The following is a 72,089-nucleotide window of genomic DNA, read 5'->3' on the forward strand; positions in this document are numbered from 1 at the left end:
GAACTGTTCTATGAAGATGCCTAGCTTGGTGAAATATCTGATTAGGTGTGTATTACAAGGAAACACTTCACCTAGAGAATCTGATAGGGAGAATGAACCAGGGAACGGAATAAACAGGACCAAGAGAAACTAAAACAAGAAATTTAACTAGCTTTTATTGAAGTCCAAACTCTGTGAAACCAAGTTCTGGCTTTGTTGACAAATTTATGAATAAGAGGTGACAGTAATTCTATTTGCTGGGTGTTAACAAGGAACTTGGTATTTGCCCACAGCAGAGTTTATATTAGTAGCTATTTTATAAGTTCATGTGGTTTGTTTTAAACCAGACTACATTAAAACTGTATGGATGAGGTTTTCGACCATTAAACTGAAGATATAGAGAATGTAAGGCATGATAAAACCTTAGTACATCATGCTTGACTCAGCTTTTCAAAAGGAAAACTACAGTATGAGTTAGCTTTAAATAGAGAATGTAGAGAAGCACTTGTTTTTACCACCTCTGATTACAAACATGAACTGAAGGCTATGTAATAATCCAGAGTGTATCAGTGAAGTTGGGTAGTTGATGATATAACAGGGAAGACCAAATACAAGAATGCATTTTTTTCTGTACTTGAAGGAACAAAGCTGAAAGGGATGCATAGGTGTTACCATGAGACTTTGGGGAGCAGGTGGGATTGAATAAAAAATTACAAGATGTACACATTATAGCAAAAGTAATCACATACATTCACATGGTGCTTTTTATTCAGAGATTGTGAAGTATTTTTGTAGTTAGTTGTTCCACAGGTAGGAAGTTGCTTGCTTTCACATTTCTGTAGAATCATACATGGTGGTGATGGTTATTGGAAGACTGCTGTTGAAAATGTGCAAGAAAAGTAACTAATTTTATGAGGGATTATAGCATAATCAGAAACAGAATTAAAGTATGACTCCCAATTCTGATTTCAGGGCTCCAAGAAATTAGTGTGCCTCTAGGGAATACTTACCCCTCAAAATTATGTAGAAATAAAATTCAGAGTTGTACAAGTTGTTTTTTAAGTAAGGCTACTTGCTAAAATTACCTATAAATGAACATAACACAGTCCCTCTTGGCTAATTAAATTCTCTGCTCAATAATCATGACATTTTTCCAGTCTCGACCAATGTTTTGTGTCATGCCTTGTTCAGGTCTCCTTTCTTAGGAAAAAGAAAGTAACCGTTTTTGTGTGCTTTTCTCTTTCTAGGTAGCTGTTAATAAATAGTTTTGCATTAAGAAAAAGCCTCTTTTGCCCGGGACCGTGGTTGGTGGGTGCTCCTCTGTTCCTGTCTCGATCCTCAGCTCTTTTATTACATTTTTCTCTCCTCTCCATTTTACTGGACTAGGAGAGCTGCGTGGGTTTGGATGCCGGACTCAGCAACCAGTAGTGTTGTATCTGAGTATATCTGTGGCTTTTTTTTCCACTAGCAATTTGTTGGGGTTTTTTTTGGTGGTATCAAAGTCATATGGAAGAACAAGAGAATGGCTGTTTCTGTGTTTCTTGCGTTGCCTTGGATATGGCAGTTGGCAGCAAGAGGTATACAGATATGTAGGCAGTACCTGGATTCACAGTATGGTTTAGGCCTGAGTCAGAACTCAGTGTTTTTTTTTTTTAATACCTCTTCCTTATGTTTATAAATTCTAAATTTGGTTTAATTGTCTCCTAGCTTAGGCTGAAGCTTAACGGGCAGTCCAGTATTAGCAAGGTGTGTTAAGGCTTCTGCATTCACAGTGTGTCTAAATATGCTAGCTTAAGACTAGATCATTTCAGGTGCTTTTAAAATCAAGTTATTGTGTTAATTTTTAATTTTCTTGCTTCTTTGTACCATATTTGTACTTAGTTGTAGTACCAAAACAGACATAAATAAATCTAGTGGTTAGCTGCTGCCAAAAGGGGCATTATCACTCCTTCTTTGCGTGTTGGCACTAGGGGTCATCTGACCTAGGAGTGAAGTGGTTTAGAAAGCTAAACCAACATGAGTAGTAGCGTGGTGAGCACCTATTGATTGTTGGTTTAGTGTTCTGCCAGTTTAGTGCATTGAATTGGTTCTCCTCAGGATCAGATCGATGCTAACTGGCACACAGTAAGTGGTTCCAGCTTGCTGGGTGCGGCACTGCTCCTTTTGGCAGTATTTAGCCAATACATTGTCTTAGAGAAGTTGTCAAACTACACCCTTAGACAATTAATTTTCCTAGTTTCATCAGCATACAGCTTCTACCTCATGCTCAACCAGTAACAACAACCATCATGATTCCTATGCCGATTTATTTTTTCTGCTGGTGATGTGAGGGGAAAGTGGAAATTACCTTACTTTCTGCCTTTCATAACCTTGCTTGTCTGCACTTACCCAAGGAGGACTAGGATAAAACACATATAAACGTATCAAATACAAGGAAACAGTGAGGGTACAACAGAAAAATCTAAAGCAAGTGATTGAAACCAATGACCAGAACTGCCAGGTACAAAGTAGGAGAAATGATAACAAACATTATTACAGAAACAAGCGAGGAAAAACAATATGCCACTCTTACTGGAAAACGGGGAACCTAATCGTGCCTGAACACCTGCAGCTACAAGTGGAAGAAGGGAATATGTAGCTGTTAAAAAATCACAAGTGGAGGTCAGGGGAGGCCAATTGATCTTCTGGGTCCTCTGCTACGACTCCCAGTTTAATAAGTCTGCTTATAGTGGCAAAGAGGGAGAACATGGTATCCAGAGAGATGGATGCACACACCACGTTTTTTCTGTGGTGTTAGCTGCTTCTGCTAAATGCTTGCTAAGGCCAGGGTCTGACCCGTCAGAGACTTCAGGTGCTTAGCACAGGGCTGTGCTATATGCATTTGTTTAGCAATGTCATAGTGCTTGTCTCCCAGCTCCACACCACCCATGAATCATCTAAAAAGGATCCTCGACTCCGTATCTCATGACTGGTCCAGAGATGACTTGGGCACTGAATTAGAAATATCTCTGCTCTCTCCTTTGCTGCCCCTTTGTGGCACGTAAGAAAACTGAACCACCAGTTTATTTTACCAAGGCTGAACTAGATCTTTGTTAGTACACTTAAAAGAACTAGGACAACTTGATTCCACTCTTCTCTTAGGTCAATTTCCAGAGGGCCCGGAGTAAGGCAAGGTGTTTCTGACCAGCAGTGGCAGCTGCTTCAGATTCGAGATTGTTACTGAGAAGACTGGCCCACATGAGAGAGAGAAAACCTTACAGATGACATTTTTGCCACTTCACAGGCAACCCTAAATGCTGATTGATCTGCGTTCATCATTGCTATACCAGAGCAGGGTAGGGACTTCTTTGGAGAAGGAAAGCCTGCATCTGTACGTTTTTTTATATCTCTATATATAGACTTTTATTCTTTTTCTGTTGCAGCACTGGCTGTTTGGGAAGGAAGAACTTTTCAGCATGACAGTTGGCAAACCCACAACATGACAGAGTATCACAGATGCTTCCTGCTGCTACCATGTATATATATATATTTTTAATATTACTTGTGTGGCTGATGCATATAGAACGATGAAGGGGGTGCTAGTAGTTTCAGACTCTCAGAAGTTTTATTATTAAATACACTGTTATGTTCGCATGCCTGCATTGAGTATAAAAGCTGCCACCGTAAATGAGACAGCGAGACACTGGTCTGATTCAAAGAGTAGGGGGTGTAGTTACATCTTGTCAAATGCTGTTTATGAAATGATAAAAATCTAACCAATGGACCCTATACCACTGACGAGGCAGGCAAGTATAATGGGTCATTTCGGGGGTAGAGAGTACAAACTGCAAATATCTTCTCCGCTCCACACTTTGTTTTTTTTAAACTGCCTTCCTACATGCCTAGCTGGATATGTGTCAGCTTGCTTTAAGACTTCTTGCAGGCGCTCTCACATTACAAAATTTTATGCTGATCTCAGCATAATGCCTTGCTTTGTGTCAGAGATGGACGACTTCGGAATTGCTGAAGAATCATCTACTGTACAGTGGAGAGAAGCAGAAGGTGGCATCTGCTTAATATCACAAAATGGAGCAGGGAAGAACGCCTCTAATTTTCTTGTCAAAACAAGTTTGTGAGAACACTGCCTAGTCTCCCTGTAGCATTTGGTTGTATCAGAAAACATTACTTGTTTTTATCATTTTGCACACTTCTAATCTCAAGACTGCTGCATACAGACACGTGATACCCAGAATCACCATCACAATCCAGTTGGGATTCCGCAGGGTGTTTTACAGTGGCAGTTAGCATACAGGTACTATGGAGACTGGTCCCAGCTGTGGGGAGGGTCAATAGGGCCTCATGGCAGACAAGATATGCAGCACTCAGTAATCCCTGAGCACTACATAAAAAAAAAAAAAAAAAGCCAACAAAAAAACCCCAGAAGTCAAAGCACCTTCCCTTTCAAAGTTAGGAGGGATATATTGGGCAACCTGGTGTAGTGGAGGGTTTCCCTGCCCATGGTAGGGGAGTTGGAACGAGATGATCTTTAAGGTCCCTTCCAACCCTAACCATTCTATGATTCTATCTGGGTGCTGCAGCTTTTGCAGATGCAGCAGCAGGAACCACACAGGAAGCATGCCCCGATGGCTTCCGCACATTCAGAACTAACCCAGGCAGTTTTTCTTCAGTATGCTGTGAGGCTGCAGCCTAACAAGTATTTTCACATGCCACAATCTCTCTGAAGGAGAAAAAATACTAAATTCATGCTAAAATGATCACAAGGCAACCTGTTAAGAGATGATGGCACCTAACTTACTCTGTGCACTGCTTACATGTTTTTTTTTTTTCCACTAACTCTTACTTAGAAATTGTCTGCTGGCTACTTTCACGCTACTTTGTGAGAACTCATCCTTAATTAGACTTTTAAGAACACAGCCTGCTCTTCATATAAACAGCTTGTTCTTGCACCTATAGAACAGTCTGGATGTGGTTTTAATTTCGCAGTTATTGTCAGAAAAATGTCCTACATGCTTGCTACAAGACCTGCCTTCAAGATCACTGCTGCTGCAAGGAAGTTTTCCTGCCATAGTATTGAATATGATCGTGAAACTTTTGGAGAAGATGTAAGTGTACAAACACTTGCAGATGGGGCAGTTTGTAGCACTCCTGACATCGGCGCCTCGAGCTGGAGGAGCCTGTTTTAAGATACACACTTTCTAACTTGTGTATTTTTCTTCTTGCTCCTGTTATCCCCCTTTGCTTCCCTTGAAGCTTTCAGCAACCTCCTAGCTGCTCATGCTTTTCTTTCTACCCTCCCCTTTCAACTCCCACTTAAGTTCCTTCATCTACAGTATTTCAGCTGTTGCTTCCTCCACCTCTAGTTACTGGGGCACTGGGAGCCACAGAGGGGAGCACCTTTCTGCTCGAGTTTTGCTGTCGAGAGAACAGCCCACAGCACCCAACAAGCATCCGCTCGCAGCAGCAGTTTACCCAGAAACAGTTCCGGTGTGGTTCACCACGCTATCGCAGAAGCTGTTGAAATGGCACAACTGAGAGGACACTGCAGGAAGAGAGGAGCAGAGCAGATGAGGTAACCTGAGCCAGCGTCATGGACTACAATCCTGCTGTGTGGAAAGGCTCAGTTGCAACCCCTTCGCATCCCCCTGCAATCAGGCAGAGCAGTTTGCTCACAACAGGTTCAATTTTCAAAGAATTTTGCTGAACAATGGACAAGGCTATGTAGATATTTAACAGGTTGCAACTTGTCTATGCTTTCCACTAGGATAGCAAAAGAGATCCTCAGCACCAGCAGATCCTCCTTGACAAGTATCAAAGCTTGTTCAAAAGCTTTGAGTTGGTAGAGCATCAGCAGCAACAGGCAAAGACAGAAAAATAACACTTTCCCCTCAGATACCATTCTTCAAAATGGCTAAGCCCTTTTATTTCTTAACATTGCTCCTCCTCCCTCCCATCCGCCCACCCTGCAAAAGCAAACCTCTTGAGCTGTATAACTTTATTAGAGGGGGGTGGTGGTTAAAGGTATTTCTCCACAAAGTTTCTAAGTTACAGTACAACCATCAAGCCTTGCAAGACTGAAACAAGGCAAGAAAGCCACAAGAGCACTTGACTTGCATTTGGCAATATCCCAAACATAGTCAGTTTGGAAACAACTCTCTATGGCTTAACTGTTGAACTTGGGCTGATCCTAAGTGCAACATTTCAAACTGGGTTTATGAGAGCATGCAGGAGTATGTTTCAGCATTTCAGTCTTTTTGACAATAGTCAGAGATCAAGCATGACTTTGGAAAACAAACGCTGGGGGATCTGTTGGTTGTGCTGATTGCCTTGGAGGACAGTAATGAAGAAAGCTGATGTAAAGTAGTGTTCTCAAGTGGTATTTTATCAGCTCACACTCCTCATCCAGTGATCAAAAAGCCTGTAGCACTTCTCCATTCAAACATGTAAAATGCTGATTGACTTGATTATGTGTCAGCTTGATACCAATCATTTAGTCAATATTCAGACTTGGAATGTTTGTGGCCCTTTTGGAAAAGAATGAAAGTGAGATTTAAAGCTGTAAAAAATATAAGTATTGACACGCCTGCAAAACGGCCATCCCCAGCTCTTTAAAAATGACAGTAAGGTTAATACTTTTAACCTCTTGCTATAGAATTTAGTTTATCTTTTATTGAAACATTAATACCTCTGAAATGAAACGTGCTGATATATACAGGCCCGACAGAAGAAAATTCATATGATTTCTGCACCTTTAAGGTTGTAGAACACATTATATTAAGATTTAGCAGTGTAGGTACTCCCCCTCATCTTCTAAATATACTTATTTTAAATCTGTTTTAGTTTCAAAAGCAATGTGTTATTTATAACAAAAATAGGCTATGACAACTGTTTTGCAGAAACCCAGCTATTTTTTCAATAGTTAGAATGTCAAATTGCTGTTTGCATCATCTCACACTACTTTAATATTTGGTCAGCCAGCCAGCTAGTTTTACTATACAGCTTATACATGGAATATTTGACAGAAGCTTTTTCCTATTACATCCTTTTCAAGACTAGAACAGCAGTTTTGTAATATCAGGCTTCCTACATTAGCATTTAAAGTTTTATATGCGATTATCTGAGAACGAGTAAAAAGAGACTCCAAATCTGATATAACACTAAGTTCTCCAAGTGTAACAAAGTATTTTTTTAACTCAAGGCAAAAGAGGGAGCATTTGTATGTAACAGTGGAATCAGTACTGCATTTAATTTAATTTCACAGGTATTTTGCACAATTAAATAAAAGCCTGTAACACTGCTACTCTATGGACTAAGCTAAGGAGAAAAGTCAGCTTCTCAATTCCATTTAAATGATAGGCTTCTATGATTGAAAAATATATTTTTCAGTGCCTTTTATTCTTGATCAGTTAGATCAATAATATAGATTTCATTAGCTTTATATGACTGCAAGGGAACTTTCTTATTCAGAAACTGACCTTAAACACATAAAACCAGAAAAAAATGCACAATATCTTTGAGAAAAAGGAGCAGGTTCTTGCAAAAGTCCTAAGTAGAGGGCAGGGCAGTGAAATCACACAAATCTGCAAATAAGTCAGCTTTTAATTTTCCTTAGAAATAGCTACTTTTTTTTTTTTTTTTTCTAATACACTTGAAAGAGTCAAATAATGGAGTGAGAAATCCTCTTCTTCCTCGAAAAGCAGCTGTTTTCCAAAGGTCTGCAGCAGAGCTTTCTGGAGATCGTGTTAAAATCTGAGGGCTTTCCTATGTATTACAGACTGTTACCTTGAAGATACTATGCACGTCTGGCTTGTAGTATAAACCACAAACATAGATTCCCCTGAAATACTAGAAGGCATAAGCAAAATTTACAGACACCCATTGAAGACAGTTTAAAAATAGGATCACAGGATAATTCAGGTTGGATGGGGCCTCAGGAAGTCACCTAATGCAAACTCCTGCTCAAAGCAGTAGAAGTTCATGACGTTTCATTCAGATTATTTCGCAAAGCACCATTCCTTTAATGCCTGCAAAGACAAAAAGGCTGTGAATCTTCCTCATTCAAGAGTTATTTTCTGCTGAATAGTCATCCATCTTCAAAAAAGAGTAACCGAATAAGCTTTTATTTCGAACATTTGAATACTGATTTAACCCAATATACCTCTTCACAGCTCAGAACATCTTCCCAGACGCTTCCACAGAACTGCAGTGCACTGTGATGGGATAAGCTCAGGAAGGAGGGGAAAGGACAGAGATTAGAGGGCACACAAAACCTATGCTATTCCAGCACTGAACAATAACAACTAAGCTCTGTTTTATTTCTCCTGCGGGTTTCTTTCCTAACAGGAGATGAGAAAAGCTCAAGTCCAGTTTAAGTTTCACTGACCTTTACTAAGATTCACTGGTAGTAAAAAAAACACCAAGGTAACTGAAGCTTCCTCTGAGGAGCTTTTCATTCATGGCCAGTAACTTAATTCCTGGTCATGTCTGAAATTTAAAAATATCACCACTGAAGACTTCAAGATTAGATGTTAGCTTAAGTTCAGCTCAGTAGAGAACAACTCTACGAACTGTAAAAACACTTAAGTAACATTATTTGCACCAAGCTTCACATTACCTACATTAGCCATGACAAACTTTTAATTATTTATACTCTATTTTCAACTTGTAAGAAGGTGATATGAGAAAGAGCTGCTAGAATAAGTAAGTAAAAAATGCATGCTTTTATTTACTAAATGATGCTTCTATAGAGGAATGGGAACTGCAAGTTTTCTTCAATGTACATATGCTATCCCCTTTCTTCTGCACTTAATGTCCCCATCTTTCCAAAAAAGATCAAAGCCACTGGAGACTTTTTAGACAACCTGAGTCCCTGTAAGAAGTCCCCTGGGATACCTCACAGACCAAAAAGCATAGGATATCATCTTGCATGCAGAAACTTAAAGCCCGAAAGATGATTTTAGAAAAAAAAAAAAAAAAAAAGAGCAAGGTAGAGTTGCATATGCTTAATCACATCATTTTGGGAGCACTTTTTAAATAGTAGCATCTTTCAGTGCTGACATCTAGAGCAACTAATAGGAAAGCTCTTTTGACAAAAAGTATGGAAAGAACTAGCTTTGAAGAATATATATTTTTAAGATAGGACAGCTTTTATTTTCCCCCCGATTAGAAAAACAACAGGATGAGTTTAATTTCAAAGTTTTGAAGCCCAAAAGAGCTACCACCAGAATTACTTAGCTAGTTACTTAGAGCATCAGGATTCCAGAAGGCCCATTATGTATTTACAGAGCTTAGCTAAAGCTGATGCCATTTTAAGACATGAGTTTTTGACTCTCCCAGTCAGTCATTGTTAAAAAAGGTTTACTATAGCTGAAGTGATCAGAGTTCTGCTATCACAGTAAGCGTTAAAGCAGGCAAATATGAGCAACCCATTGGCCAGGTCAGTTTAAGATAAGAGAAAGACAAGTGGCAGTTTTTCTTGCTTTGGCTCTGGTTCCATCACTCTAGTGATTGATTTGTTTGTTGAATTCCATCTATGTGTACAAATAATATCTGTGAGGTTAACAGGGAAACCCTCTAGAATTCCATCTCCTGCTCAAGAATTTTGGGACCACAGAATGGTCGAGGCTGGCAGGGCTCTCTGCAGATCACCTAGTCCAACCCCCTGGCTCAAAGCATGGTCAGCTACAGCAAGTTGCTCAGGGCTGTGTCTAGCTGAGTTTTGAGTATCTCCAATGATGGAGACTCCAGAACCTCTCTGGGCAACCTGGTCCAGCATCTGACCACCAGCACAGTGAAAAAACAGTGTTTTCTTGTGCCCAGGCAGAATTTCACATGTTGAAACTTGTGCCTGTTGCCTCTTGTCCTGCCAGTGGGCACCACTAAGAAGAGTTTGGCTTCCTCCTTTGGTTCCACTCATCACATGCGCCCAACTGTGGCAAATTAGAGCCCTATACATCTGAAGACCTTAACACCATCCTTTTGGGGACTGGGAGGGGCAGGGCAAGGGGGCCTTTTAAGCAGGTGTTTGCTACATGCAGCCAAGGGATCTGTGCAGCACAATACATACCTAAAGGCTACACTGTATGTGCAGGATGACATAGCGTGCACCTGCTCCTGTTAATTGTGTTGTGGATCAATCAGTCCTCCATGTACAGGGCTCTGCTGGTTTGGATCACTACGCTTGTTCAAGTAAGCAGATGTTTTATTATACAGCTACCTGACACTGCCTTTGCATGTATTTTCCTTATTAAGTCCTCTTAGGCCTGTTCTGTGTATTTTCAAAGCCCTTCCCTTAGGACATTTTACTAGAAGTGGATCTTCAAGATACACCTGACAGAGGCCTGCTGTAAGGCATAGTGCTTTTGAAGTTTCCTGTCCAAGGCTTAAACTTAGAAGTGTTCTCCTAATTCTCAACACCTGTACCTTTGCAAGTACAACGAAAATCCCCACCGTACGTACAGCTGGAACCTCATCTATATACCAAGGTGTTTTCATATAAGCAGGCACAGAGCTATGAATGAACATCAAGTGCTCAGCTAGGTAAGGGGGTTTTTATGAACTGCCTGGGAGAAACATGTTCATTCTCTACTGCTCATTCTTATGTTCATTCACTGTTCATTCTTAGTCTGAAATCTAATTCTTCAAGCCTTCACACCAATTAAAAAGTTGAAGGAGCACATTAATGATCCTTCACTGGAAACACCAACAGCCACATTGTGCAGCAGTTTTCCAGTGTGTTTACTGACAGTGGGCAAGATCTTGAAGTAGAAGGCAGAAGAGGAGATTGCAAGGCAGGGTAGGAGGATGATAAAGGAGACAACTCCACAGTTGCACATCTTACTCCCTCTGTCCTTCACCGATTCCCTACAATAGTCTTTGGCAGACTGGAAGGGGAAGAGGAGAAAGGGAGAAGACATCAAGTTTCAGGTCATGTCCATACTACTGCTAGATTTATTAGAACACAGCCTAGTCGATTAAGGAAAAATATCCTACGAATGACTCATCTTTCTGGAAATTGAAATATGACAGAAAGTACCTTTTCCAGAATATTTTTTTTACTTAAAAACACTAGTTTAATAGAGTGCTCTTTGGATGAAGGTCCTCAATGAATTAGCCTGTTACACTGATGAGAATATTAATGCCCAATAGATAGCAAGTAAGTAAAGACATACCTTCCCATCTTTAAAAGTAGCATTGCTCAGAAAGCAAATCCTAGCACTTCCTACCAAAATATCAATTCCAAGAGCTCCCTATTTCATGTAATATAAGCCTGACCCACGTATCCTTTGACAGGTCCTGTGAGAAGGATCTGAATATTCCAAATTGATAGTATTGCAGGTTCCTTCCCTAAAGTACATAGCACAAAACACTATGCAGTAGCTGCCAGCACAGTATTCAAAACAAGCTCTGTATTTCCCCACAAACATCAGCCAAATAGTGGCTTTCCTTTGGATCTTGAGACTAGCTTAGGTCACAACTGAAGATGCTTTGTACCTACAGCCATCAGAGCAACCAATCTGTGGAAGAGGGAAAACGTCAAGTTGAAGCCTGCATTTGTAAAACTGAAATAACAGATGTATCTTCTGGGGTTTATTTGTAGGGTGGTTTTGGGTTTCTTTTTTGTTTTGTTTGTTTTTAATTGCAAGTACCTTAATCAGAAGTTTAATCAGAAATTTTGGGAGGCTATTCACACAAATTTTAGAAGCATTTGAACTGTATGCTCTGATTCTCTACAAGAGACTCTGAAAGCTTTTAAACAGGAAAAGCTAGTACTTGCTTTGTGCCTTAACAATTGTTATAGAGCCATGCCAAGATTGTGCCTTTGCTAAGGATGAACCTATAGAAAGTTTTCCATATGATCGTACTTACAGTCTTCCAGAATGCTTCAGCTTCATGCCCTGTAAGAAAGGCAGCCTAGGAAAGCAGGTGAAGATGTTCAGAATACTCTTAGATACTGCTGGCTTTGCAATGAATCAAAAGGGATACAGGTTGCATACTTGCACTTCAGTGAGCAATTGTTGCTTTGTAGTTGGATTGACACTTGTCTCTACACCAGAATTTGAGATACCAGGTGATGTTCCAGTATTCCAGAATGTACACTTCCATCAACCAAAAGCTGTTAATTCATAGAAATCCCCTTGCTAGTCATTTTTCCAAGCTTGAATTCCCACCGTCTTCCAGCAGGGCAAGCCGAGGAACCCTTTTCAGCCTAACAATTTTATAGATTTTTAGAAAACTAGATGTCAGGTGCACATAACAGTAGTAGAGAGTTACAGAGGAATTCACTACATCTTTAAGATCAGATATGGCTGAAGCAATCTACTGCCCATCTTCTGCAATGCTAGGTATCCTTATCCATCTTTTAAATGCATACATCCAGAACACTAACAAGAGCTGAAGTGGTCATAAAGTTTTATGTGGACTCTGAACAAAGTCCTCTGCCTGCTCCATACAGGGCACGAGAAACCTGCTTGCTTCCTTGCAGCTGTTCATGTTTTGGACATAAACAACATCAATCTCTTCTCCTTTTATATAAAATCCCCCATTAATGCTGCTGAGCTACTATGAAAGCACAGGAGTCACATGCAATTTGTTTCCCCTACTGAGAAATACTCCCTGCTTTGTCAGATTTGCACTGTAAGCACCAACTCTAGTTTTATGCTTTGCAGCTGGAATGGTGCTGCCACTGTCTAGTGAGCTACCTTTTGCATGCCATCTTCTTTCAAGTGTTTCAAGCCCACCCCATAGTTTTCTAAGCAAATCCTTGTCCTAGACCTCCCTTTGAAGAAAAAGAGTAAGTAGTACCTTGTAGGAGGCTTTTGGTTTAGACACCATGTAAGCCACATCTTCTTGATGGATGCTGCAGTCTCTTGAAGAAGGTAGTTAGATAGTTCTTCATATGGTTCAGGGGAGAAGATTAAGCAGGAACATCTCTCAGGCTCTTGGTTCCGGCCCAGAAGTTCTCATGACACAGCCCTGAATAAGCAGGCCAGTTCAGTCTGGAGATAAGCTGAGGCTGGATCCTCCATGCTGGCCAGGCTCATGCAACAAAGTTAAGGTATTTCAGTGAGGGCTTGAAAGCTCTAAGATCAGAAGATAAGCACTGCTTGTGGAGAGGGTGGGGTGGAAAAAGCAGGAGCTCTTTAGAACCAAGTGTTTGCATCAGAAAAGCAGTACGACATTAAGACATTCTACTTTTTAATTTATGCAACGCTTACTATGATCTGGATTCTTCTAGGACTCTACAGCAGCTGACGTGCTAGCAGAAACTGAAGTTTTCAATTTCCAATTTCAATTTGCCATACAGTCAGACATACACAAGTTATCCTTCCATGAATATTGCATTTGCTTGCTTACTTTGAAACACAGTGGAAAACTTCCTGTTATTCTAAGAAAGTCTCTGAAAGTGTTAGATCACTCTTTTTTTTGGCTGCTTACACTTGCTACAGACACCTGCATTTACCCGTTGGTTTGGCTTTAAGGCATTTGTTTCCATTATTCTCTCCAGACTACTCCATGATGCAGCATTTTCCTCTTCCTGTTAAGACCAACACAGAAAAAGTGAGTCTCCTTATATAACAATTTCCCTCCCTCCCTCAAAGCCAAGGTTAGATGTCCTAACATTCATCTTATATACAGGTATAGTAGACATCCTACCCAGGTTAAGGCGCTTCAAAACAGTAGTCAGCCCAGAACTGCATTTATGTTCGAAGTTACTATTCCTTGACCACAATACCACGTACACCATGACCTCCTGAAAGGGAATGAGCTTAACGTTGTCACAAGAACTATTTTACAGAATTGGCATGCATTTCAGGTTTAAATCAGTTCTGTACTGACATTCAAGAATTTCAGTCCCCATCCAGACTGAGATGAACAGCACTTTTATTTATTTCAGTTACAAGAAAAAAGACAAGTAAACCTTACAACCAGAAAGGCAATGAAGGCCTCACGAGCTTAGCGATAACCATTTCATAATCTAGGCAACATGTTACGATTTCTTGAGATCACAAAGAAAGCATACCCCCCCTCTTAAAACAACTTTTCCCTTATCTCTGTAAGGAAGTTTCCTTTAAGAACCGCACACTGATGTTAACAGAATCAAGAGGGACCACCGATGTACAAAGCCTACATTCACCCTTCCACCATCTCCAAAAGGCTTGAGTGTAGACTTTATTCCAAAAAAAGATAACACGCAGTCATGAACACAGCTAGAAGAGAGGGGGAAAAACTAAAGTTTGTTTTCAAATGAAGTCCAATTGTGACACGTTAATGAAGTTAAATGAAGATACTTTCTCACATGGAACTGTACTTCATGGGTAAAGAAACTCTCTCAATTTTAAGCAAATGCTTATCTGACTTTTGTAGCAGGGAGAAAACAGTTTACATAAAACCCCATTTCCCTATCAAGCATTCTACGCAAGAACTATGACATAAGGGAAGCACTAGAAACATATGGGGGAAATTACTATACCAAGTGTCAAGTGCCAACCCCTCTTGCCTAGAATTCAGTGTATTTACTTAAGTACAATAGAAAAGATTGAATTTCAGGAGTGGTTGACAGTGGGATACAGTGCTACAGGTTGAACATTAGCCACTAAAGGACAAGCCCAAGCATGTCACATATCCCACCACAGAGGAAAGATACACTTGAGCTCCCCAACCTGCTCATTTCTGCAGTTTGCTCTAGTATTATCTCCTCCCTTGTTATCAACTTAATTCCTGCACTCCTTTGAAGGGATCCCTTTAAAAATCTCCAAAATTCTGGATTATTTGGCAAAAAAAAAAAAAAAAGTTATTTTAAAGAACTCAGAGCTGGAAAAAGGAGAAAAAAGTTTACAACTCCTCTCTTTGGTTGCTCTTTAAACAGTATTGGACCTAGAAAACATGGTTCCATCATCCTTCTCTGTTTAAACAATACAGTTGAGGCAGACCATAACTTCTTCAGTCAATCATTAGCAGGTCAGTTTTGGTGCACAAGATATTGATCAACTGAAAAATGGGTTTTCACCTGTGCTATATGTCAGTTCTCAGTTTCCCCTCAGTTAAGTGGTTAGGGATACATTTGTTATGCAGTACTCACAGTAAGTCTCAGAATTTCAAGCAGACCTATTCATTCCCAAGGAGTGTCCTTTTGGCTCAAGTGAAGACTTTTGAGTACCTTAGCTTACATTCTTTCTGGAGGCAGCCACCATGATTCCTTTTACCCAAAGTACTATTTTCAGTGGGGCTGTTACCATCTTGAAATTGCAGTTTAAAGGTAACCAGTAATACAAAAAGAGTACTTTTGAGTGTTTCCAGTGAAGGAGCTGAGAAAAAAAAAATCTGTAAGAAACCATTGCTGCAATTTTATTTTAACAAAAGGGCAGATTTATTCATGTTTACAAACAAGTTTCAAAAACAAAAAGGAGAACATGTATGCTACCCACTAACAACCTTTCAAAATGCCAACAGCCCTCATGCTGCATGAAGGATTCTATAGATTAGAAAAAAATCACAGTTCCACTCACAGTTCACCAAGACAGCACTAAACTAACATGTTTAGACAAAAACAAAGGACTAAGATTCTGATGTATTTTGATTTAATCCATTTTGCCCGAGATAACAGAAATATTTCAAGCAAGTTCCATCACATATTGATGTCCTGCATTAAACAATCCTACTAAGTTCTGAACAAAAGTTATTCAGTAAGTTTCTCAAAATTTTTAAAAATTAAACAGTTGTTTCAAAACCATTAAGTAGTAAATGTATTTAAGAAACTAATTAGGACAGAGGCCATACCTTCATTAGAACACCACTGCTCATGTTTTTACAAAGCATTAGTGTTATCTATTTGGCTATTAGTATTAGCAATTTATCTACAATATTTAACAAGGTAAATTGCAGGCAAAATTTAGTACAGTTTCAATAGAAACACCCTTTTCCTGAAAATACAGCAGTATTTGAAGGACTAAGTTTTTTTTGTGGTTTTTTTTTTTTCTCTTCATCATTTATAAGGAAGCTTCCCATCTATGAACAGGAACAAAAAAAGTATCTACAAACCTTGTAAACAGATCTGTATCATTTATAAACATAAATAATCCAAATTATTAACAGCCAACAGCAGAAATTAAAGTATCAATTCAATGATCCAGGGCCTCCTTGCCCTTCCCAGCCTTCCCCTCAGAAAAGGATCATGACAAACTAAAGCTCTGCTAACACACTGTTCAGGACCATTCTTAAGTACAACAGATGATCCACAGGTCACTTATGCTGAGTTACTGTTTATCTGTCAGAGTTCATTATTACTCCCACCCCCAGAAAAGCACCCTCCAGTCTGGCAGAAAGCTTTTTTTTAAAAAAATAAATCTACATTCGTACAAGTGTGTCTTCTGTTGAAGTCCAAGACAAGAATGTCATCTTGTCCATCATAATGTGTGAAGAGACCCAGTTTCAATTTCTTTACAACGCAGCTAGTGTGTTAACACTCAGCTTACAATCAGAGTGATGTTTCCAAACTATGTAGCGGGCTCCCTGGGGATGAAGAGGTAGCAGACTTGTTCATATCTGTTGTAAGGTGAATTCCACTGTCAACCGCATTGTTATTTTTATTGGGAGAGGGTGGGGGAGTAGAGTTGCGTTTTGTTGGAGCATCATCTTCAGCATCGGTATCATCAATAAGGGGAATATGAGGCTCGGAGTCTTCTATTCTAAACTCAGGATGCGTCATAAAATTGTGAATTGAACTTCGTGTCTCAGGTTTCTCTAGCCCCTCGTACAAGGAGCTACGAAATGCATTCACCACTCGGATCTGTGAACAAAGGAAAAAAGGCTGTCAAAATGCTGCACATTCACTGGTAATGGCATGGTTCTTATGAGTCTGAATCCACAAACAGCTAGACATGAGTGAATCGATTTGTATGTGATGCAGTGGAACTTGCAATAAACTGTAAAAAATGAAGAGCATTTCAGTAGAGCACTGCCAGTCTACACAGTAGGAATAAAAATTGTAAAAGTACTGCAAAAAGCTGAAGGGCCTAAAAAACTCAGACGTGGCACTAGAATTGTTCAATTATTTAACACGGGATAGGCATTTTTCAGAAGTGAGGCCAACAATTATTTACTTATTCAAAAATTAAATCTCAATGAGTGTTTTTGGGGGAGGTGGGAGTGGGAGGAAGGAGGGGAGAGGCTGAAAATAAGTTAGAGGATAAAAGGGTTACTAATTCTCATGCTAGGAATCAGGATGTCAACTGACTATGAAAAAGCCAAGCAAGTGTAAGCCAATGCCACGATGACTGGACATTTACAGAGTCATGCAAAAAAGGATACCACTGTAACAGCTGTAAATATTCGAGTATATACCCATTTACCACACCAGAGAAAGTTCCTTACTGAATTGTGATTTGGAAACTTAAAACCAGAACTAGGAAATTGAATACTGTATTGTACAATTGAGTAGCCATGACAGGTTGTAACTCTGAAGAGACTATTCAAGTAGCACAAAGTATGAGAAAAGCAGGTGATCAGCCTTTGCTTGAGTCTTCAATTTACATGGAATTCATGGACAAAATTTCCAGGCTGAGTATTATTATTTCAAGTCCTTTCAATGTTTAACTAACATTTTTCAAATCAGAAAGCTAATTTTACAGAATTCATAAATAAACATTTCAGAGTGAAATTCGATAGAATAAAGTATAGCTTCATTTCGCAAATTGTGTATGTCCACGTTGACTTGAAGCTTTTCTAATTGTAATTTGAATGATGAAACCACCTGCCCACACCTCCCTTCTCCTCCCACACCCCACACGTTTCCTTAACCAAACTACAGGAATTCAGGATTCATTCTTGAACTGATAAAACAAGCAAGGTTAGGCAGAAGTCAGTGACCCCTTTGTCCAGCACTTTTGTCAAGATACAGTTTACCCCTTCTGTTAGCACCCTATTCAATTCTTAACATCTCTACTTTAAGTAACTTGAGTAAGTCTCCAGCAAAGCATAGTTTCAATCCCAGAGTTCCTGTTGCATAGTAAGAAGAGCAACTCTGTAGTAAACAAGGACTTGCTGTTACAAAACAGTAAGTCCAATTTAAAGTGTGGTTTTTTTAGCACATCCAAGTCTTGTTTTAAGCTGAGAAGTATGTCATGACTAGAGCTTCCATAGAGTCCTTGATAGTAAAAATAAGTGACTTCCAGGGGAAGGAATGAAGCTGGAATGTCAAGCAGATCAAGAGCACTGACTTCTAAACAGCCAAGCTACACCAAACAACCTCACTGTAAACACAGAAAGGCTCCCCAAAAGCAAAGCATTATCAAATCTGTTACTACAGAAGCACTGCACATCATAACGTCTTAAGTCCTGACTGTGTTCTTTGACCTCTAGAAATAGCATTGTTCCCCCACCCCTACCCTGTCGGAGCACTTGCACGAAGAATTTTACTTCAATACTAACAAGCCCACATTTTTAGACTACAGATACACAGCTGTGCCCCATTAACCATGGAAACCATAAGGGGGGGGCATGCACGCAACGGGGAGGACATTACTAATAAAGAGAGGACGGGGAATAGTGTCAATGTGCCTGAGAAGTAAAGGATTACAACAGCAGCTACTACTTCACTGTTCATCATACGAAAAAATTGAGCACACTGTAAAGGAGCTGGTATGTTACATGAGCTTTAAACAAGTCCAGCAAGCTGCACAGACTGTCTTGGCACTTACCAAGAAAATCAGCAGTGACAATGCCAGACTGAAAGTTTGCAATGCCTTTATTTGGCATGTTGCATCCCACTGTGCCACTGATTTATGTGGCAAAATGAAATATGACTGTCTAGTGGGACTGGTTTTTCATTGCTTACAGATGGTAAGTTAGAAAGCAAGCAGTAACGGAAAACATTTTTTGGCTTAACAGGACAGCCGTAATTACCATAGGAATATAAGCATGCCCACAATAAAGGCTTGATTCCCATGCAGAATGCATACTAAACAAGTGGTCTAGACACCCCTATGAGTGTCCTATGAGACCTTCACTCAGAGCCCAGCCGTGAAGGCAGAAATCGGACTACCAGAATTTTAAATTATACTTAAAAAGGGAAAAACTAGTGTTTTGAAGGCTTTATTTTCAACTACTCAAGATAATTAGATTAGATAGGTAACTATAAATAAATGGCCTAAGTGAGGAGCAAACAAGACAATTTGTTACGTGTAATTTACACTGTCATCAGGCCTTCCTCATTTTAGTACCAGAATAGCAAGGAATGCAGTAAGCACTCCAAATCCTCCTAGCCAGATGGCTGCTTAAGAGTTGCAACCTCACTTAATAGGAACAGCTGAACTATTTTCCAAACAGCTCCGAGACAATAAAATAACACATCTGCTTCCCATTAATACATATCAGTTATCAAAAATCATTCTTCCTGGAGGGTGTAGCAGAAGGCTGTACTACTTAGTGAAGATTAAAAACTAGTTCTGTTCTGTTGTAGCTCCGTATCTGCATTGGTCATTTGATGCAATAAGATGCTGCAGTGCCCATTAGATTCCGCTCAAATGGCAGCATGGCATGAAGTTGCTCTCTAGAGAATTCTGAATGTCTAATTAATGTTCTTCAGTGTAGTTAGGGATACAGGTTACTAATTAGCATTTTAACTAGGAGATGTAATCTTGCACATCTTTACTGTTAAATCTACTTCTTATTTCGTGTTCTTGAGGCATGTGAATTTGTGAGCTGAGCTTCTCAATACTACTGTAAGGTAGGGAAATACCTGACTCGACAATGGAGAACCCATAGAGGTAAATAATTGTGCAAACTCACACAGGAATTCTGGCCAAGTGAAAAGAAAAAAAAAATCAGAAGAGAACATTTCACTTAAGACAGCTCCTGAAATTAAGGGTCTTCATCCATCTGGTAATCTGAAAGTTTAAAAAGTAGGGGGAAAAGGAAGCCCTCTCAGAGTTATTTCAAAACCCAATTATTTAGCCAGTCTCTAGGAAGTTGGAGAAGGAAGTTAAACACATAATTAAGACGGAAATAGTTATTAACTATCAGTATTCAACTTTAACTGTTACACATCTTCAGGCTCCAGAGTTTAAGCCTACATACATGAGTAATTAAATCTCTAGCCTCTACAGAGAGCAAGGCTGAAACTGAAATGCCACTTAAAGCACAACACAGAGGGCAGAATTAAGGTGAGACAAACTTTACTTTCACTGATGGCTTATGAACTGCTGCCAGAAGAACCTAGAGAGGAAAAAAAACCCTTCAGATCTGAATAAAAGTTTCACTATTCAATGCTTAAACTTTGTTTTTCCTTTTTATATTAGCTAATTAAATGTTTCTTCTGACTTGCATGCATTTTAGAAGCCTTGTTTCACCACCTGAATCCTAATGTCGAGAAAGTTGTGTTATTTGATAAAAAAGGTCCGACAAAAGCAAAGATTCAGAAGTTCCTTACAGGCTACAAAGAAAATGCATTTAGTGCTCCATGTTCTAACTACAGTCATATTTTCAACATCTCATTTGCTTTCACATCAGCTTGTTTACCTTAAGTATCATCTGTGCTTCAGGGCAAGACATCTATTTTTGTTGACCTGGGTCCATGATTATACAGTTAATTCACTTATTCAATGTAAGTCACCCTAAGAGGCATATACTCGAAAATTTACAACAGTTCTCCCGCTTTATCTTAAACATCCCCCTGTACACGAATGGATGAAGGCACAGGATGTGCAGGCTCACAGCTTTCACATTAAAGTCTTTTGTTGAAACTGTTCCACCTGTTCTCAGCCCTCTAAGAAAAAAAAGTCTTGAGGACTCCACTTTGTGGAAGAGCTCTATAAAAGCCTGAACGATGATTTTAAGTACTAAGGAGAAAATGAGAAACGTTAGGTACGTGAATTAGGAAATGTTAATTTCATGCACTTTAGGAACACACACTCACACCCCACAGTAGTAGAAGCAGTAGTAGAGGAAAACACTACATGTGTAGGGGTAGAAATATTTGTTACATCATGGTGCTGGCTGGCGATGGAGGGTTGCCGCCTTAGAGCCCCCTGAATGGTACTTCCACTCTGGAAAGCATTCACTACATCCATCTGCAAGGAATCAGAGATTGTGACAGCTTGCTCAGCAAGAGAGAGAGAGAGAACAAGAGAAAGGACCATCCCATCTATAACACACAAAAAGTAAAGAAAAAAGGCACTTTTTTTAATAGAGAAGATAAATAGGCAAGAGTTGCATTTAGAGCTGAAGAAAACAGAGGACCCTGAGGGATTATACATCCATTCATACCCCCTCTTGACAGTCTCAGTCACACCAGTTAGAACTGCCACCTTAGTCAAAGGACTGGAGATGGAGAGGAGAGATTTCCCTCATAACACCCACTGCATCCTACCTTTTTCAAGACCATACCTGAGTTTGTATCCTGTTTAGGCCCCTAAACCACAAGATCTGACCACGACGTAATTCTCTCTCAGCATGATCGATCTCCTCTACATCTTCTGCTAGTTCTTCTTCAGGAATCTCTTCCTTTTGTGTTCCATGACCAGCTTCTTTAAGGAATTTCAGACGGCTAGTTGGAATTGTTGAAATCAACTAACGATGAATGAAAAATATGAATCAGGATTATTTAAAAAAAAAAAATGTAATACCTGACTTAAGGCTTAATATAATATCCTGTGTACAATTAGCAAAGCTGAAAAAACGAATTATGTAAATGGATGAGTGCAATGTAGAGCGATCACTCCACCTGAATAGCTGCAAAGCTGTGAATACCCTCACCATTTCAGCTGAGGTATGAAATTAAACTTGGGACTACAAACCTAGAAAACTAAGATCTTTGCTAGGACAAAGAATTCCACTTTAACATTAATTGACTATGCCAGGAAGGAGCAGTACTGAAGCTACAAGAGCCATTAAATTCTGTAGGTTGTGCTTGTATCTAGAGCTTTCAGAGCTCCACCAGTTTGATGAACATGATGTGCTACCTCAAGTGAGAACTACATAATTTAAAGTAGCCCCAGTTAATTCAGAAATACAGAACAGACATGCATTCTTTGGTGACCTGGAAGGTATCAATCCATTTGCAAGGTGAGTGATGTTTCCAAAACCCTTATCCCAAATTGTTACTTTGAAATTTGGTGTACACTATTTCATCTATCTTAAACTAAACAAAAGCTACATATGGCTGTCCCAGCTTTCCTTTTCATCCCCACCTTCAGGGCTATTCTGGTGAACTATGTATTTAAGGGGAGTCATCTTTTGATACGTCCCATCTAGCAGATCCAGCTCAGTTCCAAGACTGCTTTCCTTCATCATCACAAACCTAGAAGACCATTTCAGCAGCTGCAGAGGAAAAAGACTGCTCCAAAAGCAACATAAACATTCCTCCATGCCAAAATTGCTACTATGAATGCTCCCAGATCACACTTCAGCTTCTTCTGTTCTCAGAAAGTCAAAAGTTCTTTGACTTTAATGAGATGCTAGAGCAGCATGAACTGCAGCAGGGAAGCTTCGCCCTTGCAAGACACTTTGGGTCAAAGTTATTTCAAGCCATCTCTACTCCCTTCTAGGCTACTTTTAAACCTCAGAGTGACTACTTGATCTTTTTAAATCATTAATTTTCCAGAGGACTTCATGAAAAAGCTTATACCCACTTTTAGAATATGCATCTATGTATGTATTTACAACTAAAATTCACCCTACCAATTTTATACTGAAACCTGAAGTGTCCTTTACAAAATGGAAGGCAAGAAACTGTAATGGAAAACTCTTCATGTAGTATTAAAAGTTTGGACAACTATGTCATTAAATAATGGAAAACTCCATAGCTCTAAAGTTTCATATAAATCAGCTTGCTGCTTACAAGCACTGTTGTGCATGCAATAGTAATGAAACCCTAAGGAAGAAAGAAAAAAAGAAATCAAAATGTAATAGCTTAATAGTTGGGAGTACTTTCAAATTATTTCATAATTATGCAACTGAAGATTAAAGAGAATTTTGAGTTTTGCTGCATTTCTTGCTACTCTAGGAAGTTTTTCAATCAGAAAAGACTAGCAAGTTTAACAATTCTGATTTTAAAAAAAAAAACAAAACAAAAAAAACCCAAAAAACATTCAACACTAAGTTAAATATATTTCAACATTGACATGTTCATTGCATCTGTAATCTTACTTATCCAGCTAAATAAATAATTTCATATTTAAAAAGGTAACTACAGCTGCTTCTAGTTAAAAGTTACTAAACATAAATCGGCCATAGCATCTAGTTATGAAGTGTAACTAATTGACCAAGTCAGATTAAGAAATATCCAACTAAGGAATTTGTAGCTATTGGACTAGCCAATTTTAAACAGTATTTACTGTTAATCTCCATATATTCACATAGTCCACTCAAAAGACCTGAATGCTTAAGATATATTTGCATTTTCCACTTAAAGTATTCTAATACGAGTAGATATTTGGCATTTTGAAAAAGCTGGTTTACCTGGCCCCAGAGTAGTGTTCCCATGCCCAGGAAAATGGACCACAGCCATTGTTCAATTGAGAGTTCTGAGCAACTGAAAGGCTTCCCACCAAACTGCACAATAATTATCTGTGAAGAGTAACATAATTAAACAACACGTCTCAGTGAACTGCTATTAGAAAATTCCCTAATGCCTCAAGATCACTAGAGCCAACTCCCATCTTATTAAGCATACACCTCCACTGTCTCATAAGTTTGCACAAGTTTCCAAACCTAAGCCATCCTCTTATGCTTTTCAGTATTTCAAGAACTACCCTTGCAGTTACTCTTCAAATGTCACACTCAAAAACCCATTGACTACTTCTTTTTGCTTGCAGTTCTTTCCCTTCATTTCACCATTACAGCACGCATGCGATGCCACAAATTTACAGTGATTATTTATCACATGAACACCCACCTCAGGACCAAGTTGATTAATCAACTTCTATTAACATGAGTCATAGATCCAGAAGACATGAAACATTTCAGAAATAATTCAACAGAATGTTATTATGTATCCCAGCGTTAAACGTCAGACTTTAAATCATCACAGTGTGACATCTATGTAGTAAGTCTTGGGGGGGAGGGGCAGAGATCTCAAAAGCTAAATTAAATGAGCTCCTGTTGACTTACCTATTACAACAAACAGTACAGGCCCTAATGAGCAAGGTATCCCTCTGCATAGGAATTATATGCATAAAGTCTGCCCTGGAGAATCAACAACTCAAGTAGCAAGGTAGGCATGAAAAGGAGACAGTATTGACCATTAAGTAGGACACCTGACAGCTGAAAAGCCCAAGAGTATCTTCTTTTATTATCACAGAATAAAACACTGATGACAACTCGGGAGTTAGTTATTTGGGAAGTCACTCAGTCTGCCAAGTTTATAAAGGGAATACAGTTGCAGTCAGGAGTAATTTCTACATATTTGGCTTTGTTGCACAATTAACAGTCAGTCTGCTGTATATGCAACCCTAAAAATACGAGTAGCTCCTGAAGAAGTATCATCTAAAAAAAAACCTAAATCTGGGAGAATAAGTGAAGTAACTTTATGTGAAGCAGAGGTGCATACAGTTGTATTGCTTGAACCACTATGAATTTGATCAACTTCATGGAATCCCAAGTCTAAGGAGAAGCTCAGGGCATGGGTTATATCTTAAGTCTGAAATAAGTCAAAATGAAAAAGAGTTCTGAAAAAATAGTAGTATCCTGGTTTGCTGATTATTCTGATGAATTAAAAGTTAAGGCCATCTAGAAGGTGAAGCTATTTCTTGTAAACTACTTTGTTTAGATTCAGTTTTGACTTGGTGTTTCTCAACATCAGTATGTTAACTCAATTTCAGATAATTTCATTTAATTTTTTAGCATATACCGAGTTAACTAACTAGCTTGTACAGATCTGCCTAGATGCACCAACAGAAGGTCCCTAGAGATCAGTGTTTTTCACAAAGTAATGCCTTAAACAGCAGTATCTATTCAGGTAACCGATTTCTGCACCAGGAAGATGAAAACTGATACTCAAATTCCTAAAGCTTATTCATGCCCTAATCTCACTAAGAAGGAGAAGTTGTAACTTTTCTATCATTGTTTAAATGGGCTTTCGTTCAGATGCACAGGCAGATACTATGAGGAAGAGTTCTGGCTGGGGGGGGGGGGGAATACGCAACAAATCCACGTTTTCTCATGAGACTAGAATACTAAGATCAAATTGAATGACTAGAAAATTCAAAAGGTAAATATAAGTACTTCTACAATCCAATTTTGCCAATTTCAAAGAGGTCTTACCTGAAAATCTTGTCAAGCAGCACTTCCAAGTGATTTATATAGCATGTTTGGCACCGAAGGTTTACCACGGTGCAGAAACTAAATGCCTGGCACTAGTTGATTAGCATTTCCAAGGTGAGCAAGCATGTCAGTGTACCAAGTGCATTTCCCTCCCCCCTCCAACCTTCCAAGAAGTTACTTACCTGCACAACAAATGTCCCCAGAACAATAGAACAGAAGATAGCGTTGTTAAAGATTCCTTCAAAAACGTTTCTTTCACCATGAATTTTTCGGGCATTAATTTCATTAAAAAGCTGCATCATCACAAATGTATTAAATACAATAGTATAATGCTCTGAAGGAGGAGCATGCAGGGGTGCATTTCTTCCACTATCGATATCAAAAATTCTCTCACCTGTGTACAAAAGGCATTTATCAGCAGCTTAATTGGTGTCTTTACACACACACTACAATATAAAACTAGTTTTAAGATCACAGCTCTGTACAACTTATTATAATAGCTTCGTAAAGCCTCAGTATTCTTACCAGCAAATAGGAGTGTGAAGACCACTACGAGTTGGTAGAATGCATGACCCAAAATATTCTTCATCATTGTACGAGAAATCAAAGGTTTGTTTCTACCGTAAGGCTTTCGCAACAGAAGAGCTTCAGTGGGTGGTTCTGTTGCCAGGGCAAGAGAAGCTAATGTGTCCATTATGAGATTTACCCACAGCATCTGCACGGCTTTAAGCGGAGAATCCTACAAAGATAGATACATAAACCCTCCAATACAAGTGAACAAATTGCAGCTATTAAAGGCATTTATTACACAACATGGGTGTGTTCTCAGAGCATTATGTTCTTTGGACTAGTATTTAACTAGATGTTTGAATCCAAGAGTTAATCAGTCACGACATTTTCAATCTTTATTAGCCGAAACAATCCACCAGCAGTACGTACTTGGGTTATGCATGCTCCTGTAAAAGCAACAATTACGGCTACTACATTGACAGTAAGCTGGAACTGAAGAAACTTGGAGATGCTGTCATACACGTTTCGTCCCCACATAACTGCTTTAACAATACTTGTGAAGTTGTCGTCTGTAAGGATAATATCAGAAGCTTCTTTAGCTACATCTGTTCCAGCAATACCCTGGTAGAAAAAGAAAAACACTATGAAATATAATAGGATGCACTGGCTTACATAACAGAAGCTATTATTACATCCTTGGTCAGCATTCGCTTCGATGCATCATATCTTAGGTGCTTAATGTAAGCACCTAAATTTCTACTCAATCACATTCTGCATGCAAGTTCTCCTCAAGCATAGGAAAATGTAAACAAAAAATGGTAACTCTTAAAAGAAAGACCTTAATAAGAAAAAACCTGAAGTTGATGATAAAGACACTGTGTAAGTTCTCCCAAAGAAACGTTACTGAACCCTGTTCAAGTTCAAGGCCACCAGATGGTGCAGTACTACTGTTTAGCCTATGGCCTAAGGAGTCTGCTGTATGGATTCCAGCAGTAGGGCAAGGCATGTGTTCATAACACAGTAGAACGATACACGTTACCAAAAACCTTTTGCAGAAGAGCATTGGCATTCAACAGTAGAATATGCAATGTCACTGCATCTAGCACTGCAATGCAATATGACATTCTTAAGGTTTAAGCACCTGTAGTCTCCTACAGTATCCAAACAGTTAAACCAAATTCCGTGTAATACCTACTTCAAGGATATTTATTTTGCTTTCAGCATTTCAAAACCACTAACTCAACAGCAAAATTTAGTGATTCTTATTCTTAATATGTTATTTTGCAAAGGAAATGAGTAATGTCCACAGCTATGTGTACACCTTAAAAGGTACCTTTAAATACCATATAGTAAGTAGATGGTATATTTTAAGTGCTATTTAGATAAGCAGATAGAGAAATTAGTTTCTTACACAGATGAACATAGACAGCAACTGCAGGAAACATTTAAGTTCTGGAAGATCACAATAATCTGCCTCTGACAGTGCCAACTACAGCAGCTACAGAATAGCAGAAAACAGATACTCATTAAAATGTGACTGTTACAGTCTAGAGAACATTTTGTGTGTAGCTACCAAATTCTAAGTTATGCTTTTGAAAAATGCTCCTTTAGAATAACACAAAGGTGGTTCTTCCTGCTTCTTCCTTCAAGATTAGCATCTGAGTCAGTGCATCTGCATGTGGTGCAGGAGTGTGAGCTGCTTTTTTTTTTTATTTCCTTCACATGCTTAATAATGAGTTTTTAAAGAATAAAGTGACCTACTAGCATCAAACTTTACCTTTTCCACTTAAGACTGTGGATGAATCTTAAGGCAAGAGGAAGCCTGAGGAATCTATCTTACAGTGTTTTGAAAGAGACAGAAGAAATCTGAAGCCTACATACTTAAGGCATGAGTCTGTCTAGGATTAGCACTTAAAGCCAAGACTTGGTTTGGCTACTGTTTGAAAGGATGGTTGAGAATTTAAATTGAGAAAGTCAACTAATCTAAGGAACTATCCAGACAAATGCAGATCCTAGATTGTCGTAAGATGCTGTTACTTCAGTTGTACTAGAGACGTCTTAGTATAGCCTCCAAAGCCGTTTTGAACATCAACTGGCGGTCTCTCTCATTATAGTCTTCCTGTTTCTATGCACAACTTCATGGAAAACAGATGAATTCCGTACTGCATAAAAGCTTTACTAAAAGTCAACATGGTATGCTAATTTACCATTTTAAGTCATTTTGCCTTATGTTGAACAGATCTCATCTCAGAAATCTTCAGAATCAGTAATTCTGTTCCTACATTTTGCAACAAGACTTTATATAAAAAGATTCTGATTTGCAAGTGACTAAGGATCTGCATTTAAGTTTTATTTAATGGCAAATGCCACAAGGACATCTTCCATCAAATAGAAACATAGTTAATTTGGAAGACTTAAGTAATAAGTAACTAGTATTAAGTATGAGAGATGTTGACTCCATTAATTTAGTTGTACATTAGGATCATGAAACAAGTACGGTTGTTTAATCTTCTTCTAAGTGATTTGGTAAGTTATTTTATCAAAATAGGTCTCCAGAATACTGAAGATTAAAAAAAAAAAGTCATACCATAGCAAATCCAACATCTGCCTTCTTCAGAGCTGGACCATCGTTGGTACCATCACCAGTTACTGCTACAACTTGCCTCTGTTCAAAGACAGTGCTGTCAATTATACCTAAAATAAAATGACATCTTGTATTATAGTTCAAAATTGACAACACAGCAGAGATTAAACCTGAAACAGAAACCTAGTTTTTGTCTTTCTCAGAGTCATTAAAAAAAAAACCAAACCACAACAGATAGTTCTAGTTGGCTCCACTCCTCAAGCAGAAAAAAGAAAAATAATAAAAAAATCAGCTGGCAAATGAAGACACCCTCATCGGCATTTCCCACTGCTCAGTCCTAGATTTTTTCCTAGAACGAGAAACAAAATAAATCTAGTTTTACTTAGAAGCTCAGATAGTTTTTACTTACCTTTTACTAGAGTGTGTTTGTCAGTGGGAGAAGATCTTGCAAGAACACGAAGCTTTGGCCAAATTTTATCTATTCGCTCTTGCTCTATCTGCAAAAAGAGCATTGGTTATGTTTTACAGTTAGTTAGGAGACTTAGAATATCTGCTGATCTACATCACACAGTCAGTATGCTTACCTCTCCTTTCTCATTGCGTATTCTCCTGTTAAAGTCTTTGCCCTCTAAACACAAGAAGTCTTCACCAGGATTCAGAATACCACATTTTAACGCAATAGCACGAGCAGTGTTAATGTTATCGCCAGTGACCATACGTACAGTTATGCCTGCACGCTGACATTTTTTTATTGCATCAGGTACCTGTAAGCAAAAAAAAAACAAACACCCATAGGCTCAGAGACCGTACATTAGCTGAATAAATCCAAACATGTGATTGGAATGTTTTTGGCTCAATCCAGGATAATTCTTATTTTTAAATGAAGATTTTGTTATGGAACACTTTCAAAAAATTAAGTAGCTTACCACAACTCTTTTCCTAAAAACACACAAATGGCAATTCTGGCAAAGGGACTTTGTTGTTATGTCATATTCCCTCCTCACTCCCCCTTCATTTTTCAAATACTGCAGTATTGAAAAATATCACAAAAATCCTCATGACATTAGGCTGTAGTATTCAAAAGTACTGAGTACCGGCTTTGCATTTATGATTATGTGAAATAAACTACAGCTCACACTCCACTACTTCACCCATGACTTTTAGTGTGAAGTGATGATAGTGCAGATCAGACTGGAGTTCTACTTACATGCGGCATAAAAGCTTTCACTATTGAAAAATACTGCCCTCCTTAGACCTCATCCACAAGCTAGACTCCTTACCTCAGTTCTCAAGTGACAAATCCTTCTACCCTTCTCTCCATCATTCCCCATGAAAAGCTGGCAACAATGGCTAATACTATCCCAAACAACACTCCTAATATTCCAAGTGGTAAAAAAAATTACAAGTTGTTCCATCTACTGAGATCCTGTGCAGTAAGCGCCTTAAGTCATTAGTTTGTACAGAGCTTCAGTAACACAGCATAAGTGACATTAAGAAGTTTTAATCTGCTTTTATAGCTCCATTAACTTTCCTCTCAAGAAATTAGATTTTCATTTATCAACTATGATTAAGGCATACAATAGCCAATTCAGTTTCTTGTACTCTCTACATGACGAACAACATGAATCAAGAACCATTCTAACAATCACTGCAGTTTAGTCAGTGACCCTACCTCAGGTCTCACAGGATCTTCAATCCCAACAACAGCAATGCACGTCAGACCAGTAACAATATCATTTTCATTGTCCCATTCCGGCTCAGGTTCCCCTGCTGGGAAGTCTCTGAATGCCAGGCAGATGGTTCTGAGTCCTTCAGAAGCCATTGGCTCAATTACGGTTTTCACGATATCATCGCGGTCCCTAGGTCTAAATACCTTTGGTTCTCCATTAGCACTCAGTATTTTGAAGCACCTGAAAAGGAATGTTTAAATTTAGAGTTATTTAAATTTTAACCGGAAGTTCAGCCTATTCAATGACTTATTAGTTAAATCCAGTAAGTTTCCGCAAGCTTTATTTTCACTAGACTCACACACAAAAAAAAAACCCAAAAAGCTAGCAGAATCTCTAAGGTAATCTTCTCCATATGCACTCAATCGCTTTCCAATTGGAAAGTTAACTGAGCCGCTCATCCTAACATAAAATAACACCCAACGAATTTAGGACACAAACACCAGTTGCCTCCCAGAAATATCCGTTTCTCCATTGTATTTAACTGACTGGTGCCTGCACTGGTTGAGTCAGTCAATCCAGTTTGAAGTTCAACAAAATAATCCCACCTTGTTAACAGTTTTACAAGTCTCCAAAGTACCATATGCTTCCAGAACATGCATGTGGTGCTTAAACAGCTGTAAGCACTAAACTTAGAACACTAAAAGCAAACTCTGGTATCACTATCCTTAGGAGTAGTAAGGCTTGCCTGCTCCCTCCCCTCCGACTAAGTGCAGGGAATTCAAAGAGCATCTGGCATCTTAATGTGAAGTATTAAATTAAAACCAAATACTTAAATCAGATTTAAACATTTGAATACGAGACTAGATGCAACACTGTCTACTCTAGCATTTCAATATACACACTTTTAGTTATGTTTCTTCATACCAAAGATGCCACTGCTTTCACAGACAGCATACATATTTTACCAATATTGATGCCATGAAATATAACACTACCAAATATTTTGAAAAATAAATTTAGTCTTGTTCATCCGCATCCTTAGCAAAGTTTGTCATTAAGCAACACCACAAGCATTTGTTTTATAAATTAGTACTAATGTGGCACTGAAAAAAAAAGTAATAATATGTTCCTTTTTTTTTTTAATATCAAGTTCAAATGAGGCAGATCTGCTAAGATGACTCTGTTACATCTAAATGTTTAGTCCAAGGGTTTAGGGAATTACCAGGTGCAATATATATGAAAAAGTTTCCGCCTCAGGCAGGAAATGAAAATGAAGCAGTCCCTTAAAACTTCATAGTATTCATAACTGAAATTTGAAGTCTAGCTGAATTTCCTAATTTTGGTTATCTATTCAGTGTCAGCATTCATTTGGTTATCTTAGTGTCAGCAACCACTAAGGATATCTTGTGTCATCTGCAATCACAGGGCTTGTGATAAATTCAAAGCATTCCAAGATGACTAATTGGAGGCCAATAACCTTATATAAAGGTTTCATTGAAACTTGCTTCAAATATTTGTCTTAATGGTAAGGAAAGAAGAATAAAATTGTTCTGCTTGAAAAAGTTTGCTGCATGTCTTCTACACTTATTAGTGACTCATTTGTATCTTGTAAATATTTATGTTTAAGCTTTCACTGCTCAAGAATAATCATATGCGTTTTATTAAAGAATGAGCAGCTCAACTGACAAACCAGGTTACATGCTCTGAGACTAATTTCTGGCACTGCAAAGGTAGCGGGTAAAGCAAGTGGTTTATGATGCTAAGACTTTTTCTTAGTTGGTGCAAACTGAAACAGTTTTGGAATTACAGCTATTACAATAGTATCTGAATCAGTCTAGGTTTTCTTGTTCTTTGCCAAAAGCCCTTATTTATTTTCTTATCTTAGTTATGAAGCCAAGTGGACCACATGAGTCTGGGCTGAATGATTTCTGGCAACTTCTGCAGTTCAATTGCTCGATAAGATAATAAGGTACAAAATACCTCTGAAGGTAGAAGTAATGCAAATATAGGCATACTTACTCACTGATGAGACTTGGCCTAAAGTCTAGCTATGAAAAAATTCACATCTAAATCGAAGTTTGTATCAAAAGTAACAGTGTAACCTTTTGATTATCAGCACTAAGGTGAAGAGAAGGAAGTTTTCATCTTTTTTTCCTTTGGTGCATTAGTACTTTCCTAGATTATGATTTGGGGGGCTAGCAGCAAGCAAAATGTAAATTGAACTGATGAACATAGTCTATGCATTACTCAGACTAGAATTAATCTGAACCACAACCAGACTGCCTACAAATGCTGTTCCTAGAGAACGTGATGCATACATGCTTGACTTCTCTCCTCACCTAGTTAGGTGTAACCACAGCCTTCTTCACACCTAAAGATTTGTCCCAGTGGTGACTAATCTCTCACTAATAGTCTAATCTCATTCTAATAAATCCTCTATAGATGGGCAGATGGATAAGGAAGCAATTTGCTTTGTCACATTAAAAACCCTCAAGTTTCTCTATTGGCCAAATTCAACCTCCTGTTAAAGCGATCAACTTGGACACCAACTTGCACAGTCTTTTGAAGCTAAAGTAATCACTTCAAAAGCACAAGTGCTGCCTGGAATTTAGGCATATCAGCTGTTGGGACTTTACTGGCAGATGGGTGAGCATTTTGACCAACCACACCTAAAACTAAAATAGTTTAACTAGAGAATAGATCAATTCATAGATGCTTTCCTGTATCAGAGCAGATAGCTCTGCTGTTAAAGTTAAAAGTTAAATTTAATTCGTTAAGTTAAAATTAATCATGACCAGCTCTTTTTTGGGGGGTGGGGCTGGGGTGTGAGAATTAAAGTAACTGAAATGCTAATTGCCCATTTTACCTTAGAAAGTTAAACAATCAAGGGAGATAAGCTGGGAAGCTGGCTGCAATCACAAGATTATAGGACTGCTGCACTTGTTTGTGAATAGGGTGACAGAAATATTTTGCAGACTATGGGCACAATATTGTTTAGCACTTCAGTCTCCTCACCTATCACAACATTTAACCAAATTTAAGTGCTGAGTTACAATAGTAGTTGTTCTTACTTTTTAAGAACTATCTCAGAGGCACCTTTACTGAATATCCGGAAACTGCCATCAGAGTTTTTTAACACAGTACTCATAGATTTTCTAACAGAGTTGAAGGTGTACACTTTGTACAAATCCTCTTCTGGTATCTCATTTCTTACATCCTGATAATCACGTTTTAAATCCAAGAGCAATCCCAGCAAGGCACATTCAGTTTTATTTCCAACATGACGTGGTAGGCCACCTTCTTTTTCAGGAGGCTGCAAGAAGAACAAGAACCTTCACTGATTAGGAGGTTAACTTATGAACCACTGAAGCATAGCATGTAGAAAACAAAGAAGCTAAGGCGAAGCTTAGCTCTGGGATGGGGATGTTTCACTTTCGCAATGATTACCCTATATATTCCTATGAGTCATGAGCCAAAGTCATATGGCTGACTTTTGAAAGTGACAACTTCTGTACCTGTTTAGGATCTTTCAGTCCCTTTCTCAGACTCAAAAATCACCCATTAAGTTTATATCAAATCTCAACATGACCTTTCTAAAAGGCATTTTCCGTTGCTTGAAATACCTATCTGATCAATTGAGTGCAGTCCCTGAATAATTATTTTGCATTTTAAAGATACAGATAAGTAAACTGATTTAAGCAAACTAAATAGCATTACTTCTGCAAAATTAAAAGTATCCTCTCCCGTAATAACTCTTCCTCAATAACTTACACTATGATCATATCACCTGTTAGCCTTCTACTGAACAAACTAAGTCTTTAAGCTTCTTAAGTCTCACTACAAGTTCCATTTTCCAGGCCATGGCCTATTTATCTGGAAAGAGTTCAGAAACAAGTTTCCAACCCTTTAATACCAGAACAAGTTTCTTATCGCAGCAGTGTGGAGTATGCACATACTAGTGCCAAAGGACTATTTCTCTCAAGATAGTTCCAAGCTTGTATAGCTATAATGTTGCAGTGGAGTTTGTAGCAAAAAAGGTAGAAGCACTTACTCAGCCTGACGCTGCTAGAGCTGAACTATATTAATCATAAGTCAGTGATCCATTATCATCGTTCAGAGCTGCAAGATCTTGGATTTGGCTGTACTGAGTACTCATACTTTAAAAATGTCCGCTTTAATGTGCATTTTAAGAAGTCCAATTCTGGGCTTCCCAGTACAAGAGACATGGACATCCAGGAGCAAGTCCAGCCACAGGCCACAAAGATGATAAAGGGACTGGAGCACCTGACATGTGAGGAGAGGCTGAGAGAGCTGGCACTGCTCAGCCTGGAGCAGAGAAGGCTCTAGGGGAGAAATCAGTATGTATTAAACGCCTGAATGGGGCAGGCAGGTGGAGCAATGGTAAAGACCGCCAAGTCAGGCTTCTTAACGGTGCTCAGTGAGAGGACAATAGGCAGAGTACAAACTGAAACTCTTGTAATGCCATTTGAACACATGGAAGCACCTTTTTACTCTAAGGGTGGTCAAATACTTGACCAGGTTGCCCAGAGGTTGCAGAGTTTCCATCTCTTGAGATTCTTAGCCCTGAGCAATGTACTCTGACTGACCCTGCTTTGAGCAGGAGAGTTGAGCCAGAGGATCTCAAGAGGTCCCTTTCAGCCCTCTGTGATTCTGTAAAACAGACTAACTTTGCACTGAATGTAATTTGATGAAAATCATAGCAGTAAAGGACCTGCTCAGTTTACATGCAGCTACTCTTTTTATTTTTATAAAAGATCTTTAGAAAATAGACGGTGAAACTCCTCCATGCTCATTAGTAGTATTTCAGTCATGTTACAGAGAAATCAGTGCTACTGATCTTCATATGTCATCTCAAATACTGCTATTGAGGAAATTCTTGCAGACGTACCATCTTTATTGGCTGAAAAGTAGCTTTTGGACTGGGGTATTACTGCTATTCCTGTACAAAGCATTCAAAATGGAGGCTTCTACTAAATCTTAAAGTGCTATTTTATTTATTTTTAAAAGCTAAATCTTAATTATTATTTTTCCTGCCTTAAAAAATATAAGTTATGCAACACATTGGAACAACTACAGCAAGAAAGTTGTGTTAGGAGTTACAGAAAATGATGCACACAAAAGAGCTAAATAGTCCAGTATTTAATATTTGTAACAGTCCGTTTTTCTCATAATTTTGAAATATTTTAGAAGTCTCAAACAAGTATTAGCAAGGACGTTAGAATTCTAAAGCCTATAGACTCATATAACAGCATTTGGAATAAAAATCCATCAAAATCCTCATCTGTACTTGCATTTTCTCATTACATTCTAGCTCGTTACGCTACTCTTACACATTTACTTTGAAGTAGCACTCAAATAGAGCGAAGATGCTCTTCAAGTAAGGTAAACAGCAACACTTAGAAACAAATTCAGACACAACTGTGAACTTAAAGTTATCTTCTTGAGACTGTATCTTTAAATTATCAGTTCAAAACCTAAATGATCAGTTCTAACTGAAGTAAGCTATTTTCAGTTTAGCCTCAAATGAATGGTTGAGCAATTTACAGCAGGTACAAAACACCTTACACTGCATTTTGCCACACACTTACACTTAACTGCCTACCATGTGGACACCAGACCATTTGCAGCTTTTGAGGAAGTTGTTGAGTTACCTTCATTAGAATGAAGAAATCCACCTACCAGTATTTTGGACGTATAAGCACAATTAACAGAAATTCCTGTCACAAGGTAAGCCATAGTTTTCTCTGGAATAGCTTCTGGCTCTGGAATTTTTTTATAATGTTTTTCATTGATGTAGGCTTGGACCACTGTCATTCTGTTCATGGTCAATGTTCCCGTTTTATCTGAGCAAATAGCTGTTGCATTGCCCATTGTTTCGCACGCATCCAGGTGTCTCACCAAGTTATTATCTTTCATCATTTTCTAAGGAAATAAAAGCAGTCAACAGTTATCCATGACCATTACTTCACATTTCACAAATTCTCACTTAAGGTGTCCAGTCTTAGACAGCAGTTTCAGAAGACACTCAGCATGTAACACATGGCATCTTACACAGGAAGAATTTGTAGCTGCCACATTCTGTAAGGATTCCTTTAAGTCTATTGTGCCACAGTAAACTATTTTTTTTTTTGAGTTTCATAACTACATTCTTCATCTCCTGTATCTACATATCACACTGACTACTGGTACTGTTGAGACTGTTACAAGTAAATAGCTTATGATGGTATGTACAAATAGGAGAGGTACAGACTGAACTCTACCAGATACAACATTTTAAAAAGCCTTTCTGCTTACAGGAAAGATCAAGTAAGCTATCTTACAGACTCATCTGAACATCAGATGGTATATATTTCAAAGATCCTAGAATGAGATTTAAAAATCAAATACAAACTGGGATCCTAATGTTTCAGCTAAGAGAGTGAGGACTACACGAATTTCGTAAGTCAAGCATAGCTTTAAATTCTTTAACAGGTTTGGATAGTATTTTAACCTCGATGAGACAGAGTAAGTGCAAATGATACAATACTAAGGCTATTACTAGTTAGTGCTGTAAGTTATTAAGTTTTACAACACAGCCTAAACAGCCATTGTCTTTACAATTAAGATTTTCAGATCAATAACCAGTCCCAGCATGCTGAAGCAATAGGAAAATTAAGAGAACAAAGAGCATGAGTTAAAAAAAAACAAACATGCTGTATAATATATAAAAAGCTATATGTTCTACAATATTCAGTCCTCAACAAGAATTGGTCTGGAAACTTTTGTATTAGTTGCTTAACACATCAGTTAGGCAGAAGTTCAGGTTTACAGAGGAGTTTGTTATTTACAAACTCTAACACATCTATTTGTTATAAGCAAATGCTACAGTGTTATATGCTAAACCCATTCATTTTCAGTTGGTGACAATAGGCCATCACTGCTCACTGTTCATGTCAGTGTACATTCAGAGATTAAAGAAAAATACCACAGCGGATCTCTTATGCAGTTCAGGGAAACAAGAAAAGCTTCTCCTCAGTCTGTTATGTATATCTTATGCAGCATATCTCAACTGAGACTTTACAGCTGATGAACACACCCACCTGCCTTTAAAATCTGTTCCCCATCTATCTGCTTACCTTAACAGAGTAAGCCAGAGATATAGTGACTGCAAGTGGAAGACCTTCTGGTACTGCCACCACCAAGACTGTAACTCCAATAATGAAGAACTTCACAAAATACTGAATATAAATTGGTGTACATTCAGCAAGCCAAGGTCTCTTCTGAACCCAGAAGGTATCAATTACAAAATATAACACAAGGATAATGACTGTGATTGCAGACATCAACAAACCTTGTTAAAAAGAGAACAAACAGTTTTCAGAAATTATCTCAAATATTTAACAATACAGACTGTGGATAAGTCAAATGCAAATACTTCTGCCTTTACAGAAGTTAGTTTATAACTAAAAATTTTAAACAGGCAAGTCAGGAAAAATTGAGGTAGTTCTCAAAGGGGTTCCGACTTCCAATGAAACTATTTCCCCATGCATTTCAGCTAGAAACTTCTAAAATCTTTTTTCCTTCCCATTTAATTGAAAAGTGTAGATCTAATTATGAACAGGAGAGACCAATACGTAAAGTCAATTGACTAAGCAGAATAAGAACTGAAATAATTCAGCAGGACTTCAGCGATTGTACTGCTGACTTATTCAGTAGAGAAGGCTGCTGACAGTCTGTACCCTGCTTGCTGCCAAAGGTGGGATTAAATATGGCAGCTTAGCGCAGTGTTCACTGAACTGGGAGTAACTGGGAAGACAAATCAGAACTGCTGTTGGCAAGCTGAGCAGCACATTTAAGACACCACAGTGAAGGAAAATGGACCTGGCTGTAATAAAGAAACAGAAGACAGATGCTTCAGTGTGTGCACTGTCCCAAAGAAGCAGGACAGAAAAAAGCATGCACAAAGTAGATGAGCATTAAGGGTGTGTGAGGAATTACAATGGGTCAAAAGATACATAAAGGAGAAGAGCTCTTATGCATGAAAGATGTGAAAATTGTTTGAGAGGAACAGTATTTTAGACTAAACATATCATGGAAGCTTTATTCAACATTTGTTAGTACAAGTTTCTCTGAAAAAATTAAAATTTCTGTACAGAATACTAAAAGGGAAAAGTTTAATTGCTTTGTCCTCACACCATTATTGTCTTATGACATCAATGCTTAAAGTCAGCCCTTTTGAGCTGTGGGCTGGGCTACAAGACTTGTACAAGTTACTTTTTAGCCTAAATCTTTCAACAATTCTACATGGATCAAAATAAATCCTGAAATATTTGAATTAAACATCTACACTGAACTTCATTGTTGTTTTAGTCTTCTTTCAAGAAGTAACAGTTTACCAAATGTTTAGACAAGATAGCTGAATATTAGCTGATAGAACAGAAATAGAATGTAAAGGAGAGTAGAAAGTCAAAACAAATGTTACATATCATCAAGGCATATGTTAAGTAGAAATTCCTAAGCCTCTGGAATTATCAAGAGAAAACCTGGTCGACCGTACCACATTTTCCAGACTTCACTCAATTTATAGTTCTCTAAGTGCATCACTAAATGCCATATCTTATCTAAAAACATGTTTCATAACAGTTGTCCAATGTTAAAAAGCTGGAATTTTCTCTCCCAGAAGCTGACACTAAAGCCTGTATCTATTTAAATAAAAAAAAAAAGAAAACCCACAGAAAAAACAAGCCACACACGACAGTCTGAGAAGCCATCAGAACACTCAGGCACAACAGCATACTTGCATGCATTGGAATTTTGCACTTACAGTAATCCAACCTGTCATGGCTAGCTACTTAAGTCATCCCCTCACAAACTATGCATGTTCCAACTTTATTCAAACGTGTGACATCGACACGAGGAGGGTACTGATATACCATACCTGCTTTGCCAATTTGAACTGCAAGCTTTGTAAGTTTGCCTTGAAGAACTGACTTTTCTTTCTTTGGCAAATTTGCTCTCTTCTTGTCTTTCTCATCTCCATCTCCACCATCCTCACTCTTCAGTGGCTGCATCTCCATGGCTGCACCATCCTGAGCTTTAGCTAGAAGTTAAGACCAAATCAACTTTAGCCATTGAGGATTTCCCCAAATCAAGGATACTTACAAAGCTTAGTAACACCAGGCTGTACTAAACACCAGTATTGCATAGTACCTTGCATCCAGAGATGCCATACTATACATGAACACTTAAACAAGTACAGTGGGTGTAGGTACCCAGGTCTTGGCAGCAAGCGACAAGCCCATGGACAAGACCATGGTGGGGCAGGTTGTCTCCCTGTAGCCCACTGAAGACCACAGTGGAACAGATATTCATACTGCAGCCCATGGAGAAGCCGATAACACAGCAGGCAGATCTGCCTTGAAGGAAGCTGCAGCCTGTGAAGGAGCAGGCTCCTGCCAGCAGCTGTGGCCCGTGGGAGACCCACTTCTATTCCTGAAGGACTGTACCCTGTGGGAAGGGCCCACATTGGAGAAGTTCATGAATGGCTGTACCCCATGCAAGGACCCCATGATGGCGCAGAGAAAGCGCATGAGGATGAAGGAGCAGCAGACACAGGTGTTATGAAATGACCAAAACACCCTATTCCCTATCCCCCTGCACTCCTCAGAGGGAGGAGATAGATCAGTTGGGAGTGAAGTTAAGTATGGAAGGAAGTGGGAATAGGGAGAAAGTGTTATTGGTTGTTTTTGTTTCTCATCATTCTACTCTATTTTTCAATTGGCAATAAACTAATCTTTCCTCTAAGTTGAGTCTGTTTTGCCCGTGAAGATAACTACTAAGTGATCTCCCAATCCTTATCTTAACCTACAAGCTTTTCATCCATTTTCTCCCCAATCCTGCTGAGGTGGAGTGAGAGAGCAGCAGGGTGGTCATCTGGCAGTATCTAGCTATATAGAGACTACCAGGTTCATTTAAGTATTTGTTTTAGACAGATTCACTAATGCTATCTTTAGCACAAACACTTTGGATCTCAGTATTCAATACACATTTTCATAAGAAAGTATGTCTTCATTACATACAGTCTCAGAAAATAGGGACTTACAAGAAAGAATCAGAGAATCAGTATTTACCTTTGTTACGATTTTCAACAGCTCCATCTTGCTTTTTACCTGTTGGAGAGGGGAACAAGTTGTGTTTTAAATTGGCTGTACAGAGTCCATTTCAGTGTTTATGTTTATATATAAATGCATGCATTACCATATGCTGAAACAAGCAACTGCATTTTTAAAAAAGTGTAGAACAAACTGGAGACAGAGCACTGACATAACTGAGGCTTTAAAAGTATAAGTCAACTTACAAAAACAGCTCACATATAAGTTTTTTGGACTTTACTTTTCCCATATAAGATTGCTGCAGTCTTATGCTGCCATAGTTAAGTTTGCACAAATCACTGATACAGACATTTATTACTTGTGAGGAAAGCTTTTAAAAGGCTTGCCTAAATACTTTTCTAGGAAAGAAATTTGTGACATTAAAGTGATCCTGGTGGTCTCAGTCTTGCTCTCTGTTCTTGCAACACTTGGCAACTGTACTACTGTAAATGAACTGTAGCATGTCACTTCCAGAATCAGTGCTTTTGTACAACATTGTAGAAGCTACTCTAGTATAAAACATTTATAAATCCACATCAAAGCTTAATGGAGGCGTAGCGCTGGATTACTGGATCTATGCTAACCCTATTTACACAAGCATGAACATAATCTGTTGGCAACATACCAATGTTAGACAAGCAAGAGAATAGTTCAAGTTCATAATAAAATATCGCTCCTACTTCTGTTCAGAAACAAAGTTCAATAAGACATCACAAAGGACAGTGAAATGATGAAAGAAATTAATGAGTGAAACATTAAAGGTAACTAGAAGACCGATACATCACGTTTAGCTTATTGAAGTGCAGGGGGCACACTACATTTTTTGTTTGGGTTTTTAGGTAAAAAGGTTTAGATACTACCTTGGCAAGTGATAAACTTTTCTGCTAAGTAGAGAAAGCAAGGGTTATAGGTACTATTTGCAATAACCTGAAATGAAAGCACAGAATTGAGGAACTTAGAACAAAACCCGGATTTTTTCAATAGCACTGGTAATTCATTAAGTCTCCGGCCTTAGGTTATGTAGTCTGAAATGCATGAGAGTACTCAGATAGAAGAAAATCAAATTATCAGGCAGCCTGTCTTGCATGACATTTAATAACTCTGCTACATTATTACTGCAGTCTGATTTCTTTATGCAGGATTTCCCCCTGAGCATCCTCAGAATAGCTGAGGAGAAAAAAAAAGAGCATGTTCACCTTCTCCAGAAGATGCCACTTCAGACTTCTTAAGAACCCATCATTGTCTCCTAATTTAGTATTTGTTATTTCCTAGTTCCTCCTTCCCTCTTAGGAAAGTTCTACACTTGAGTTACTTCTAACTCCTTGTACATGTTTGCTTTCACTCTGAACCAAGCCATACACAGACAACTAAAAATAGCTACTTTAATCTCCTTAACAGTCACAGAGAAGCTAATTTAGTTTAACCTGAGTTTTACCAAGGAGAATCTTATCAGGCACCTAATTAAGGGAAAGAGGAAGTTGTCTAATCTTGGGAGACAAAGAACCCGCAAGTGTTCAGGCCCTAGAATACACTGAAACACTACTTTTCAAAAAGACTTCTGCTTATAGATTAATAAACACTGGCAGAATATTAATAAAAGCTATAAGCTTCTCCATATCTCCTGGAACAGCTGGTACCATTGCTTGCTTCCTTTTCCTCCCTCTGTAAGGGAAAGAGCAAAGGATAATAACTGTTCCATACTAATCCCTGGAAGTGTTGTAGGTCAACTTCCAGTCTTTACCACCACGCTTGAGCTTGAAACTAAATTTTGAACTTTCAATTCTTCTTCTAACTTACTTCTGAAGAAATTCACTAATAAAGTTTCAAGAAGGGTCAGAATTATAAAGTATTTGTGGATTTGGACAAGACAAAAAGCACAGTTCAATCTCAATTCCTGCACAGAGCACACATTTCAACAATTGCCTCCTTAGTTTGAAGGCCACTGATATTCCTCAGGACATTTCTGTATGGCTTTCCATTACTGTTTCATATTCCTCTGATGAAAAAGTGTATCTTTCTGCCAAGGATCCTCAGACTCAGTCCCATCCAGTAGACCTCACAACAGTTTCTAGAAAGATTTTTGCTGTGGCGAGGCTCAGTCATTAACATGCCTTAGAATCACAGAATCCATGATGCCTTGAGAGCTATTATTAAAACATTACTAGTTAACATTTCTAAACGCTGATTCTTAAGATGAAGGCTATGGCTTAGATAAGTGACCTTACAATTCCAGCTACTGAGCAAGTCCTTCAGAATATGGAAGATAGCCCATTTCACACTTCACAGAAAGGCCCCAAAATGCTCTGGGGTAACAAGACCCTCATTGCTCCAAAAATAAAGTTTACAGAGAAATGCCACTAGGGATTTGCCTTGTGTATATCTCTGAGCATTCAAAGTTTTAACTCTGGAAGAAAAGGAGTGGCAGAAGCAGCTGTCTGCTCATCTTTATCAAAATCAGCCTTACTATGCTCAAGATATCCACAAACTCAGCAGTATCAATGATACAAGCTTTTCCCCTTCAAGCATCATAGAAGAACTCCCTATAAAGGACACCTTCTATCTGTCAAAGGCAGAACTAGATACTTACTAGGTTGAGTTATCGGTAATAACCTGTTTGCCATAAATAAATACTACTAGACATGAAAGTACTTTGCAGTTACACAAGATGGCAGTTTTAACAATTTATACATGGTATGGCCGGTTATGAGTTGTAAACTGTACAACCTCTAATTGATCAAGGAGATCTGAAGTTTAATTAAAAATCCACATGACAAGAGTCATTAGTAGTGGTGTACTCTCAGGTCACTGGACCTAAGGTTTTTCCCCTGTGAAACCTACTGAAACTATGAGGTTTAAAAAAAGATTTCTGGCTTCCTATGACAAGAACATGTTTTTATCCAGTAACATTCATGAGTTCATCCCTCCCTCCCCAGGGATTTCAGTTTATGCCTACTTTTCTTATCCTTCTTCTCTTTTTCCTTCTCCTTCTCCTCTTCATCTCCTCCAGCCCCAAGTAAGGTAAAGATGATTCCAGTTTGAGAGTTCACACCCACAGCAGTAACTACCATTCTTCCAGAGCCTTCCATCACATGTGTACCTGAAAGATTGAATCAGGTTTTCCACTGAGACTTGAGTAGTTATATGGCAGAGCACAAAGGAAATGAGTTGTCAAATGTCATGTTGACGAAACCATAAGATGAGTATATATACCACTGTGCTCCCCTAGAGCTTTCATTGCCAAAACTATCTCAAAAATAAAACCATAAGCAACTACACAAAGCGTTTGTCAGTTTTAAGAGCCTGCTCACTTTGAAAAGGTTTTGTACTAGTTGTACTGTTTTTTAGAGTTTTCAGAAGTCGGCCTAGATAAGGTCCAGTTTGCCAGATTTTAACTTCAAAATTTTAAATCACCAGTTTACCCCCAGAACAAACCACTTTAAGAATTGTCAAACGTTACACACCTGACAGCAGCATAGGATCTCTGTCCAGAGATTTCTTAACGTGATCAGATTCTCCAGTCAGTGAGCTTTCATCAATTTTGAGGTCATTTCCTTGAATGAGTACACCATCAGCCGGTAAAAGATCACCTACGAGAGATCACTGGGTATGTTGACTGCAGTTCCTTTTTTAAAAATAAAAGAAAGTTCAACTTTAAAAATATGTTTACCATATTTCACTTGTGCAATATCTCCAACAATTATGTCAGCTACTGGTATTTGGATGACTTGGCCACCTCTGATGACTGTGAATTTCTGTTCTTGTTCAATACGGCTCTGCAATCCCCGAAACTGTTTCTCTTTACTCCAGTCATTGAAAGCTGTTACTAATACCACACAAACTACAGATAGGAGGATTGCTGCTCCTTCAATCCAACCTGCTTCAGATTCCTCCTCTTCTTCACCAACATTTACTGATCCACATACTGTAGAAAACAGGTTTTGGGTTTAAGAAAGTTCACACAGATAGTTATTTCAACAACAAAAAGTTTTGCCAAACAGAAGAAACCTTCTCATAGTTGCTAAACGTTTTCTGTGCTAGCCTTCTTTGCAATTTTACATTTATTTTCAGGAACGGTAACACACAAAGAAGATAAAGAACCTGAAAGCTAGAGTAGCTCAAGGACGTTAAACCATCTAGAACTTACATCCCTGTCTATATCAACTTATGTTCAGATAAAAAGTTACCTGTCCTTGGTAAGCAATGGCATAAGAATGCCAGACTAGACAATTAGTTAACCACCTTCTGCTTTCTTGACAATTCTCACTTTACCTTTATCTTAACAAGCCAATTATCATTGCAAAAATTCAGATCAATGAAGGCCAGATCCCTTCATCTTCTATTTAGAAGTATAAATATAGCTTCATTTCTTGAATTAGAAAAGTTACCAGTGTCATATTGCAAATCAAGGAAAATGTAAGACTTGCTGATTCCCCAAAGAAAGCACATGACTGCAACTTATAAATTGCTTAAAAATTTGAGGCAAACCTAAAAACACACTTGCACAGAAACATGACTGGATCTAAGACAACTCTTTGTTCCTGCTGCTTGCACTTTACCTTTGGCATTATTTTGGTCAGAATCATACCAGATCATGACCAGGGAAATCTCATGTTGCCCTTTTAAGGCAAGTTGAGTTTTATAGTCTTCTCTCAGTAAAGAACAATAAGCTGCTTTTCCAATGACTTACTGACTCCCATCAGTTTTACAGTGTAGGCATGTTGGACCAGAAGAGTCGTAGTATAATACAGGTAGTTACCTACTTTTAAAAAAGTTTACTTACGTGATTCATTTCCTCCTGGAGGCTGGTAAAAAGAAAGGCCCAAGGACACTACGGCTGCAATTTCTAATATAATTAGTGTAACGTCCTGTAGTGCTTCCCATACTAACTGAAGAAATGTTTTTGGCTTTTTAGGAGGTATAAAGTTCTTCCCAAAAACTGCTTCTCTCCTTTCTATATCTGCTGGATTTCCACTTAAACCTATTTAATAATAAGACAAAGTTAGAGACACTTATTTGCATTTCACCCTCACATTAGAAGTGACTGAGGTTTCCCGTTCACGGAGTGAAGTCCCACTCCGTATTTCAGTAACAATACTGAAAAGTCGCATCTCAAATATAATTACATCAGTATTATCCTTAAATCAAAGTCACTACAGAAAACCAGCTATATTTTATAATTCGCACTTTGCCAATATAAAGCTGACAGTTTATCTACTTGCACTAAATACGACATAGCAACAGAGTAATAGTAACAGACTTACCTCTGTACAAAGTAAAGAGGTTTGCAAGACAAGATCATTAGTAGAGTTACAACTATCAAGACTGAGGGGTACCATGCAGCTTTAGCAAGACCACAGCCTGCAAAGCCAGCTCTGGTTCCCACTGCAGGAATTCTGTATTCAGAGACAACATTCTAGGATTCTACAATTAATGTAACATTTATAATGAATTTTTTAATATAATTAATAATACAAAATACTATAAATATTATACTTGTGTATTGTTTAATTATGATATAAAATACTATAAGAAGCTAGGGAAGCTCTCCAGGCATCATGTGAAGAGAGGCACTTCATGAAGCTGCTTCTGCCTGGACAACAGTTGTTTGCTCTTCTGAAGCTTCATTTTCTTTCTATCTCACAGAGAGCACTGTGCAGGGTCTGTCACCTCAGTTTTGTTACTTATCTTCTTTCTTATACAGCATACTTGTTCCAGAGTCCTCTTCTGTCTCAATTCTTTATACCATCCCTAAGGGACACTAGCAGGCAAGAGGGAGGGGCCTTCACTAAAAGGCACTGCATGCTTCAAGACTTAGTCAAGTCCTTAAAAACAAAGGAATACCAAGTATGTTCCGTGCAAGGTCATGCACTCAAGGCCTCCATAACTACACCTCCTGTGTACTTCTTCAAGGGTTTCCCACTGACTGAGCCATCATTCAGAATGTAAGCCACTGGCTCATTTTTCAAAGCAAATGTCCAGCCATGTTCCAAGCAAAGGTCTGGATACTTTAACCATATTCAACCATAACCCTAAGGTTATGATAAGCACTTGCTTAAAGACAACACTTTTCCTAGTAGCAGGTTTTTATAATAGTTAACTCAACTGCTTAGTGATAAAGGCATCGCAAACACACTAGGTAATCAATAAGAATAGCAACCATTGCAACTGGCTTTCATAATAAGGGGGGTATTTAACACCTCTAAGACATTTCCTAGAACCGTCACATGATATTTCAAGACACTTTGGGAAGACTACTGAACTGCAACGCTCAGTTTTAAATGCTAACTGAAAAGCAAAATAATACACGTACATCTTTTCAAAAGTGAAATAAATTAAACATACTCTTAGTGTATATAATAAATTAGATTTATTCTAACTCTCTTAGAATCACCCTGAGTTCACTGCTTTGGAGGTTTAACACAAAGGAGCGATTTTACTGGTTAGCCATAACACTACCCTTCTTGAAGTTGAAGCTTTGAGTTGCTTACTTTCACTCTCAACTCAAAGAGCACTGCAAGACCATTTTGCAAAACAAGTTATACAAGAGGACCTAGAGAAACAGCCTGGCCATTCCAAAAGGCTGGACCATATTGTTATTTTGCAGTAGATATAATTTCTCTCTCCCTTTTAGCATGGCAGAGTTTGAAAGACTATTTACACCATGTCGTAAGTGCCTTCACAGGCTACCAGGATGCAGAACATCACAAGTATACAGCAATGGTCTTTGAAGAACAAAAACTATTTTCCAATAAGGCTATATAAAGTCAAGCTACTACCAGAACCACTTAGTGAAGATTAGTAAATAAGCCTAGCAAAAAGCATTTATATTTTTAGTACTTGCCATTATACACCATGCACCGTCACTGAACTTGCTACATTTACGACATGCTTGATAATTTCATAGTTCACAATCTACACTCCTGAGGTTGAAACTACTGCCATTATATTGTTCATTATGTATCTTAACTGGGGTAATTTATGTTATTTGAGGTTAAGTCTGAAAATTATTAGGCAAGGGACTAGTTAAAGTTTCCTACACAAATTTCATTAGAAATCCAGAAGTTACTAGACAGTCCAAATTATGTAGACCTGTGGAAATACCAATGGTGGTCCATCTCTCCAGAACATAGGAAGGACTTTTGCTACTACAGATATGACAGACATTCATTTATGCACATTTGTATACATTTGTACACATGTAAAGGACATAAACATTAAATGCTAAGCAGTAAAGTCTGCTCAGTGTCTTTTTTTAGTAATACTGGTAAAGGACAGCTCCCATTTCTTGTTTCAAATCAGGTAGGTCTGATCCACATGTCACATGAAAAAAAGACATTGCCTTACATTGTCAACAACTCCAAAGCAACAAATGATACAACCTGAACTCATCCACTGTGTAGCATTTCGGAACTACCTGTACTTCTGCTGTGACGCCACTGGTAACTACAGGATCCAGCATTTCATACCATAAAGAAAGCTTCTGAAGAGGAAAAAGTGCCATAGGGCCTTGCAGGTCCACACACAATATTTTTGAGAGCCAGAACTGGTGTAACACAGCAGTTTCCTGCCTAGATCTTGCCTAGATTTTCTCCATCAGAAATGTCTCCCTTTCTATACTTGCAACTTGAATTTGTCAAAAGAGACTTAGTTCTGCTTTTACAAGAGCTCTCCAGTACTACCTCCAAGAAATTTACAGCAGCTTACCTGACAGAGAGAGTGGTTTTCTACAGGCTCACGTAGTGATTTACAGCCAAAATGACAACTTTGTAGAGGACACTGCTCTAACTCATCTTACTTAACCTTTTCTGAGCTAGTCTTCACATTCGATGGCTGAGGCTTTGCTGTGTTTATGAGTCACTCTCACACTTGAAAAAAAAAAATAAGATGGGACCCTTTTATCAAGCTAGTGATTGTATTTAACTGATCGCAGGACAGTACATCAAAATGTCAAATCCTTTTCAAAGGGAAAGGCCTTGATCCCACAGTCCTCAGTACAGCTGAATCAATCTGCAGCAAAGGGCATCTACCCCTTTCTAGTTTTAGTACACTGACACTCATCATTCCCATGTGTTAACCCGCTTGTAGCATTAAGGGACATAAAGTGAATCCTGTAGTATACCACGTATTTGGTGCTCAGTGCATCACGGCCGTCTACAGTCATACACCCACCGGCACTGCAGTAATAACGGACCTTAAACCTTGCAGATTACTGTAAAACAGGATTCAATTCTCAGTTCAGTTCCTGATTGTGGAAAACTACAGTCCTTTTCATTGATAAAGAAATCTGCCTTCCAATACCATGCAACAGGTCAACAGGGTAACGAGAGGTGGCTGCTCCTATCTACGAGGCGTCACACTGCTTGTACGCAGCAGTGTTTCACACACGTGCACTAAACTTTACAACTCTGTTGATGCTGAGGAACAGAAGTTCACACTCCAAGTCCTACAAATTTCTTCTTCAGCCTAAAATTGGTCTACTCCCATTCACCGGCAGGCCAGGCATGAGAGCTGGCTACTTTCAGTTTGGTAAGAGGAAGCCAGTTCCTGTCCTGGAATAATTTCAGGAGTCTAGAAATCAGGAGTCTGGCTTCAAAAGCATATCAAGTCAAAACATGCTAAATGCACATATACCCAGAGATACCTTCCGGCATTAGTCGGTTGTTCCTGATTCAGGCAGACAAAACTTGCCATAGCATTTCTGAAGAACAGAAAGCAACGGCTCTCCAGGATTAAGACAGCAGGTACTTTACTGCCACCAACATGACACCACATTGGTTAAAAGCTAAGAGTGCTTAAATGCCGAGACACCGCAATTTGCCAAAATCTTGATTTTGGTACTTCTCTATCACTATCAACAGCAGGATTTCACACTAAGTTAGAGTTAACATTGAATAAGAATATGTAAAAATATTTGTACAGGATACTACTGTTTGGATATCTTAAGCGATATGACTTGCATCTTCTTTCACAAATTAAAGCTTATAGCTTTCATTTACATTGGAAGAAAATAGTAAGAGAGGGCCAGATCTTAAGGAGAACTTCTGGAAAGTTCTCAGGAAGGAGACTTGATACATTTATTTCCTTCTTCACATTTGTACAGTCTATCTTGGAGTAATGATTCTAGACAGCAAAAGTATCAAGTAGCCACACTTCACAGAATGCCATCAAGTTCAACATAGCAAAGACTTCTTTAAAGATGCTTATTTCTAGAGAACAGGATTATGTGATCACTTTGCAAACCTTCTGCTAAAAGTGACAGTATCTCTTAGTGTCTAAAGCTGTATTGATAGTTATTTTGTATAGATCGAGTGAAAGCCACAGCAATACTATAGATTCAAAAACTAGATTCTGCTTTTAAGAATTCAATGTCGTACAAATAGAAAATACATGTCACCAGTTTTAAAAATTGTTGCATTAGGGAATATAAGAACTTGGTAGCAACACAGAAGCATTAATAAGCCCTGCATTAGACTATTAAAACCTTGTGTTCTACCAAAGCATGATATGAATTGCGAACTATAGGTCATACGAGCTATTCACAAAACTTGCACTTCCACAGTAAGAGAAACACTGCTATGTTGCCTTGCTATTTCATACGTGGATGCCTACGTCAATGAACTTTATTCCAAAGTGCAACTTCACCACTAATCTAACATCTCGCATACAGTTAGATCAATTGAAAAAAACCTCTTGCTTACTTATTACCCTTGAATACTTCTGCCTTAGAGGGGTAAGAAGCAATATTTAACTATGGTAACTGGAATACTTTTATAAACTTTGTTGTACTAAAAAAAGAAGTAGTTTGCTTGACTAAGATTCTTCCTAAATGGAATTTCCTCAATAATAGTGTTAAAATTGACTTACCTTCATTTGGTGAAGTTTTCAATTTTGTACAGATGCCATGTACATCTCCATAGCATTCCTGTATTTTATGGAGTGCATCTGTAGCTCGAAGTTCCATGAGAGAACGGAGCTCTGCAAGAGTAACTCCAAAATCTCCATGATTAGCTTCTTTTACAGCATTTTTTACACCACTATATGCAACCGAGTTGTTTGCCATATCACCCATGATGCGTGCAGTCTTTACTGTAGACAGTTTCCAGTAAGGAACAAGATTTTAACTTAAAATATTTCCAAAGGGAAAATAAATCCTTTGGGTATGAAGACAGTCAGGTGAGCAGACACATCACCCAAGTAAGAGATCCCGTCTGGAGAGATATCTTTGAGGTTGTCCCATCGTGCGTTCTGTTCCCCAAGCCAAATGGCATGTACAGTCTAGGGAAAGAATAAATATACATTCTGTTACATAACAGCTACACTGAAATACATCATAAGACAATCCTACTCTTCGTATTGAGGTTACAGAAGAGATTTTTGCTTGAGGACAATTTCTTCATATTTCCTATAATATTTTTAGTTAGCATTTGGCTGACAAGAGTGAAAAGCACAAAATGGTTGTTTCCCACCCCAAAATAACCTTGCATTATTATATTTTCTTAAATCATTAAGACAACAGCTGTTCTAATAAGTTAAAGTCTTGCATTTTGCTTGGTATATCCATAGGGTTCATCATCAAGATGAAACCTTTAAAAACATCTGGAAGCAAATCAGTTCCCAGGGAAATGGGGTTTGGAGCATTCACCACTGATGTCACATGAGGTAAGAACATGCTCAAGTTAAAATCCCAACTTTTCACTGAAGCTTTCACCTCGGAGTCTGAGACAAGCAAGGTTTTTTGTGTTCCCATGAATTCAATTGTGCAGACCTCAAGGAAAACAGTTTCAACACTAAGTTAGCCCATGCAGTAAAAACTTTTGTAGTGTAAATAGGAGTATATCTTCAGGCAGACTTAGGCCTTAACGCGTTTTCATGTCCAAACAGTTTTAGCCCCACTCCAGCCCGTTTCATCACAACTCAAGCTTCCCACAGTACCTGCATTTAAATTCTTTGAACAGAGGGGAAAATTGCACACCACCACCTTCCTACAGAAGGGATAGGGAGACTAAGAGCAGCTCTTCTGTTTGATTATCAGAGCACTGTAGCACAGAAACGAACATCTACCCACAGGATTCTTAACCTGCACAGGCACTTTACATTTCATTCCCGCTTGGCTGACACACCTTGCATGTACACATGGATCTACACAACAGTACAGCAAATGCACAAACACTTCATGCCTATATAAAGATTTGCTATGTGCAGAAGACAGAATTCTGATTGTGTAAGTGAGCTTTACTAACGTAACGGGGCGCAGTGAGCGAAAGTAGCAGTATATTCCCCAATGTAATGAAATATTGCGATTGCCAGGCTCAGATGAACAATAAGTTGGACGCTTCCAGGTCAACAAGACCCTGAGGCATCTTATGCCTAGCAAAGGCAAACAGTTACCACTGACTGCACTGCTTTACAAAGGCAAAGAGTCAAATAGCAAAGAAAAGACTTTTGGATATTGCCTTGCCAGGTTAGAGAGCTATTTGGCTGAATCACTGTGTCTATGTTGAGGTCCAAGTACAAGCACCCAATTGTCTGAAATTTAAGGTCTTAGTTCTAGGAAAGTCTCAGTTCTCTGCTCTGGAAACAAAATCAGTTTCAGCTCCTATTTTAAGCACTGGTGCCACAGTATCGTATTTGCACTGAGGACAACCACTGATGCTGAAAGATCCTGAAATGACGTCACCTGACCACAAGTGACAGTCCTGTCTCCAGCAGAACTATAGCTGCTCTTTTCTTCCTATCACAAGGAGATTCTGAGAAAAGCACTGTCTATGGTTGTTTTCTGGAGAGCAATAAAATACATAAAGCAATCAATATTCATACGCATAAAACTTCAACATCCCATAACACCGACAAGGTACCTAATTTAAAAATTAATTTTAAGTCTTCATTGTTTCCTTTGTTACTTGAAAAAAAATATTTTAACAGTTGAAGATTCCTTGACATTGGTGTTAGCCTGCACGCTAGGATGCAGTTTTGATGAATACGCATTATTCAGCTGACTGTACCATGTTCTGCTAGAATATCCTCTAAGTGAAGAAATTCATGCAAATGATACATGAAAGAGTGCTCTTCAAAGCCACACCACATCTTTACTTAATGCCCAAAAGCTGGACGCTGTTGACCAACTAGTAGCCTAGGAGGATTTATCAATTGGCATGTTATCATAAGCTATGACAACATAACAACAAGCAGATCAGGCAAGTGAGTTTGTATAACTATGGAGAAGATGCTGCAGCTGCTAATTAGGCAAAAATAGACCAAGCAGAATGCCCCACAACTAATTACATCAACCTTGACTCAATTTTAATTAGGAAAAGCTCTGCTCAAGCCACTAGCAGAAGCCCTGCACTTGAGGCCCAAATACAACCAAATCCAAGTACAGACATGAGGTCAGGAAAAGCTATAGCTCTAGTTACTGCTCACTTTGCAGTGAAAAGCTTTGAGATTGAATACAGGGCCAAGGCAAGACTTGCTTTCATGTGCAAGTACTCTTAAGAGCAATAACATTGCATAATCCTAGCTCATACCGTGCTTTGCACTCCATTTCTACCATCTCTATGCATCTAGATCCATTTTCATTAAGACATGATAGTCCGCGATTAGCTATTATTAACAGTTTATACTACTAGAAGGGGTTCTCAGATGTTTTGAAGTACCTCAGTGGTGACCTAAGGTACCAACAGACCCTTAGAGTTCACAGACAAGTTCAATAAATCTCACTACAAGTTTAAGAATTATCCTTAATGCAGTTTTGATGTCAAACTTGCAACATTCAATCACTTCCAATTACAGCAAGTTCCAACAGTCTACTTTTGTAACAAAGTGGTGATGCATAATGCAATTATAAACAGTGAAGTTCAACTACCATGAAAAAAGTGTATTTAGAAGCCACACGGATCATCTAATAATATTTATCTCTTCAACTAGTGGAATATTTTATTGGTTTTGATCAGTGTTTCAGTTCTCAACTCAATTCCAGCAGTACCCATTTCAGATATGTTATTTGAGTAACATGAGCTCTGAAGCACTATAGTTAAAAACAACTCACCTCAAACTTCCAATATGCTAACATCTCAAATTTTAAATTCAAGAAACTAAATTATCAAACTAAATTAACTACAATTATCAAACTAAAAGTCACTTACACACCATTGCTGAAGTTCCAGCTTATTTAAAGTTTCATTTAGTTGAAGTTATGTTAGTGTTCAGCTTAAGCTGCACACAAGATGATTAAGAGAAGTCTGTCTCTCATTAGGCACATGAACTTTTGGATAATCCTTTGTTTACATATCACTGAGACTAGGAGCAACTTTAAAGCTATTGTCTGTCACATTCAAGTGACTAAAAATCTTGTACTGCAGAGGCAACTTACAGTAGCAGCACATACTTTCATAGGCAGGATTCAGGCACTTTTGTAAATCTTTCTGAAAAGATCCTGGTGCTCTGTATCTGTAATAGCTTCACTGACACATCATGTCATCACAGCTGCCTATGAGGGGTACTGCATCTTAAATTCCTTACTCAAATCAAAATAATATTTATTGCTAAGTGAGTGTGCTTTGCTACCAAAGACAATAATTCAAAACCTTAACGCATTAAACAGTTTAGATAATTTTACCAGTGTTACAAGTTTGACAATCTCATGAGCCTCTCTAATTGGAATGGAAAAACGACAAGGTCTAAGCAAAAGCCTACACGTAGAGATGTTTGCCAAAGCATGAAGAGACCATAGATTACAACTCTATTTAGTGCCACCAGAACATACTGTGTTGACCAAGCCAGAAGCTATAACGTGTTTCTTAAGTGTTCTTGTAACAACTTTAAATAGAAGCCCATGCTAATCCCCAACCCTGCCCCAAAAAGCAGCTACTATTGAGGCAGCCCTGAACATTAAGTATGCTTCAAAAAGAACTCCACAAGTAGCCCTTCATAGGTGAAAGTATTTAGTAATTAGTAATACAGTATTTAGTAATTGCCTCTATTTGGAAGAAAGCTATAATCTGTGTTCTACATTCATTAAAATTAAGGCTACCTTGAAGTGATAGCTTGTAGGGGCCATGCACTGACTATCCAATGTGAACAGCAGAGTTTAAGAGTGGCATAGTTACTATTGCCCAGACATGCAGGACCTAGCATACCTTAGACCGCTATCCAAGCATTTCCTGTTATTGAATTTGCATTTAATACTTGCTTCACCAACCTACAGGATATACACTTTAATACTGATTAAGAAAATTAAATCTTAAAATACTTAAGTAAACTCATACCTCAAGAGCCAAAATCCCAGCAATTACATATCCTGTGTCATTCAATTTAATTTATACATCTGCTTGAACACTACGCATTCAGATATTAAGCATTAGCTGGTACTAGCATTTGACCTTCAACAGCACACTAAAGCTGGTTGCTGTAATATAGGAAAAGGCTTGCAAAGCGATTATCTCAGGAAAGCCTTTGTTTAATCTAATTAGTTGAATGAAGACTGGACAGATCTACATACCAAGAGGCTGCAGTGATAAAAATTGTCCCTGTATGTTTCAGTTGTCATGCCATTTTAATCTGTTTCAAAAAACAGCTTTTAAGATTCTGAAAAATGTAACATGCCTTTGCATACTTTAGTTTGAAACCCACAGCACTGGGTACGTGCCATAGCTTCAAGCCATCACATGATACTTTTCCTTAAGGGAAAGGGGAAGGGGGAGAGGGAAGCTGTCTGTAATATTATTATAATGGAAAGTAATTGTAAGTGACAAAGTGACCTGGAAATCACCCTGAAAAAGTCTGAGGTCTTCTGCTCTGAAGAGTCAGTTTACTTCCTTTAAGAGAAAGACCCTCACACCTACTTGAAAGGCGACAGAAACTCACCAGCTGTTTCATAAGAAATACTAATGAAAGCTAATAAAGTAAAAAGTTCATACAGAACAGTATGCATTTACATCTCACTATCCTGTATGTTAAAATGCACCTAACTGAACAACTAAGAGTTAAATTATTTAAGTGGCATGCTGTTGTTTCAGTGCAAGCATCTCAGAGAGGCTGGCTTATGAAGAGACAAGTACAAGCAGACTGAACAAATAAGAGGAAGAGGGCACAATCATGGAAGACACTCCGCAACAGAAAGTTTTTAAGACATCATCTTCAGTCTTGTTGTGATGACAAGTCTCCTTTATTACAACTCCTATATCATAAATGGTAAACTCAGAAGTCAGAAGTTTTGCTGAGTTGTCAAAGACAAATCTGACTTCATTCTGAAGCTCAGTCTCTTGGGAGGCAGAGGTACTTGCATAACGGAAATAAAAACTGGCTGTTGTTGCCAGACTCTGCAGTGGATGTTAACACTGGTATTTATTGCCCTTAATCTAAAGGAGTGCTGCTGCCTACTGCGACTGACACTTCTGTAGTAGCAGCAGTTTCAACCAATGGCAGTTTCTTTGCTTTAAGACCCTGAATTATTTCTCACTGAAATGATGGCTAAAAATTAGGACTTCAATAGACTGAAGTCAATTCCATAGTCTGGATTAGCAATGTTCACACAAAGGACTCGCACATCATTCCTCTCCTATTTTGGTAGCAGCAAGGGAAAATGGTAGCAGTCTTGAAGGTGAGTTATTACGGCATGAAGAACATGACCTTCTCTTACGAAGCAGCTCACTCCACAGGCTCTGCAAGGAGCCCAGCAAGCAAGCAGACATTATCTCACACCACCAACCTGCCTGTGCTGCCCTGCCTTTTCCAAGCCACGGCCCTGCCACACTCTCCGAGCAAGTCAGCTCTGACTGAAGTGCCGCCTGGATTAAGAAACAAGATTGGAAAGTGCTGTATAAAACAGTTTGAGTAGAAAAACTATTTTATCGAAAGCTTAATTAGCTTTCTGAATTGGAGATATCTTAACTTGAATGAGATAACTAAATAGATACCACAGACTGAGCCAACAAACAGGGCTTCAGAAAAACCTATGAACACTTTCAAGGAATATCAGACTGAGACATACTGGAAAGCCCTAGAGAATAAAGCCAATGCAACCACCATTACAGAAAGCATCAAGTATCCCATGTATTTAAAATACTCTCCTATTTCATATCATAACAGAACTGTCCACAAGAAGCCAAATGCTTCAAGACACAAACTTGTGCAGAAGAGCTGAGTTTCTAGCTACTTAAAACACTTTTGGAAGCAGGAGTTACTCATTCTAGATATCCATTAACAGAGCAATGTCTTGAAGGGTCTCCTACAGTCCACAGCTCTGATCAGCACTCAGACAGCTTCTCCCTTCTCCACCCACAGCCCCTGCTGCTTCCTTCTCAGTATTTCCTTTTACTAGGATCATCTACTTCTTGCTCTGAGATGAAATTGTAAACTAAACCAAAAAGGCTAAACTTGACAGGATGTCTTATAGTACCAGGTAGTTTCAAAGTAAGACTCTAATCCCAGAGAAAAAAGTCTTAACCTCTAGATACGACTCTATTCCATTCAGCATTGCTTCTAGCATGTCCAGGTACCTAAGCTGCGTTTACTGTGTGTGTCAGCTTCCTCAGATAATTTGAGACAAATGAAGCTGCCACTGATAGCTGAAGGCAAACCTAGTGGTGTATAAATGCAAGAAAAAAAAAAGTTTGCCCAGTGCCCATCAGTATTTCCCTTTACTTCACATCTACTGAGCCTAAGAAAGATGACTGAGGATTTAAAGTCTCTTAATCCTGCACAGTTCAGGCTAAAAATGTTTATCTGGGAAAATTACATTGTAAAGTAAGTTCTATTAGCAGGTCTGTCATATTAATAACTTAACATATAATCCTAAAATTATGTGGGGTTTTTTTTGTGTGTGCAGTAAAGTATCTATTGATAAATATTCACACTAAATTCAGGAATAACTTACCACACTTGTCATCAGTATTTATCAAAACCATACTGCTAAAAATTACAAAACAAAAAGCTGAATTTTTTCAAAAAAGAAGAGACAGTAGCATGGCATCCTGCTTATGAAAATTATGCATCATAAGACTACAACAGAGTTTACTTGTGTTCCCAAATTACAGGTGCATTCCAGTCAAAACTTGACAGATGTGTTAAATGCAGCATATGACATCATTATTTGCAGCTAAGTTTCAAGTAAAAGGAAAGTGAGATGGTACCAAATTTCATCCAACAGAGCTGGAATTGGATTCCTTGATGTCAGTTACTTGTTGCATTTAAAGCTTAGTGCATGCCTGTAAGCAATGTATCCAGCTGGTCAGTTCTGACAATAATTATGACTCAGAGCAAAACAGCAGCAGACTTCCTCATAAGTTATTCCTACAGGTATATTACTTGTCTTGAGAAATCTTTTAACCTTCTTTCACAAAGCCTCTAATCTTTGCTGCTTCTCCTTAACCCTCCTTCCGATACCTTTTGAGCTAAACACACATTTCAGATGTTACCTTTATTTTTATTTCCATCTTTCAATTCCCACAATATCATACATGCATACCACTAAAATTGCTTTAGTCAGTTTAAGCAATGATTTTCTTCTCACGTCATTAGACAGTAAGCAGCATTAGTGGAATTTTCTTTTGTTCTGAAGATCCAAGTCACCTTCAGGAGTTCTAAACACCAGAAACCTTGTCTGAAAAGACGTTGCATCCATTTAAATTAAAACATGATCAAGTTAAATTGCATAAAACACTTCAGCCAGAAACAGATATTTACCATCTCATCCTGATTTGCACACTCTTTTTCTTCCAGAAAGTATTCTTCCATATCCATTTAGGCAGAGTAGTATGCCTTGGACTGTAACCATGCTTCCTGATATCAAAGAGATGCCAAAAGCTCTTTAGAGCTATGACCTTTCAGGTAAAGGATGAAAGTCTATCCCTACCCGATTCTTTTTGCATTCAGGAAACCTCAAGAGAAATTTAAAATTAGTCTTAAAACTACTAGGAAATATTTATGCCTAATGAGATTAAGCCTAATTACTTCCATAGTCACTCTGCATATGACTGACTGACTCCTTTCTATTAGGGCAGTAAAGTTAACTGAGTAGGGTAAATTTTAAGGGGTTTTTTGCTACCTTGGACTAGCTAACTGCTACGCAGAAACAGTACTATGAAATACTTTATATGCTCATTGAACTGTAAATACATAATATATATAGTAATATTTATGTCATAAATCATCCATTTATGATCCTTAAAATCATCATCCCCACCAAGCAATAGTTTGGAACATAAAAAAAAAAAAAACAAAAACAAAAATCCAGCTCTGGTGACTCATCTCCATGAGCACACTCGATGATGCTAAATTGGGTATTTGTTTTGTCGTCTTGTGGCCAAAGTTTAAGCAGTTTCCCTCTTGTCCTGTAGCATGTCAGTTTAAGAGCCTCCATCTTCAGATTTTTCAAAAGCCTTTTGGAAGTACAAGAACACTGTTTATCCTTATCCTCAAACCCTTAAAAAGTTTTACTTTTTGAAAAAGTTATAATGGCATACTAATCTGTCTGCCAGAAATACACCAAGTAAACTGGCTAGACTCATTCTGAGAAAACTCCTTTCAAAAACTGCAATTACACATGCCATCTTCTACTCCTATGGAGTCAAAGGTTTTTTTCATTCAAATATCAGAACCAGTTGACACTTTGAGAAGCTCTGTCAGAACTATTGCACAAGTTTGTTGCTTCTGTTGGTGGTGGCAAGTGGAGGTTCAGGGGTTTTGGGGTGGTGGGGTTTTTTTTGTCGGTTTTGGGGGGTTTGATGCTGGTTGTTTTTTAACCTCAATACTTGAATTTGAGAATTCACTGTATGGCTTTGTAAGAAACAGGTGTGGAATCTCTTGCCAACTTCTTCATTATGATTATACTGATCATCTCTTTAGCTCTTTTGATAAATTGTGAGAGCTTAGCTCACTAATCCATTCTAGTGGGCTCCCTCTTTCTGGTACAGTGCAAGAAGCATCTTCAGTAAGCTGAGTCTCATGGTATTATCTGATATGTTTTACCATTTACTAAGGCTACATACTGCTTTATCCTTCAGGCGGATCTCCAGTTTCAAAACTGGTCCTTCCTCATGATTATACTTTTTGATCTTTCTGAAGTCTGGCATCCACTTAAAGGCTAAGTTCTCATGCTGCCTGCACTGTCCTGCTCTTTTAGCTATTCCTTTTAAAGAACTTTCTCGTTTATGCAGGATTGGTTGCTGGTTTGTGTTTTTTTGCATACATTTAAGCATTACTGCAATATAGCTATTGGTATCTGTCCTTTGAATGATGTTGAATTCAATGTGTCATCAGTATGAGTTACGTGACAATCCCTGGTCCACCATTCAACAGAAGGTAATAAATTCTTCTCTTGGCAGTTCGTTTCTTTAACATAGACAGGGAGTGTGCAAGCACTGTTAGGAGACAGGATGCACAAAGCTGAGATTCCCATCGTAGCACTTTGGAAATCGAACAATGCAAGCATCAAGTCTGTCACATCTTCAGGTGACCAAGGGTATGGCTGTGCTACAGTACAGAGGCGTAAGATTTCCACCCACAGAGGTCCCGAAGCAGCTCTCATTATTTGACACTAACAACACTGCAACTTGCACCTGCCATCCTTACCCTTTTGCATTGGGAAAAGCCACCTACATTAATTGGCAACTGCGTTAATGAAGTAATAGACTATGTGAAAGCCTGCTGTCACAACAGTCACATGGGCAACCCAGGGCTCAGAACAGTAACTTCTTGTGTGCCTTTTTACTCTTCTTTCAGAGCACCTCAGTCGCCAAGAGAAAGCACTTTGTTTTGGGTCCTGCTCTAAGTCAGTCTCTCATGGGACACATAGCACTCCAACTAGTTTTAGCACCTCTTCCTTTACTAATCCTTTTTCCATTGCTCTTGCCTTCTCCCTGCATTTTCATGATCTTTAAGAACAGGCCATTTTTTTTGACATCAATGCAATCTGCCTCTCTAGATACAAGGAGATAGAAAGCACCTCGCATGCTCCCAAGCCTCCACCCTCTCACTAGCTGTGATCTAGCCATGCGGTTGACTTCTCTACCACCTGAGAGAGGGCTACTTGCAGCAGTCTGGTGCAGAAAGCAGTCATCCAAAAAGCATTTCCCCTCCCCAGCCACAAAATAAAGCCAAAACATTTGAATATCAATGCTTCTAATGGCTGAACAAGTTACCACAACAGACTCCCCAGAAGTTTTTCCACAAGATGCCAGAACAGCTAATTTATTTGTAGAAGTCATAAAGGCAATGTGGATATGCCAACTTAAGGGACATATATTCAGCTAATGCTGGGAGCATCTTCATCACAGAACTATGTTGCTGTCACCTTTCAGATAACATTAATCTTCATTCAGGAAAGGTTTGTCTTCCCTGTTATTTCAGGTAAAGTGACATGCAACTAAACAAATCACATGATTCATCACTTTAGTGCCAAGGCCAAACACCATTTGGACAGAACAGCAAATTCATCAGACCATCAAATGGTAGCTCAAGCAGATTTAATAAACTTAATTCAATTCTCAGTTTTGGTTGGCTGTTTAATAATTTCTGTAATAACTGGCTATGTGCAATTAACAATTGCAGCTTCGTTTCTAAAGTCTTCACTGTGTGAAGATCTGCACTGTGCATAACTCTTTAGGTTTCTGAGAGCACAAAGACATCAGTTGCATGATTAATTCATCACAAAAAAAGTGACCGGGGAAAGGAATGGAAATGGAGCCATGCTCCATGAGAGTATTTAAAAGTCCTACTCCACCCAGTAAAGAAAAACCCTCTCCCAGTTTCCGTAAAACAAAGGTCTTAACTCTTCACTAGTATCAGTAGATCTTAATGCAATTTGTAGATGGTTGTGCTTCCAGTCTAAACAGCAAGCATTCAAATTAGGAGGTGAACTAAGTGTCTATCGAGCTCTATCACAATCCTTATTCCTCTAGGCAGGGAAAGGCCATGCCTTGAAAAACTTCATACCAACCAGCTGGACCTTGTCAGTGTTTAGGACTGGATATCCTCTTCTCCTCCTTCTCTTTTAATAATAACATAAAGTATCTCTGAAGAAAGAGAATTGGGAAGGGCAGTAGTATCAGCTCATCCACTCAAGTGACAAACTTCAAACTACCTGCTAAACTGTTGAATTTGTGCATGTTCCAACAGGCTACCACTGCTACTCAGACTGAGGAGCCCCCACCCCCTCCCCGCCTGGCCGGGAAGAGGAATCCAGGTGGGAATGAGGAATGGCAGCAGGTCCCTGCCCAGCACGGCAAGCCTGCCCCCTCTGCTCCCACATCTACCTCCCAGGTTCCATTGCATAACAGATATGAAGCTCTGCAAGTGGAACCGACCCCCAGGGAGGATCACAACACACACATGCTAGTATCCTTCCCAAGGTCCACACATACCATTAAGACATCCTCAGTTAAGAAGAAAAGGCGGATGATTGTTTTAGGCGACTCCCTTTTGAGGGGTGTGGAGGGCCAGATTTGTAGACCTGACCCTTTACACAGGGAGGTCTGCTCCCTTCCTGGGGCCACAATTAGGGATGTGATAAAAATTACTGTGTCTATAGTCAGGCCCACGGATTACTATCCTCTTCTTATTTTCCAAGTTGGTAATGATGACTTTAGGAAAAGAAACATCTGGGCAATTAAGAGGGATCTCAGGGTTTTGGGAAGAATGGTAAAGGGATCAGGGGCCCAAGTAACATTCTCCTCTATCATACCAACTTCGGGACATGACACGGGATGGAAAACAAAGAGCGAGGATTTAAATAATTGGCTACATAAGTGGTGTGAGGAACACAACCTAGGGTTCTTTAACCATGGGCTGACCTTCTCAAGGCCAGATCTTCTATCCAGGGATGGGGCGGATTTGTCTCCATGGGTGAAAAGGCTTCTTGCTGCAGAACTAGCTGGGATCGTCAATAGGGCTTTAAACTAGATGTGAGGGGGTGGGGGGCATTGCCAGACTTGGAGGAATAACAGCCAAGGACAGCCCTCCAGTGTCTGACGAGAGGAGTGTAGGCAGGTGCCTTCGGCCTGCCGCCTCAGTGATAGTAGGGGGTGATATGTGTAGTAAGGGGCAACACACAAGTTGCCTTGAGGTAAAAGAGAATCCCAAAAATAATGGCTCAGGAATTAAAGCTACCCCCCCAGGAGTGCGGTGGGGTCGAGAGCCCAACTTACGTGCTTCTATATGAACGCACGCAGTATGGGCAATAAACAAGAGGAACTGGAAGCCCTTGTTAACCGGGGAAACTATGACATACTTGCCATCACTGAAACATGGTGGGATGACTCGTATAATTGGAGCGCTACCATGGATGGCTACAAGCTCTTCAGGAGGGATAGGAGAGGTAGGAGAGGTGGCAGAGTTGTCCTTTATGTAAGGGAAGGTCTAAACTGCTTAGAGTTAAATGTTGGGGATGACTTGGTGGAGTGTCCATGGGTAAAAATCAAAGGGGAGCCTATGAAGGCGGATATTGTAGTGGGAATCTGCTACAGGCCACCCTATCAGGACGGTGAGGCTGATGAACTATTTTTTAAACAACTGGGGGAAGTCTCGCGCTCACTAGCCCTTGTCCTTGTGGGTGACTTTAACCTACCTGATGTCTGTTGGAAGTATAATACGGCAGTCAGGGAAGTCTAGGCGATTCCTGCAGTGTGTGGAGGACAACTTCCTATCACAACTGGTCAGTGAACCGACTAGAGAAGGTGCTCCGCTAGACCTGCTGTTTGTGAACAGAGAAGGTCTCGTGGGAGATGTGATGGTTGGAGGACACCTGGGGCATAGTGACCACGAGATAATAGAATTCTCAATTCTAGGGGAAGTTAGGAGGGGGAGCACTAAAACGGCCAAGCTGGACTTTGGGAGAGCTGACTTTGGACTGTTTAGAAGTCTGGCTAATAAAGTCCAGTAGGAGACAGCTCTCAAGGGTAAGGGGGGCGCCGGAGGGCTGGTTACTACTCAAAAAGGAAATTCTGGAGGCACAGGAGCGAGCTGTCCCTGTGTGCCGGAAATCGAGCCGCCAGGGTAGAAAACCAGCTTGGATGACCAAGGAGATTTGGGAACACCTCAAAAGAAAAAGGGAAGTCTATAAGTCTTGGAAGAATAGGCAGGCATCTAGGGAGGAATACAGGGAGGAAGTTAGGGCATATAGGGAGATAATCAGGGGGGCAAAAGCCCAACTGGAACTTAGACTAGCCTGCTCCGTAAAGGACAACAAAAAGTCCTTCTATAAATACATTAACAACAAAAGGAGGGCTAAAGAGTACCTCCAGCCCCTACTGGACACAGGGGGTACGTTAGTCACTAGTGATGAGGACAAGGCTGAGGTCCTTAATGCCTTCTTTGCCTCAGTCTTTAATAATAAGGTTAGTAGTTCCCAGGTGAGCTGGCCTATGGCGTCTGAGAGCAGGGAGGGAGAGCAAATCGAAGCTCCTGTGATCCAAGAGGAACGGGTCCAGGATCTGCTTCGCCAACTGGAATTCCACAAGTCTATGGGGCCTGATGGTATCCACCTGAGAGTCCTGACAGAGCTGGCGGATGTCATTGACGAACCCCTGTCCATTATCTTTGGGCAGTCTTGGCTCACTGGGGAAGTTCCACTGGACTGGAGGCTGGCGGATGTTACCCCCATTTACAAAAAAGGGCGGAAGGAGGATCCGGGGAACTACAGGCCTGTCAGTCTGACCTCGGTGACGGGCAAAGTCATGGAACAGGTTATCTTGAGTGCTATTAATGAGCACATACAGGTTAACCGGGTGATCAGGCCCAGTCAACATGGGTTTATGAAAGGCAGGTCTTGCCAATCAAACCTGATCACCTTCTATGATGGGGTGACCTACCTGGTTGATGAGGGAAGGGCTGTGGATGTAGTTTTCCTTGACCTCAGTAAAGCCTTTGATACAGTTTCTCATAGTGTTCTGGTTGAGAAACTGATAACTGCTGGCCTGGATAGGCACACCCTCCTTTGGGTTAAAAACTGGCTGGATGGCCGGGCCCAAAGAGCGGTGGTAAATGGGGCTAAATCCGGCTGGAGGCCGGTCACCAGTGGGGTTCCCCAGGGCTCAGTGCTGGGTCCAGTTCTGTTTAACATCTTTATCAATCACCTGGATGAGGGGATTGAATGTACCCTCAGTAAATTTGCGGACGACACCAAGCTGGGAGGCTGTGTCGATCTGCTCGAGGGTAGGGAGGCCCTTCAGAGGGATTTGAACAGACTGGATCGTTGGGCTGAGGCCAACGGCATGAGCTTTAATAAGGCCAAGTGCAGAGTCCTTCACTTGGGGTACAAAAACCCCAAGCATCGCTATAGGCTCGGGGAAGAGTGGCTGGAGAGCTGCCTGGCGGAGAAGGACCTGGGGGTGTTGGTTGACTACCGGCTTGATATGAGCCAGCAGTGGGCCCAGGTGGCCAAAAAGGCCAATGGGATACTGGCGTGTATCAAGAATAGTGTGACCAGCAGGAGCAGGGAAGTGATCCTGCCCCTGTACTCAGCACTGGTGAGGCCGCACCTGGAATATTGTGTCCAGTTTTGGACCCCTCGCTTTAAGAGAGATATTGAGCTCCTGGAGCGAGTCCAAAGAAGGGCGACTAAACTGGTCAATGGGCTGGAAAATAAAACTTATGAGGAGCGGCTGAGGGAGTTGGGGCTGTTTAGCCTGGAGAAGAGGAGGCTGAGGGGAGACCTGATTACAGCCTACGAATACTTGAGAAGGGATGGTGGGGAGGTAGGGGAAAGGCTCTTTACATTAGTGATGGGTGATAGAACAAGAGGAAATGGGTATAAGCTTAGTCAGGGGAGGTTCAGGTTGGATGTTAGAAAGTATTTCTTCTCTGAAAGGGTTGTCAGCCACTGGAATAGGCTGCCCAGGGAGGTGGTTGAGTCCCCATCCCTGAATGTGTTTAAGAAAAGGGTGGATGAACTACTTAGGGATATGGTTTAATGGGGGATTAGGGACGGTTGGACTGGATGATCTCTAAGGTCTTTCCAACCTAGAAATCTATGAATCTATGAATAATTCCAACTGAGCGGTGCTGAAGGAACAAACTCTATAAGAAACAAGATTTGTATGTGCAGCTCATGGTTTCCAATGAACTCCCTCAAAGGACCACTGCAATTACACATCTGACTGTAGCACACCTCAGCTCAGCACGAGTTTCTCTCACCATACAGTCAAGCAGAGGCTCCCAGACCAGCCCTGGTAAGTCAGAAGCTAATTACATTTTTAACCTAACCCCTGCAGCTCACAAGTTTCCCTTACTGTAGGTAAGCTGAGTAGATAAGCTGAGAGCTTCCTCTAGCCTGAGGTTAACAAGACTCAGGGAAATGACTGTTTCCCCATTGGAGGGAAGTGACTAAGAAAAGTATCATGAAACAAGACTGACACAGCACCATGAAACAAAAGATAACATGAATTAACAAAACTCCCACAGTTAGGGACCCGGTCTTTCTAGAGTAATTTTGGAAGATGCACAGAAGCTTCCCCCTCTGTTTTCTAGTGCTCCACAGTTTCCTAAGCAGCCTCCTGTATCCCTGTCTTCCTCCCAGGATATCATCACCTGGTTCCTCAGCACCTTCAATATACTCTTTAACTTGAAGGACGTGTAGCAGTCTTACTCCATTTCTAACAGAGAAGAGAAAGTAGACTGCTAGGAAGCAGCTGTGCTAGGACTGTTCTCCAAAAACCCACTGATTATTTCAGTCCCATTAAGAATGACTTATTCCAATTAGTTTATCAAGGGAAGTACAGGAAAAAAACATCTGAAAACCTTTATAATTAAAAGGATGACTTTCGTAGCATTTCCAAAAAACCTACCTGAGATAGACAAGACTTAGAAAAAACTGGTGCAAGTATGAAGCCGGCTAGTAACAAGTAGCAGACTTGTTTTTCACACTTTCAGACTTTCTAAGTTCTCTCTAGGCAGGCTACCAAACACTGGTTAGGAAGAAACAAAACTTCTTACTGAGGAGTCCTACACATTGAAAAACAATCATACACCTCATTTCAAAGTTATGTTATGAATTTGGCTCATTTAAGTTATGTGCATGTTCAAGTCTGTACACCATGTCAAGCAGGTTGACAGCCAAGTTCTACCATGGTCTCTAATCTATGTTTAGTTAAATTCTCAGTTTGATTCAACTTCCAATATTTTACAACATTGTTTTCTGTTTCCTCCTTTTTCTGGAGGAAAAGGATGCTGTAAAATAGACACAAATTTATACTAACAGAATCCTAAATATGCTTCATACGTTTAACATTCACAGACACAGCGGTGTATCTTATAAACGGTGCTTCTGGTTCACCTCCAGAACAAACATGCATTTACACTTAACATTTACATTTAGTTTTGCATTTTGCACTTGTAGATTCAATACCAGAAGCTAGTACCTTTCTCTACACTATTAATAGCAAGTTGATTCTTGGTGTGCTACACTCCTGCTACAGGAGTCAGATTTTTGCATATGTATTCGTTCTTATTGAAATCTCTCCCTCTAACCAAAACAACATGAAATTGGGGTGGTGGTTGGTATTTTTTTCTGGAGAGGTGGAGGTAGAATACCTTCTGTTGTTGGTAGCTGAACGCAGTTTTGAGCGGTTATCTAATTAAAGGAACTCGGCAACATGATCAAACAGTACAGTCAGAATCCACAATCAGACTAAGTGTGAAGGAACAAACAATTTTAGGCCATTGCACAGCTGTCTCTCAAAACCACAATCTAGTTTGAGGCATGATACTTCATGCACATAATTAAGACTCAACAGCTTTTGAGACAGCTTTCTTCCTTAAAACTCAAAACGTAGATACTTACTAAAACATTACCTTATTGTTGAGCAATTATTATTAAAACAAGCCACTAGCTGTCAAAGAATATTTTTCACTGAGGAAATATTTTTAAGTATTTAAACAATTGCCTCACAGCAAAATTGCTCAAAGAAAGCCTAAACCAAGCTATTTTAAGCTACTTTATTATTTTAAGCTATTTTAAGACTAGGAATCTCTGACTCCTTAACTTGGAGGTTTCTAAAATACACTAGGCTTTCCTAGAAAATGGAAGCATTTCCCTTGTCAGCTGTTCTTGCTTGACAAGATTAGGGTTCAAGGCACACGCTGCTAAGCTAAATTTTATGGCCTACATTATGCAGGTCCATAAGTTTTGATTCACTTGTCAACTAACGAACATTATTAAAATAAAACTTTGGACATTAAAAGAAAAATTATTAAGCATAGCAGTAAAAATCTAAATTCTGATCGTTAAGTGGGAGATATCCAAGTCATAGGGCTAAACTTCAAGACCTTAATCCACAATACCATGCCCAAAGGGCAAAACTGGAAGAGCAGGATATCTGGTAGGGTGAACACACTCGCTGTGAGAGGAGAACTTGTTATAACCTTTGTGCAAATGCCTGTGCAACCACCTGGTTTTATACAGCCAAGCAGTACCTTCTCAGTACAACAATGCCTAAAGACGTCTGCAGACAGCCACGGGTATATCCAAAGAGAAATCCAACAGGAGGAATCACAGTGTTTGGCTGCACGGAATTCCTAAATCAGGTTTGCACAGTAGTCTTACCTTTCTAAAATATTTGACAGTCACGCATCATACAAGCAAATGTCTCGACAAAAGATTGTGCTTTCCAGAAAATGCACCTTGTGGGCATGAAAAAACAAAGAACATATTCAGCAATGAGATGCCAGGCTCTCCACATCACAAGGCTCAGAGGTTCTTGTTCAGTGATATCCTGAAATAGCAAATGCAAACCAGCAAAAGGCAGTCTGCCTTGTTATTTCACTTATCCAGCTTCAGACCAGTGACTGACCAGTACAGCAAGGTAGGTTGTTCTTTCAGTCCTCCAAAACAGGTAAACTACCCCTAAATTCCACAAAGCAAAAATAACTAGAATAGTAGTGTAAACAGAGTAATAGTATCAGAAAACAAGACAACAGAATGAACTGCATTGGCATGTAAAGATGTCTGTTGACTTCCAAAAGTGATTGTTTCAATTCTGAACACAACACTTATCTACACCAAGACTTTGTTCAAGGTCTGAACTTCTTCTATTCTGCCTGAGAAATTTTCGTATCTGCTATCTCTTCACATAGGAAGAAACCAGCAGTCTCAGAACAAACAAATAAATGTACAGAGCACTGTAATTTATAGAAGGATATACGTTCTCTTCCACTGTGGGAGGCTTCCAGATATCATACCTTTTTATGTACATATAGCATACAACATGTATAAAAATAGAGCTCAGATTATGACTAGATGTACGAGTATTTGTTATCTTAATTTGGATAGCCCCATCCAATCATTGATACACAAAAACAGACCGGACTACAATTACAAAGGTATATACAACACTAGTGTTTACCATTATAGATAGAGATAGCATCTGAGACACCTGATTAGCTTTCAGTAACTATTTGTTGACCCAATTTTCAGGAAAATCCCTCTTCCAATCATTAAACAGTTCTTAACTCAGAATTTCACACAGGCTTATTTGTAAGAGGTGCTACTTGACTACTTAAGCTCCTGAAAGCTATTTTTGCAGAGCCAGCAGAGGGAGTACAGACATCATTTTACTTATCAGCTGTGGAAAAGAGACTCACCTTGTAAGAAAGCACTAAAAGAGCGGTGCCTGCAAACCTAATGTGGCTGGCTTAAAGTATGCCAAGAACTTCCTCAGGCTTTCACAGACGTGTATGTCAATGGCCGGCAGAGTTGGCGTTGTTTCTGATCCCCAACCAGCAGTCACATCTCAAAGCCTTGTATCAGACAAAAATGGCCGAATCAACAGTACTAACAAGTACCATAAGCCTGATGCTTCACACGACAAAAAAAAACCCACGCTATATAGCTACAGTTCAAGCCTGTCAACAGTTTTTATTCCTATAGATTCTGTTGTTTCTCAATTTCAGAAAAGCAAAAACCCTTTTGGTTGTTCATTTCTCAAAAAGCAGCTTCACTTGGAAGAAAAGCTGAGAAACTCAGAGCTCAGGACAACCCACTAGCAAAGGAGGTAGGGTGGTATGGCACGGTGTTGGACGGGAAAGTAACAAACAGCTAACCTTTCTGCTGGCCTTCACAGAGGCACGCATCCACTGGCAAACCTGGTTTTACACATCCTCTGAGGCAAGAGCTCTGCTGCTTTATTTAGCATTTCCATTGATCGGTCTGGTTTGGAGTTGGCAATTACAACTGAACGGTGTTGGTGGCTGTGGAAATAGTCTGAAAGCAGAACAGGCTTTAAGCAGACAGATTGATAGCTTTTTTGCTATCTCCAGGACGTGAATACTAAGTTCCAGGCCAACATACCTTCCTGGCAAAAACTTCATAAACACAACACCCCTTGCTTGTTTAGACCACAAACTTTTTTTTTTTTTCAAATAAAGTCAATATTTCCCAATTTGTTGGTAAGAGGCTCAGCTAATACGAAATTCTTGCCAGTCAAACATTGATCAAATTATTTTATTGGGTGGCTATTTCTAAGTTTCACTATTTAAAAGTTTGTATAGGAAAAGTTCACACAAATGTGATGAGCTCCATAGTCTCAAAATTTCCTCTAGAAAAGCAGCAAAACATTCTCCACCTCCTCCCAAAGAAAAGTTAAATTTCCATCATCTTAAACTTCACATGAACCTTAAAAAGCTTTGACAGCTTGATACATTAGCTTTTGATTACTACCTACCCAAGAAGAAGAATGTGCCTGTAGCTATAGAATTTAGCCTTCACTTAATTCAAGTTTTGAAAATAGAAGAACCACCCTTTGGCAAGTTAGGTGGCTGCTTCTGCTCCCCAATTCCTACAGGAAAGAGGTGTTCACTTCTCAGCTCTGTTTTCATGTAGTAGATTCACTAAATGAATAAGTCGAAGTGGGCCAAACTGGTTCCCATCTTACAGAGCTTATGGTTGAATATTGTATAGCTGACTAAATTTTCTCCCCTAGCATGGGATGAGACCTCACAGTTGCTGTTGACACTGAGGGCTACAGTAGCATCCCCTATTTACACGATGTGCCTGGTTGGTTCCCAGGAGTCTGGCCAGGCTGCTCAGTAGGCTTTACATAGGGCAACCACAGCAGGAAAAGCCCTGCCTCTTCCATCACAAACACGGTGACGCCCAAGTATTGGGATGTCTCCCAACCATTCCGACCATCCTGCCCCTCCCCAAGTTATTGCTGTCACTTGTGAAAACAGTGACGTTTCTGCAGAGACATCAGAAGATGATCCAGATGGGAAAAATGCTGTTTTTCAGACACACTGGTTATCTAACCAGATCCATCACACAGATAATCCAATACCAGTGCCAACTCAAAACAGGGCACAAAAGAATACTGAACCCGCTTGAGTCAAGCAAATATAAAGTCATATACTTGCAGGAAAGATGTATTTTTCAAAACACGACTGAATTTTTGACCACAAAGTTGTAAATAGGTGGTACAAGCAAGGAGAATGCCAAAAATTCACATGGCAATTTATTGGTTGAGTATGATACCACAACTTTAATTCATCCTGTAACTGGAGCCTCATTTAGCTCCCAAATAATTATGTGTATAATACTCTTTACATTTGAAAGATGGACATTAGGCTTCTAATCAGGAAGTTAAAACACATGATCCATTTACATGGAATAGGAAGGGTGAGGGGAAGCACTGAAAAGCCCTTTGAAACTTGAGTATGTTTGGAGCACTCTTCCTCTCGGATAAGTTTCTACAGCAAATTCCACACTTTTACACTTCAAAATTACTACAGCTGCCTTTAAAGCTCTACAGAGGTTTGTTATCTCAGTTTTTAACTTGAAAAGCTGAAGACCTTACATTTAGTACACAGCTGAACAATTACTGATTCCAGTATTAATCACTCCCCGACATTTAGTACTTCAATAATTAGTAACAGACAGCATGCAGCAGATGCAAGAGTTTTATTTAGAAGCCAATGCTGAAAGTTGTGCTCTTCCCCATCCCCTCCTCCTCTAAGCACCTGGAGGTCCGATTTGAAGTTCTGAAGCCTGTTTGCATTCCACGGGTTAAAAGTTTACATTCCTCCCATCACACTTGAGATCTTCCTGACCAAGTGGTAACACCTATATCTAGGGTAGGCACTGCAGGCTTTTTCTTTTTTTTTTTTTTTAAATAGGCAACAGATAAATTATAACTTCTCTGCTGAAAGATTAAATTTAGCCACCTAGGATCCAATCTAAAAATCACATGAATCTCATCTTACATGTGCTCATGTCTCCTCAGCAGCAGAAGAGGTGCAGAGGGACCAGTTTCAGTTTGTTAAGATGCTTATGTGAGCAGCCAGGACCACTCTGCTGAAGCTAAGCGCCGCCGGCCGGGCTGAATGGCACACCAGGCAGCTGCGCCACCATGGCAGAGCCGGCACACGCGAGAGGAAGGATGCGGTTTCACAGTTAGCTCAGGAACATCCAAGCTTACATTACAGCCAGGAGGCAACAGCCCTGCACCCCGGTCCACGCCAGCACTGACGCTCACCTGATTCCAAGGTCAGGGGACAGCCCCGGATGAGAACGGTCACCAGCAAGACAGCGGCAACACCGACAGCTCCTCCTGAAGGCCACACCGGTGACGGGGACCTTCCCCTTCCAGCACAGCACAGGCCTTAACAGCTCAAGTCAGTCATAGAAGCTCATCTTCTTCCAACCCCATGCTCATCCTGGGAAACAGAAGAGTCTGGCTGTACCTTCTTTGGGAGGCCCCGCTGAAGACTGTCACCAGGGCTCGTCCTCAGCCTTCTCCCTTCCAGGTCCAGCACAGCCACCTCCCTCAGCCTCTCCCCACACACCACGGGACAGCCCCCAACCAGCTCCGTGACCCTCCACCAGCCTCTCTCCATCAGGAGAGGTGCAAAACAGGACATCGTTCTGGACGCAGCCTCACGAGCACGATGGAGGGCAACAACTCGCTGGGTGCACTCTGGCTACTGTGGCCCAGCATGGGCTAGTCCTCGCCAGCA

General features: G+C 39.4%; 1 protein-coding gene across 17 annotated transcripts; it reads right to left on the reverse strand.

Annotated features, from left to right (window-relative positions):
* Positions 1-16,217: 16,217 nt before the first annotated feature.
* Positions 16,218-50,254, reverse strand: ATP2B1 (ATPase plasma membrane Ca2+ transporting 1). Of its 17 annotated transcripts, none has more exons than XM_086609990.1 (21): positions 50,016-50,254; positions 44,932-45,129; positions 43,819-44,073; positions 43,613-43,738; positions 43,105-43,248; positions 40,131-40,169; positions 38,939-39,100; positions 37,137-37,351; positions 35,701-35,943; positions 33,072-33,313; positions 30,003-30,240; positions 28,915-29,094; positions 28,740-28,827; positions 28,334-28,440; positions 26,176-26,367; positions 25,762-25,975; positions 25,419-25,630; positions 23,434-23,541; positions 21,361-21,543; positions 20,958-21,044; positions 16,218-16,765 (listed from the first exon to the last, which is right to left on the reverse strand). In XM_086609990.1, exons 1-21 carry the CDS (start codon positions 50,218-50,220, stop codon positions 16,454-16,456), a joined length of 3,750 nt encoding a protein of 1,249 aa, XP_086466116.1. In that variant the 5' UTR covers positions 50,221-50,254; the 3' UTR covers positions 16,218-16,453. The 17 variants fall into 17 exon arrangements, with proteins under 17 accessions (XP_086466116.1, XP_086466114.1, XP_009984895.1 ...); XM_086609988.1 differs by having other exon boundaries at positions 20,931-21,044; XM_009986624.2 differs by having other exon boundaries at positions 16,703-16,765; positions 20,891-21,044.
* Between the last annotated feature and the right edge of the window lie 21,835 nt (positions 50,255-72,089).

The sequence above is a fragment of the Tauraco erythrolophus genome, chromosome 4 (assembly GCF_009769465.1).
Source record: "Tauraco erythrolophus isolate bTauEry1 chromosome 4, bTauEry1.pri, whole genome shotgun sequence".
Lineage (NCBI taxonomy): Eukaryota > Metazoa > Chordata > Aves > Musophagiformes > Musophagidae > Tauraco > Tauraco erythrolophus.

Excerpts from the sequence above, each read along its gene's own strand:
- ATP2B1 (XM_086609988.1), bottom strand. The coding sequence starts at position 50,220 with ATGGGTGATATGGCAAACAACTCGGTTGCATATAGTGGTGTAAAAAAT. Across the intron at positions 30,241-33,071 it reads TCTGAGATAGTTCTTAAAAA|GTGCTTCAAAATACTGAGTG; the intron begins GTAAGAACAACT and ends ATTCCTTTTCAG. Across the intron at positions 26,368-28,333 it reads CAGATGTTGGATTTGCTATG|GGTATTGCTGGAACAGATGT; the intron begins GTATGACTTTTT and ends TTTTTCTACCAG.